The sequence below is a fragment of the Eulemur rufifrons genome, chromosome 17 (assembly GCF_041146395.1).
Source record: "Eulemur rufifrons isolate Redbay chromosome 17, OSU_ERuf_1, whole genome shotgun sequence".
Lineage (NCBI taxonomy): Eukaryota > Metazoa > Chordata > Mammalia > Primates > Lemuridae > Eulemur > Eulemur rufifrons.
Window position 1 is genome coordinate 69259224 of NC_090999.1, and position 72089 is coordinate 69331312.

The window sequence follows — 72089 nt, forward strand, 5'->3', positions numbered from 1 at the left end:
TTTTGCCATTCTAATAGGCAGGTAGTAGAAACTTGTTGTTTTAACCAGTTAGTCTTCAATTCACTGAACTGTGTTTTTCCTTCTATTACTCCACTAAAAGTGCTTAAAACTGACTTCTTGATTGTCAAATAGACTTTTAATTGTTCAACTACATTGATTTCTTTGCAACATCTATCTTCTCTCTCTTGGATTACCTGGCAATACTATTTTGATTTTCCTTATCATTTACTGTTATTTATCTGGCTGAAATACTAATATGTTAGTATTTCATCTGCTCTGTTGTTCACAGATGAACATCTTCTTCTTGTTATGATCTTTCTACACTCCCTATATCAACTATATAAAATTATTTCTCCAGTATCAAACTTTCTTCTGAATGCAAGATTCATTTTACTTCACCTACCATACTTTGATGATCCATGTAGTTCTCCAACAGAAGCCTCAAGCATATTATGCCCCCCAAATAGTAGTACTAATTATACTAATTATTATAATGGTAGAAATAATAATACAGTTTACAGTCATTATTTGTTTTATGGAGATAAAACCCCATGAGAGGGAATTAATCCATGTGTTTTACTATGGACAAAATTGAGCATCAAAATTAACAAAAGTTCACAATGTCAAAAATCCAGTACAGGAGTCTCTTGGTTGAATCATTTGGATTTTCTACATATAATATCATATCGTCAGCAAAAAGTGAGAGTTTGACCTCTTCTGCCCCCATTTGTACAGCCTTAATTCCCCTCTCTTGTCTGATTGCTCTGGCAAAGACTTCCAGCACGATGTTGAAGAGACGTGGAGACAGTGGGCAACCTTGTCTGGTTCCAGTTCTAAGTGGTCATTTGTATATATTTCAGATATAACCTATCTTATAGTTTTAATAACTAATTTGGCTGTTTATCTTTCACAGTTAAGCAAATAGAAAAGAAGGTTTCACTGAATAATATTTCAATAGGTAATTTAGTTAAGTTAGGAACCTCAGCCAGGCATGGTGGCTCACACCTATAATCCTAGTACTTTGGGAGGCTGAGGCAGGGGGATCACTTGAGGCCAGGGGTTCAAGACCAGCCTCAGCAAGAGCAAGAACCCGTCTCTACAAAACAGAAAAATCAGCCCATGTGGTGGTCCACACCTGTAGTCCCAGCTACTCGGGAGGCTGAGGCAGACGGATTGCTTAAGTCCAGGAGTTTGAGGTTGCTGTGAGCGAGGCTGATGCCACAGCACTCTAGCCAGGGTGACAGAGCAGGACCTTGCCTCAAAAAAAAAAAAAAAAGAAAGAAAGAAAGAAAAATTTCATGGCTCTCCAAATTAAACAAAGTGTTTATTTTAACAAATAAATAAAAAATAAAAATAAATAAAGTCTCATATATGTAACTCTGTCCCATTTTGGTAGAAATACCTCGTAAGAGTATTAGTTTTGTATAAAGTGATATAAGAATGTCCTGATTAGTCATCACAATATAGATGTGCCCTACATTATTAGGCATTCTTTTTTTCCCCAGCTTTATTAAGGTAAAATTCACACGTAAAAATTGTTATGATTTAAGGTTTGCAACGTTATATTTTGATATATGTTTATATTGTAAAATAATCACCACAGTCAAGGTAATTAACATTTCCATCACCTCAGATAGTTACATTGTCTATGTGTGGTCAGAATGCTAAAGATCTACTATCTTAGCAAATTTCAAGTATACAATTCATTTTTATTAACTATAATTACCATGTTGCACATTAGGTCTCCAGAATTTATTCAGTTTATAACTAAAGGTTTGTACCCTTTGACCAACATTATTGTTTTACCTGTTTGGGAGAATTGTTTAAGGAGAAACGATACTGGACATTTGGAATTTAAACTTGGCTAAATGAAATTAAAACTTGTATTCTTGAAGTAATTTATTCTTCTTCCTATTATTATGGAATTGGTGACTTTCTGCCTTTTCATATATAAGCTCATATAGTGTTATTTATAGGGTTTTTTTTTTTTTTTTAGGCAAGGCTGGCAGAGAATTTAAATATGCTAATTTTGAGTCTAAAAATCATCTAGTAATGCAGGTGAAATTAGTGCAGATTATATTATATGGCACAGTTTTATGTATAATTTACTCAAATGAATAATTTAAAAATACATTTTATTATTGAGGATAATTATTTAATTTAGTATTTGTAAAATTTAACCCATTGTCGTACAACAGCATAGCTCCCATCTACCAGCCATTATCACAGCACAGCATCCTCTGGCTAACTCTTTTCTAGAACTTCATTACAATTTTACTGAACATATGTTATTAGTTACTTTATCTGTGTGTATCTCAAATATTGGGACTTATATCTCAATTAAACTATCAGTGTCTAACACAGTAGCTCGTCAGAGCTAGTATTAATTGAAATTGTTTTAGAAGCAAATAAAGGACAGAAAATCAATGCCAAAGGGGGAAAAAAAAAACACCTGGAGGGAGAACATATTATAAGAGCCCAATTTCAGAACATACGATGATATGAAAGTAGCCAGAACTTGTAAATTTCAGAATTAGAAACTCAAATGCTGTTGAAAACAACAAAATGAACCAAAACACAAATAAACAAACCTACAGTCACTATCCACTTTTCATTTTTGTTTATTTCTCCCTTCTGTCACCTCAGGTTTTTTTGATATCCAAATCAGTTTTAGCTACATCCAAGCCCACATTGCAGAAAACGTGGCTGAGTTTTTACATTTTAACCATTCAGTAAACATTCCCACACATGAGTTGAATCTTATTGCAAATTCTAAATTTTTTAATGGATTTTGAATGACCCAGCTTGGGTCAGGCACCCACCCAGAGCTTTGCTAGTGTGCCAGGAAATGGGGTCAGACTGTCCTATAACTATGTGAGTACAGGTGTGAAGAGGCTACCCAAGAGGCATTAGTAAGTATGTCCATGTAGTAGTATTCAACATAGGTTTGATAAATTGAAAAGATTAATAAATGAGCTAATGAATAAATGGATGAATCACATGAAAATATATAATTCACTAACAATGTTTTCATCAATAAGCTTTGATTGATATATTTTTGGTAGGGAAGTAGTTTTTCCCTGGTGACAAATAAGATAATTATTAAAGAAGAATCTTGTGATTGACATTCTTGGATATTTGTTTTTCTTCCTTTTCTGCTTGCTATATTTGTTTTTACTTCAGATTAGTCGGGAAGCCTTTAAAGTACAGAATTTGCTTTTTATCTGTTTTTATTCTGCTGTGAGAGAATAGTAGTTTTCACGTAACAGGATGTTCAGTGTATGTTTTTAGGACTGCTGTATTTATTAGTGTCCTCTAGTGATTCATCTTGAAGAAAGATGTTCGTAATCAAAACATAGGAACAGTGCAGATATTATCACTGGAATTCCCAGTTTCTACTTCCCTTAACTTAATTCTTTTTCTCTAATTGAGTGATATTTTCTCACACATATCTAATAAGACACATGAAAATATTAGTTAATAGTTATATACATATTCTACAATTCTTCAAAGCTCTTTTTAAATTTTATTTTTAATTGACATATAATGATTGCACATATTTATGGAGTACAATGTGATGTTTTCATATATGCATACATTGTGTAATGATCAAACCAGGGTAATTAGCATATTCATCACCCCAAACATTTATCATTTTTATGAAATGGGAACATTCAAAATCCTCTTTTCTAGCTATGTGAAGATACACAAAATTACATTTAGAAAGAAAGAATAAGTTCTGGTGTTTTATTGAACAGTCGGGTGACTATAGCTAACAATATAGCATTGTATATCAAATCTCTCTTGAGGTTGCAGTACACTAGGCTAGGATGCAGGCTAAGAATAGAGTATGTATCTTCAATAGCAACTTAAGTAAAACAATCCAAGATGCATTTCAAGAGGCAATAGCAGAGTGAATAAACAGAAAGGTGATGCTGGGTAAATATCTGACCTGAATCATGAGCTTGTGGCTTGTGTATACTACTTTAATATGACCATGTGTGTGGATGGATCAGCTGGCTCTATTTAAAGTTTTAGACACAGGTTAATCCTCCCTGACCACCACCCCCTTCCTTCAGGACTTACCTAGCAGATTTATAACAATTCTCGGGCATTCCTGAGGTAACCGGCAAGTTGCCATCATAGTTTTCTTTTCTGTGCCCTTTCTACAACACCCAAATCAAGAGCTTGTGACAGAGTTCTTGGAGGGAGATACATCTTTGACAACATACCCAGATTCCCTTTCTTGGTATGTCAGTGCTGATTGTTGGGAATAATCTTGAGTGTAATAAGATGAGTAATAAGTATAACAAGAGTAATAAGATGATTAGTAAGCCTCAATCTTATCAGTATCGTAGGAAAACATTTATATAGCAATTGTACACACACACAGTTTTTAAAGGAAAACTGTTAAATTTTTTAGACAGCAATATTTACATATTTACCCTATAATCTTGGTCATCCTTTGTCATTCTTTGAGATGAACATTATGGACATACTACATAATTTGCAACTTTAAAAACTGGTTTATCTGATAAAACAGGAAGAATTATTCACTACTGTTAATTAACCACACCAAAACTATAAAACTATAGTTTCAAATTTCATTATGTTAAATGATTTCTAATGGTATCATATTCATAAAATCAAATTTTTTGTACATACTAAACTTCTAGTTATATTATCTTCATTTAGAATAAAATAACCCAATTAATTTAATCTTTAAACATTTTCTTACTAATAAGAGTTGCCTTTTTAAAAATCTGAATATTTATGGATGTCAGGGTATTAATTCTTATTATCCAATTGTTAGTTGAAGTATAGTATTAGTGTCAGATTTGAAAACATTGTGTAGTCTGAAAGGGCCCAGTTTAAAAAAATTAGGAGATATGAGTTGAGTCGTGCATTTAAGTAGCTTTAAGTACACCAGAAAACTCATACAATCTCTAGAGATCCCTTTTTTCTTCCATAAAATTTATGGTGTTACATTTCATCCATGGTCCATTATAATTTTAAATGTTTCTACAAATATACAAAAGTCTATTTAGTGTTATTTTTTGCTTTTAAATCATGGAATTTGATTAACCTGAAGAATTTGCATTATACCTTTCCATCTTTTTGATCCCTCAGAGAGTTGTGATACATAAGTAAAATGAACATATTATGAATATTTTTTAAAATTCAAAATTAGAAATCTTATTTCTTATTCATTCTGTAAATTAGCATAATATTAATGAACACCAGCCATGTGCACTTCTGTTGCATATCAATGGCAGTTACAAACTTCTGTCTTCCAGGAGTATATACAGAAGTTTTAAACTGCCCAACAATGAGTTCTACAGCTTACAGATATATTTGATTTGGCCTGCTGTGCTGACTGCATGGTTTTTCTTATTTATTTTATTTGTTAATTGAAAAGTGATTTTTACATAAAAATATGGATTTCTGCTTTATTTTGAAAAAAAATCGACATATGCTTTCTCTTGCATGACAAAAAATGACTGAAAGTAATAACCTTCTATTTTCAGGTAGGACCATCACTCTGCAGTTGATTTTATATGTATTTACCTGCTCCTCCTGGCTTCTTTTTAGTCCAATCCATGGTATACAAACCTAAAGTAGCTAGATAAATATCTCATTTAGGGAAGCCATATTGAACTAAATTTTCTGTGAGAGCTCCAATATCAATACAAAAATAGCCACTATATATACCTAAGTGATGATTTTGTTAAGAGATTAGCATAGGAAATAGGAAAAAAAGAAAGACATAATACACTTGTGAGAATCCAGGTCAAGGTAATTTGACAAAACATTCACACCATCTAAATTAATTTGAGGGTTAGGCTATTTATGTACAAGCAGAAGGAAATTCTATGCAGACACTTTTCAAACATTAACCATTTGGGGATAAATACTAGCCATTTCTTCATGTTTGAATTTTACCAAAGTGTTTACATAAGCCTTTAGGACACACTTAAACAGTAGATATGAAATAATAAAGAATTGTAAAGAAATGAGAAAATTCATCAGTATGAAAGAAGGAGAAAAGAAATAAAAGGGGATGATATATGAAGACAGAGAAATAGAAAAGCAAAATAAAAACTATATAATACTTTTGATGCCCAGTAGGACTTGGTGGCTATCTGATATAACACCAGCTAAACAAATAAAGGAAAATAAAACAAAATAATACTTTTAGTTCAGAGATGGCATTCTAAATGAGTATGTAAGTATTGTGTTTGGTTGCTTCTTTTTGTTTAACTTGTGATTTAAAAAGTTAACTCCATTTAGTATAAAAGAATTATCAAAAAGTTTAGAAACAACATAAATGTCCATCAGTAGGGGTGTTGATTAAAATAAATTATTATCCTTATAATATAAAACTTTGTAGTGTCAAAACCAGGGCTGATTTATCCATTAGTGACAATAGCCATAGAATCTAAGGTCCACAATACTTTTAGGGACTCACAAAAATGTGTTAATTTTAATTTCTTTTATAATCAGAAAAAGAAATGAATATAATAATCATAAATAATTCAATCTGGATTATATTAATCTTTACACCAATATAATCATAATATAATTTTAAAATTTTTAATGGAGATAGAGGCTAAAGAATGTCAAAGTGCCTGAGGCCTATAAAAGTCATAATTCAGCCCTGAATGAAAGGATAAAACAATTCTCATTATGCACTGAAATGGTATAATCTCCAAGGCATTTTTAAAAATAACAACAAAAGAAAAGCAAAGTACTGGACTGTACATAATGTACACTACCATTTCCTTTGTTTTAGAAAATAAAACTTTTATACATCTTGTGTATGTATGAATAACTTTGGAAGATAGACAAGAAACCTAAAACATAATTAGGCTTTGAGAAAGCAACTGCATATCTGGTGAAAAGGGATGAATTTTTCAGTAAATACCCTTTTGTACATTTTGAATTTTGAACCATGTAAATTTATTATCTGTTCAAAAAATTTTAATAAATTAAAATGGGTTTTCATAATATGGAATCAACTGATCATTACGATGCATTTCTCCTTGTATGGTATCAATGTATACTTTCAAATTAACAAGCCATTTTAAAATATAATGATTGCTATCCAGATATCACATGCTTTTTCTGTAATTAAAACACAAGTATAATGTCTCCAACACATTCCAAGTATAGCATCAGCTCAATTAAGGAATGCAAGATTTGGTAAAGATTTACATATTCAGTGCCTTGATGAAGTTTGTTTTTCTTTTCTGAGGTGCGTGTCTGGTTTCTAGGTTTTAAAAATACAAATTTCACTCCATTCCCTCCGTCCTGCCAATATCAACCACCAAATCCTAACATTTCATTGAAGAAGTGAGTTGCAGACATATCTATTTCAGATTATAAACCCCATGGTGCTTGTGTCCCATGGCTCTGCAGGGCCTCAGTAAACTCCAATTGCTATAACGCAGTATGCATTTCTCTTTTTTTACCTGGTGACACTGATGCTAAGGGAGATTGTTCAGTGTACATATACAGCCAGTCATAACACCCTTGTCTCACAAATAATCTCTTTCAACTTTCATTCAAACCTGACAGTGACTCACTTTTCGTTCATTGCCAATACACTATCCTTGATCTTGGAAACACTATATTACTACATCAGACTAAATGTTCATTAATATAATCCTCCTATATAAGCCCTAATATTCTGTGATGATGGTAGTGAGTGAGAGCCATCCTACTCCATACCTGACTCTGTTCTCAAACACCACCTTCCTTTGTTCTTGCCTATACTTCAACCACAGTCTCAAGTTTACTTTCTGCAGTTATTCTGTGGATTGGTTGCTCATGCACAGTCAATGAGAGCCATTTAATACTTAGTACTTGCCTCAGCTCTATGCACTTTTGCTTTTCAGCCAGCTGACATAACATTTAAAAAAAATCTTTAAGACAGAGAGATTGTGCATACATAATACCCTAAAATGAGGTCACTGGCACACATTCCCTTGAGAAATAATTCAATGGCAGAGATGCTGGAAAATATTTAAATGAAGTAATACCACAAGAGTATATTTAATAATAGTGTTGCAGCAAAACAGTAATGGACCAATGCAGTAAACAAATATGGTAAACCATTAAAATTCATGTTTACAAAGAAATTTTAGACAAATATTTCTGATATAAAATGTAAAAACAGAATAGAAATTATATGTACTGTACTGTTCTAACTATATAAGCAAATTATATACATGTATGTACATAGGCACACATAATATTGGAATATCAGAAATTCTTAGCATGGTGGAATTATTGCTTATTTACACTGTAAATTTCCAAACTTTGATAATGTCACTTTTACTATTGGAAAGATGCCATTTTCATGATTCACTGTAAGAAACGCCTGACAAAGACATATTTCTATTTGTAGTTATTTATAATATCTTCTCTTTGACATACCTCTCATTATTTTTTACTGATAGCTGCAAGTCTAAAAATATTCTTCCTTAGTTTAACAAAAAGTCTGCACCTCTTGTGTACTTTATGCTATTGCTGTATTTTATATCTCCATTTCCTATACCTTTCTTATCTTTTGCTTTTATTTTATTGCCATATTTTAATTTGTACATGCATTAAAATGCAGCCTTATAATATTATTTTGCAGAACATTATTTTCATGAGATTTGGAGAGAATTAAAAAAAACAGAGGTTCTTGTGTTTACACATTGATTTTCCATTTCTATTTGGTGTTCTCTCCTTCTTGTAAATTGAAGTTTCTTTCTTGTATTATTTCCATTCAACCTGAAAAAATTGTTCTTTAGTATTACTTGTAGTGCTGTCTGCTTGAAATAATTTCCTCAGATCTCATTTGTCTGAAAATATCTTTATTCACTATATTTTTGGAGGATAATTTCCCTGGATATAGAATTAAAGATTAACAGTTTTTTTTTTTTTTTTCTTTTAGCACCTTAAATACCTTACTTGTATTTAATGGCTTCTGGTGTCCATTGTTTCTGGTGAAAAGTATGTCTTCATTTGTATTATTGTTGTTCTGTATGTAATATGTCTTCCCCTCCATCTCAAGGCTGATTTGAAGATTTTCCTATTTTGGAATCTGATATATGTGACTCAGTGTGACTCTGATATGCCTAAATATGACTTTCTTTGTATTTCTCTTGGTTATTGATATCTGTCCTTCTTGAAACTGCAAGTCAAAGTTTTTCATCCATCAGTTTTTAAAACTGTGTTATTGCCTTATTATACTCTCTATCCCTTTTGGAAACTGTGAAATATTGTTCAATTTATGGGTCATCCTGTTCATTTTTCTGTGGTCACTTTATATCTCTGTTCTTGAAACCATATAATTTTTGTTAATCTGTTCTCTTAACTTTCCTAAATTGATGTGATTCAATCTCCAAACTGTTTCCTCTAAAGATCTTGTCAAGGCTTTATTAAAATGGGTCTGGAGTTGGCCTATGGTTGTATAGCCCAGTCCTCAGGCAAAGACTTGTGGGGAATTCCAACTGGACTTCTTGAACTCCACAGACCCCATTTTTTAATGCCCAGCCCCACAGATTCCAACACTTCCAAAAGTCCAAAACTCTCATCTCTCCTTCATTAGAGAGATTACCATATTATGATTAAACTCAGGATCACTACACTGTAGCTGAGATATTGTTCCCCCACAGAGATCCAGGGCAACTATGGGACTCACCTTGTTTGCTTCCTCTTAAGAACTATAGCCCATTGTTATGGTCATCTTCTTTTATAGATATTTAATCCTAAAATGTGTTTATATTCCTATTTGGATATGCTGTGCCTACTCCAACAACACTCTTTTCTTATTCTTGAAGTGCTGCCTTTAGTTGTCTCTGATATTCCAATTCTGCCTTCACGTTCTGGCTTTTAATACATTCTCTAGGCTTCTTGGTTTTGTGATCATATCGTATTCTCTTTTCTGGACTATTAAACTCTATTTCCTTTTGGACTTCAGTCACTTGACGTGGAAGTTTTCTTATTTGCTGTATGTCACTGAGATTTTTATGATTATTCATTATGCAGCATTATTCTAGCAATAGTTGACTGAGATAATAAGCTAGAATCAAATAATGGAAATGCTTAAGAAAATATAATAATGTAGCAGTTAATAGTCCACTTCTGCCACTAGACAACCAGAGTTCCAAATCCAGCTCTACTGTTTTTAATCACCTGGATTTTGGCCAAATTACTTACACTGTGTGTCACTTTCTTCACAGGCAAAATAAGAACAATTACAGGGTATTTTTAAGGATTAAACAAGCTAATGACTTAATGTTTGACAGCACAATATCTGGTAAATACTAGTTACTTAATTAATATTGACATTCATTATTCAATAACAGAATGAAGAGTTCAGATTATACTCATCTGGCCAGTGTTTTTTTAAGTATACGTCCATGAAATATGGTTGCTGTGTCAACTGAGTGCTGTATTTCTTTTTTTTAAATTTTTTATTTCAGCATATTACGAGGATACAAATGTTTAGGTTACACATATTGTCTTTGCCCACCCCAGTCAGAGCTTCAAGTGTGTCCATCTCTCAGAAGGTATGAATATACCCATCCCCTCCTCTCCCTCCCACCTGCCCAACACCCGGTAAATGTTACTACTATATGTGCACATAGTGTTGATCAATTAACACCAATTTCATGGTAAGTACATGTGGTGCTTGTTTTTCTGTTCTTGTTATACCTCACTTAGTAGAATGGGCTCCAGCTCTATCCAGGATAATACAAGAAGTGCTAGATCACCATTGTCTTTTGTGGCTGAGTATATGATATACAGATTCCATGGTATACAGATACCACATTTTATTAATCCACTCATGTATTGATGGACACTTATGTTGTTTCCACATCTTTGGAATTCTGACTTGTGCTGCTATGAACATTCTAGTGCAGATGTCTTTTTTTTCCCTCTGGATAGATGCCCAGTAAGGGAATTGCTAGATCAAATGGTATTTCTACTTGTATCTCTTTGAGGTATCTCCATATTGCTTTCCACAGAGGTTGTACTAGTTTGCAGTCCCACCAGCAGTATATGAGAGTTCCCATCTCTGCGGATCCACAGCAACATTTATTGTTTTGGGACTTTTTGACAAAAGCCATTCTCAGTGGAGTTAAGTGATATCTCATTGTGGTTTCGATTTGCATTTCTCTGATGATTAGAGATGTTGAGCATTTTTTCATATGTTTGTTGGCCATTAGTCTATCTTCTTTTGAAAAGTTTCTGTTAATGTCCTTTTTAATAAATTAAAGTAATATTGGTCTTTTCCTAGTATGAAGATACGTTTAAGTAATTTGATATAAATTTCACATCCTAAGAAATTTTCTCCCCTTGTTTTTAAATCTCTAGTGCTCAGTACAGCTTGTTTGCAAGCCAACTGGTAAGTAAATGAACTAGTATACTAAGATTAACAGAAAAATTCAGAAACAACCAATATATTTGAGAGCTAGTATTTTAACTAGATGTTTGTGCTCAAAATTGCCATTATAGTCATAAGCAAAACACAATATTTTGCCTTAGGAAAATTGTCTCTCATCCCTATGATACATTTGAATTTACTATTATTAATATGTCATGATGTTTTTACAAACAATATGGTAGTCTACAAAGAACACAATAACTTCCAGGTGCTTTCCCTGTTTAAAATTACTGTTGATGGGAACTAAGTATCTCTGAAAAATCTGTTTGTTTTTTGTTTGTTTGTATTTCAAGAGAGATCTCATCCTGAAAAGTTGACCCTGCCAGTAACATACAGGGTTTAATTGAAGGTAGACGGGGCCGGGAGCCAAAAAGGCTAGTATATAGCCCCATCAATATAAAAATGATTAGCTATTAACATTACAAGCAGAAAGCAGAAAGAAGTGGATTAATGGAAAGATGTTAGGGAAGTGGACAGGATATGAGAATATCTGGATGTAGGAAGCGAAGGAAAGGAAAGAGATACTTTAATTTTAGTGTCAATGAAAATCACCTTGAGAACTTATTTAAAAAATATATATAATCCATGTGCCCATTCTCCAAAATTCTATTTCTAAACCTCTGGATTACTGCCCTAGAATCTGCAATTTTAACAAATTCTCTTTCTGGTTCTGTTGAAGGCGATTGGAAGTCAAATTTTGAGAAACATTGGATCATGGCTTTCTCTAATCATTTGGAAACATTAGTTTGACTCTGAGATTTCAGATTCATTTAACTCTTTGCGTGCCCCAGTTTCTGGTAAGGATTGCTGCAGATGGGAAGTTGAAGGTAACAAATGACTCCAAGGTTTTATGCCTGAGTAGCTGACAGTAATAATGTCATCAAGCAAGGTAAAGATCACAATGGAAAAATCATCTTTTATAAGAAAGGAAATAATGCACAATTTTCTTTTCTTTCTTTCTTTCTTTCACAAATTGAATATTGGTCTTTCTTGGGAGGTGGGGGAGAGTGGCATTGAATACTAATTCTCTTCCATGAATGGTGTGGAATAAAGGTCTGAGTAAGGATGATGGGCAATCAAAAGAGCCACTTTATTCCTGATAAATGCCTGGTGGAAGCTGACAATAATATGTGTCAAGAATGGGCTTCATCACACTGGAGCTCAACATTAAGGGGCCTAATCCCTGCATTCTACCAGGCAGAAGCAACTGCATCACCTATTTATCCCTGAAAGTAGCTAAAAGACATTATCCTGTTCACCCTACTAAAAGTAGCAATTAACAAAATTTGCAGTGTAGATTTTGTACATTTCATTTATAACACACACTTCAGAATTCAAAATTAGTGTGATTATTGTTGTTGAACCTAAGTTCTATGAGGGCAGGAATCAAGTCTTATTTGTTCACTATCCAATACTCAAAATTCAGCAATACTAAGCAAATAGTAGAAACTCTAAATGGTCTGTTGAATGAATAAGTTTTGAATAAGATGACATATGCTAACTTTGGCTTCTGGTCAGATGTTTTCTTGTTTGTTAATATCTACTTAAACTGACGTTCCCTGTTACTGAAGTCCAAGTTAAACATCAAGGAAAACTTTATTCAAGAGTATCGCAATAGGGGAGAAGGGTATGAACGCTGTCTGTGCACAACACCTGTAAAAGTAGCAAAGGGCTGGAGAGTTTTTAAGAGCTGGGGTGGGGGGAGTCATAGGCCATGTGTTTGCTAATTGATTTTACTCAAAGGAAAAGTAAATTTTATCTTCATGACAAGTTTTTTTACAACTTGAAGAAGCCTACTGAGGTTAGGCTCCTCTCCTTCCACAGAAATGGGAGCTAGTCCTTGCTAATTGCATTTCAAAGGGAAGGTTCCCTAATCCTTGAGAAAGGCAGTTCTGAGCTATAAAACTGAAAAAAAAAAAAAAACCCAAAAAACTTTTTATAAGGTTTACATCTCAAAGGGGCAGAGAAATAATTTGCAATTACAGATTTTCTAAAGTACATGCTGTAAGAAAAGGGAGGTCAAGGGCTTGGAGTCAGGAAAAAAGCCTGTTTAAAATTTGTAATCAAGCTGAGGGATACTAAGCCTGCCTTGCTTACTGATTAGATGTGTTTTTGCAGTTTTGCAACAAGGAATTCAAATTACGAGCTTTCTACTATCTCTCATGGTTCCAGCATGCAATGAGTTGCTGCACACTTTACACAATTCTTTCTGGTCTAGGTGCTTTCTTACCTGTTACCCTTCATAGACCAGTACTCACTAGCCTCCACAGAGCTCACGTCCTTACGCCTTCCTCCAGCACGCGTGCGCATAAACCCTGAGCTGCTGACGCCACTGAGCGCGCCCCGCCCCTACATGTTGGCAACCGAAAGCGTCCGTAGCAGCAGTGGCTGCTGAGATGTACGAACTTCCGGTTCTCCCGGCAGCTGCCGCCGCTGTTGTTGTCTTTGCCACCTGCCACGGCTGGGCCTCAGCCTGGGTGTGGGGTGACTTCTTCGTTCTTCACCGCGCCCATGGTCCCTCCTGGAGCCAGGGCGGCGGGCCTGGCGGCTCCCGCGTGGTGAGAGATAGGTCCGGGGACGATGAAGGCCCCTCACTGCTGCTGCTGTCTCATCCACTTCCTGGCCCGGGTCTTCCTCCTGCTGCTGCTGCCAGGGCTGAGCGGACCTCTTGTGGTACTGCTACAGGCGGCCAATGCCGCGCCGGGCCCTGGGCCTCCAGACACTGGGTCGCGGACACTACTGCCCGTATCGCCGGGCCCCACCGCTGCCCAACAGCCGGGCCGTGCTTCGGCTGAAGCTGCGGGGCCACGGGGCTCAGAGGCCGGCAATGGCAGCAGCCCCGGGGCGGGACTTACGGCAGATGATCACGGAGGGAAGGCCATGGAAGGCTTACTGGGTGGCGGCCTCGCTGTGAGCCCCAACCTTGGCGACAAGCCCATGACCCAGCGGGCACTGACTGTGTTGATGGTAGTGAGCGGCGCGGTGCTGGTGTACTTCGTGGTCAGGACGGTCAGGTGAGGCGAAGCCTCGATGGGGCTCCCCTGTGGGCCTGAGATGGGCTGGCCAGTCAACTCCTCCAGCAAGGCTGATTTGTGTGACCCTGCGTCGCTCCTTCCCCTCCCCCAGCATCAAGGGCTCCTGCCTGAGAGTGAGAATGCAACTTTGTCTTCATGGCCTGTTACCTTTGGGGGAATCTCCAAGTAATTGCTTCCTTGATTTGTAAATTAGTACCCCACTTCCATGTTTCTTCATCGTGCCTGAGGCCTGCCTTAGCCTCAAAGGGCACCCTAGGTCAGAAGTGGTAGTAATCTTTTATTGCCCTGAATTTCCACTACACTATCTTGTAAAGTTCTCCCTTTCTATTTTGTATATTTTTGTGTACCTAACATGTCAAATTTTTGCCTATCAGTATGCAAACTTTTTAAGGGCAGGATACTTATTTTTAGTAGGTTTGTAAGTCATAGAGTTCTTTGCACAGTGCTTCCACTGAATAGAAAAATCAGTATTTATTTGAGTGGAGTAGTACCGAAGGGCCTTATTATGGATATTTTATTTTTACAAAATTTAGGAGAAGACATTCTTCCTTACCGTCAGTGTTTTTTAGTATAGGCCTTTAATCTGCCACCTAAGTAATTAGGTTGTACCTAATTAGTTGAGGACTATCTCTCTGAAGAGTTGACATACAGAGCCAAGACCTCACCATTAGAAGAAGAAAGCCAAGAGAAGATCTGAGAGAAAGCTATCTAGAGGGTAGGTTTGCAGGATTGTATTGGTTTATGGTTTTCCAAACTACTTCATGTTTTTTCCTATAATTATCCTCTCTATTGTAATTTATTTCTTTAAATTGATCATTTAAAGTAAAAGTTTCCTTATAAACAAGTGATTATTATTATGAATGGAAAACCAACATCACTTGACTTAAATGACTAATTAAAAAAGTAATGCATAAACCAGTGGTTCTTGACATGTGGTCCAGGGAACACTGGGGGTGAGAATTTCTCTTAGACCTCTTCAGTGGATCTACAGTATCAAAACTATTTTCAAAAACATACATTCTTTTACAAGTTTATGGGATACAAAAAGTTCATTGATACCATTTTGGATTCCACATTGCAACTAATCTTTAAAAAACTACCTCTTGTCAAGATTTGGTGTAGTATTAAAAACGAATAACTACTAGTATTTGAAAAGGCTATTAAAATGCACCTTCTTTTTTAGTGTTCATAGCTATATGAAGCTAGATTTTCTTCATACCTTTCAACCAAACAACACATTGCAAATGATTGCAGAAACAAATATGAAAATCTGTTTTCAATTTTTTGTCTCTTCCTATTTTCTATCTACTTCTGTCAGCTTAAGCGAGCTATTAAAGGGATTTGAAAGGAAACCTAAATCAATGTCATTCTTTTTATCATTTTTTTCTTTTTTGACGGTATATTTATTTTTCATAAAAATTTAAATTAACCTGTATTATTATTTTATATCAGTTGATAAGTATTTATAAGTGTTCTCAGGTTTCATTAATATGTTAAATATTGATATATATAAATATATATATGATCCACATAAATAAAAGTTACTTGGGGTTTTAAGAATGTAAAGGAACCCAAAACATTTGAGAACTACTGGTATAAACAATATTATTTGAATTAGATACTATGGGTTCACAAAGGCCAGCAAATCCAGGCCTACTTTCTGTTAATAGGGAAGTTAGAAAATGTTTGGGATGTGTTAAAGGTATAATAGTACCAAAGTGAGACTTTCTTCTTGATATACAGAAAGATTAAAAGACAATTAATAAATTATTTTTCTCACTATATAATTGTTATTCAATTCCATATGCATATAAGTCCTGTGAAGATCCAGAGTACCTTAAGTATTATTTCTCTCATAAATTATGGATATGATGACAGTTTGGGGGGATGTCCCTTACTCGTTTTTCCTTTTGCTTTCACCTTTTTTATAATCTTTATACATATGTTTATTGACATTGTTTTTCTATCTTCATTGCTATAAAACTTGGGAAGGATACAGTCTTTTCAATCAGATTCTATTGGATGATTCAATAACATGTTGTATGATAACAACTAAATTCTGAACTATGGCTAATATAAACTGCATTTTTCAACCAGCATATAATATATACATGCAGTCCAAGTCCTAAATTTAGTTGACTACCAAATGTCCAAAGCTTGATTGATGCTAACAATGTCTGGGCAATGTTGAGAACTCATATTTTTTGCTTCCAGATTTTGTTTTTCATCCTCATTTTGGTGAATGCTCAATTTGGCTTTCACTTCTAACATATGTGTGACAGCACACCAACATTAGTTATTTGTGCCAAGGGGGAAGAATGGGCCAAAATTACTATTTTCTTAACTGAGTTGAGGTGACACTGAGAATATTTTACTTGTAAATTTTTATTAGATTGAATTCCATGAGACTTCCAAATTGTTTTGTTTTAATCTAATTCAGTTGTAATGAATATGTGGCTAGAAATAACTTCCACTTTGAGTCTGGAAATATTCCAAAGAACAATCAGATTCTCTCTGTAGAAAGTGAAAAATATATGCAAGAAATACAGTGGGAACAGAGTAGGCTTCCTAACATGAACACATAATATCTATGAGAAGACACTTGTATGTCTTACTTTCTACTCAGTATCTCCAGTACTGAACATCATGTACCACATATGATGGGCACTAAATAAGTAATTGCTTAATGAATGAGCATTTTTAGTTAATTCTCTATATTGATGAATAGGTAGATAGTGAGGATTTGGAAATTTAAGAGTAATTGCTATTTACTGATAGAACAAAGAAATATGAAGATCTCAATTAATACTTAAGATTTTCTTCCTGTCTGTAGGACGTTCCCCGCGCAGTATAAGGCCAGAAAAAAGAAATTACTCTGGAGGATTGTTATTAATTTTAAGTATGTTGATTATATAAAAGTAATTTCTGGTATAACTATGAATAATGGTTCTTGCCTTAAATCGGGGAATTATTTCTATTTTCATGTCATCTCATTGGTGCTTTTTCATTTTTTATTCAATGTGTTATATTACAAGAAGGAGACCAAGGCTTAGATTCTAACTCTTCCACTGTTTTGTTTCTGTGCTCTTTAGCAAATCACTTAACCTTTCTAATTTCAGAACACCTCCTATGAAATGGGGATCAAAAGCTAATTGATATGGTGGAGATGAGCATGAAATTTAGCATAATAGCCTTCATTCAGGCTGTCGGTATTTATTCAGCTGCCCAATACTGGGTACTGGGGATACACTTGTGAGCAAAATAAACATTTCTGCCTCGGTGGCACTTATGGACTGGAGGAGTAGAGGGGCATTAATCAAATAATCACATAGATAATCAGCAATATACAGGATGCTATCAAAAGACATTACAATACACACAGTTCCTATTAATATTTAGTGTATAGGAAATACACAATATTTATTTATTTATTATTTATGTTTGAGACAGTCTCACTCTGTTGCTTGGACCAGAGTACCATGGAGTCAGCCTAGCTCACAGCAACCTCAAACTCCTGGGCTCAAGCAATACTCCTACCTCAGCCTCCTGAGTAGCTGGGATTACAGGTGCCTACCACAGTGCTTGGCTAATTTTTTCTATTTTTAGTAGAGACAGGAGTCTCTTTCTTGCTCAGGCCGGTCTCAAACTCATGAGCTCAAGTGATCCTTCTGCCTCAACCTCCCAGCGTGCTAGGATAATAGGTGTGAGGCACTATGCCCATCGGAAATACACGATATTTAATTTGAATGGTTACCCAAGCCTATAAGCTAAGACACAAAATTAGGATTCTTTCAAATACTCTTACTTTGTAACTGAAAGATTATTTTTGAGATTTTACTTACCATTCTAATAGCTAATAGTATTAATTGCTAATTTGTGTGTCAGATATAATGCCACATACTTTGTGTACATTTTCCAATTCTTGCAAAAACCTGCAAAGTAGGTGATATTATTCTTGTTGAGAAAATTGAGGCTGAGTAAAGTTAACTAATTTGTCCAAGGGCGCACACACAGGAACTGCCCAAACCAGCTGTGCTGAAACTTAACATGTTCAAGGACCATGCTGCTTCCTGTGATTACTGAATGTAATTAAAGTGATATTGCATTATAAAGATAGCTAGCTTATTTATGGTGAAAAATGAAGTAGACATTATATGCCCAGTGCCTTTCTGTTTAAAACATGAATTTGTTGAATGTTATACCTCCAAATTTCACTGTTTTAAAAAGTGAATCAACTTTAACATTTATTGATCATCATCATGTCAGTGCCACACTGAAATAATTTCGTACACTACCTCAATTCCCCTTCATTCCTCACCTCATCCAAAGATTTTTCTTGATTTACTAGACATAGGGAATGGTGATATTTTAAAGTGACCTCTGTTAATCTGGTCATATTTATAATATTTCTACCTTAACTCCTCCTGTGGCAAATCACTATTGAATTATGAATATGAGATTGATAACTGTCTCTCCTGTCTAGTTACTTAAAAATATGAGTTAAGGAATTTCTATTCTTTTTTTTTTTTTCAGAAAACATTTGGTTTCCACCCTACTTATAAGATCCTAAGACGTAGAAATCACTCAATTTAAGCAAAAACAGGGAATACTATTTGACCATTTATGTATTTGGTTACTAACATTAATTCAGTAAATATTGACTACTTATAATGTACCAGTGATAGGCCTTGGGTGAGGATTAGCAGTGTACAAGATGGAAAAGTTCCTACCTTTGTGGAACTTCCATACTAGTTGTTTATATAACCTTAGAAAGTAGAATTTTCCCAACAAGTGTAAATTGTCCTGATTTGCCATCATTGGATTAGCCAGACAGTATATATTGAATGTTTTCTATAGGGTCATACCCAGAAGCTTGGAAATGTATTTAATGAGGACAGGTTCTCAAGGAACTGATATTCTTTGCAGAGATGAAACTTACTTTCTCAAAATGTTTACTCATGCACTTAAAATATTATAAAATATTAAATTGGTTATGTGGTCAAGTGCCAAAATGTCAAGAGGATAGTGTACCAGCGGTATGACAATCAAATATGTCAGAGATCTGTGTGAAGTGATAATAGGATTTTTCTATTTAAGCAACATTTGCCATGTGTGCAGTTCTGGGAGGTAAAAGTAAAGATGTTCTTATTTGTTGGGGGTGTTGCTAGAGGTCAGGACAATGCTTCCCACACTTTTTCATGTCATGTCACACGTAGAAATTGATATCTATATGGGGTAAATGTATGAGACTATGTATCCTGATATTATCCACCTTATACCCTGCCTAGTGATCTTAAGAGCTGTGGAGATCTTTGTCTCAGCGTATTACTATTTGCACGTGTAACAAGCTGGTTGCAGAGTTTTGTAGGTGATGCTGAATGTGCACTATGTAAAGAAAAAGACAAGTTACCATATCAGCCCACCTGTAAATCCACACAAATCAGTTCATGATAAATTTGAGTGACTGTTAGGTCTCAAACTATACTGAATTTTGGGACTTTAAATGTAATAAAGAGGACATGTTTGTTCTCAAGGGGCTTATCCAGTGGAGCAGTACCATTGCTTTTTGTGCTTAATAAATTGAACTTTGAGGAATATGGTAGCAAGAGATTAAGCTAACTGATAGAGGGCTTGCTCCTAAATCTCACTCTCATAGCCAAGGCTGTTTAAAAAGTCACTTAATATGATAGCTAAAATGATTATATTTTTATAGAAAACCAAACTCTTTATCTCTACTTGATATGAATTATCTACAAATTTGCCATATAACTGAATCTACTTTGAGGTGGCCTTTACTCCATGGATATAATTTGTTCAGTCAGGGAGAAGTATTGCATGAGAGATACAGAAAAGTACCCATTTAAGAATGGAGTATCCAATTTTGTTTAAATGCCAGTGGTGGGGAAAAAGCTAGTAGAAAAGGAAATATTGGAGGTATAGGAAAGAAAGGTATTTGAGAAGACAGGAAGAGGGAATTTTAAATAAACCTCATGCAGTAGGCAGAAGTGAGATCCTCCATTGAAATGTCCCCATTTCCACACCTTTCATTGCAGTCTGGCTTCTAATTCTACCACTCTAAAATTGTCCTTGCAGAGGATAATTAATAACCACATTGTCTCAATTTTATGTATATTTTCCCCTCTTTTCTGTGGCAATCAATACACTGGTCTTTACTTTGGCTTCTGTGACATCTCTTCTGATTTTCTTCTTACGTCTTTGAATATTTAGTCCCCAGCTTCTTCATGATTTTCTTTCTCTATGAACTTTTCTTCTTACTGTTAGGACTCTTGTACAACTAATGTCTCAAGAGCGGGGCCTGTGTCTTATACATCCTTGGTCCCTACAGGCCCTGTCCAGTTCCTGGAATGTAGAGGCATTCATTGAATGTTTGTGGTAGAGAGTGACTTTGACTTCCTAAATAGCTGGGTCTTTTTCTTAACCCTTTCTGCTTTGTCCATGTTCTCTGGGTGACATATTCCAAATTTATTTTTATAACTGCTACCTCTAAGCTGTTAGATGCCTTTTGAGTTACAGACCTGTATACCCAGCCAGCTTCTTACTGGATAGATGATTCAGACTCATAAAGGTCAAGCTTGAAACCATTATTTTTGCCCCTGAGCAAATCTTGCTGCACTATTCTTTACAAGGTGGATGACATCATCATCTATACAGTTTCTCAGACTAGAAACCTGAGCTTTCCCAAATCTCTCTCTTTTGTTTACCATTCATATCCAGTCATCCAGTTTCAATTTCTAAATATTGTCTACATGACCACTTTGTGAGCTTCACTGACCTTACATTAGTTTAGGCTCGCTCATATCACTAGGTTATGGTGATATCTTTACTAACTTTTCTTTACTCCAGGTACGTCTCTCTTTCAATTTACCTTCCACGCTGAGCATATAGTTTTCCTTCTGAGATGTAAATCTGATCATGCTGTGTTTATGCTTATAATCTTTTATGGCTATACCATTCAATATGGTTGCCACTACCTACATGTGGCTATTTAAAAACTTAATCAGAATTAAAAAAAAAAAAGTTCCAGTCCATTAGGTAAAGTAGGCACATTTCAAGGACTTCAAAAATCACATGTCATTAGTAGCAACTGTATTGGACAGAATTATGCAAAGTATTTTCATCATTACATAAAGTTCTATTGGACAATACATTTCTATGGTATCTGTTGGGGTAAGGTTCATACTCCTTAGATTAGCATTTAAGGTCCTCCTCAATCTGACTCTTTTTCATCAGTTTTATTTTATCTTGTGCTGTAGCCTCAAGTGTGCTATATTTTTATGGAAGTACATTTTTCAAGCAGTGGACTCTTTCGTCCTCCTTTTGTCTAACTCCTAGTTGTCTTTGAAGATGAAAATGGACTATCAGCTCTACTGGGAAACCTCTGTGATTGCAGACCACCTTGTGGATACCTGTATCATGACATTATTTCCAGTGAAACCTAATAGTTGGTTCAGTTGTCTGTCTTCTTTTCTATACTATTTGCTCCTTATGCTTATTTGGAAAATAGTAGATGTTCCAAGTGTTTCCTGAGTAAATAACAAATGGCAATAAGAAAGAATGTATGGAAAACCAAAAGTAAAACATGGAAATGAAGATTAGAAATATGGGTATCTGTGAGAGAGAAGTGTTAACATCAACCTTGTAAAATCTAGTCATTTTAACTCCTTTCAAATACTTTCCATACTGGAAGCTTATGATCTGAGGTTATACAGAAAAGTCAATTGGGGCTATTTTATGTGGATATATTATTCATATCTATTTACCCAAGATAATATACAGATTATTTATTAGAGTATATCTAAGATAACTGCAGTCCTCAGGATAAATTGTAATAGAGTGTAGCCAGGAGACACATTTCCCTATAATTGGTACAGGTTGGATTTGCGACAAAAAGGGGAAACTGAACTGAGATGCTTCTGATTGGTTATTGTAAAGTTATTCTGAAAACAAAACAATCAGTAAAATTTGAGTTGTGAATTTTCAGTAATGATATTCACATGGCATGTACCAATACCCTTCACCTGTGTACCTAGACCCCTTGTTGCAGCCAGTGTCTATTCTCTAGATGATCCTTATGCCCTGCCAATTGTTAAATAGCTAAATATCTAAAGCAGGTATTCTGATTGGCTTATTTTATCTTTGTAGGCTAGGTCATAGTCTACCCTTGAGATTGACAATCATGATTTAGAAAAGGTGCTTGTCCCAGGATCATATTAGTTGTGGGTGAAAGTAGGTGATTTTGCATGGTAGACACATGAGTAACCATTGCTGCCATTCAAAGGAATTTATAGGTGGAGCAATTTTTCTTAAGGTGGACTAGGGGCAATGGACATGACAGATTCTATGACAGCATGTTTTATGCATTGTTGTAATGTAGATTTCCATCATTTTTAGCAGTGGGACTGCAACATGTAAACTAGGAGAAAGCAACACCACACTGATTGGCTGCACCTCTACGGAAACCTAGGACTCTGAGGATCCCAGTTTGAAAACAGTTTTGTTGTTTAATTTGGGCTGAGGGAAGAATCACTGGGGAAAGAATGTGATAGAAAGGATATAATGATCTAAATGGAACTGGGACAACTGTGCCAAACTGAAAAAAACAAGTGTAAAGTGATGGTATGAAAAGTTAGTGGGCTTTTTTTGTGGCAATGTGATTTTATTAATAGATTGAAAACTGCTGAGAAAAAGTTTAATCAGTTTATTCAGAGTGGAGGAATTGCTAATAGAACCTGACAAAAAGATTCTTAAAAAGAAGAGGGTTAGAAGGAAATATATGTCCAGGTGATGTAAAATGGCAGTATGATGCAGAGAAGTTGAGATGTTGGGTTTCCTTATGAGTTAGGAGGTTTTTAGCTATAAGCAATAGAATAACCAAATAAATACGACTTTAACATAAGGATATATTTTATTGTTGTTTACTTATCATAAATATGAGTAGACTCAAGTTTGGTCCAGTGGCTTTGGAAGATTATCAAGAATTCTGGATGTTTGCATTCTTCTCTCTCTACAGGGTGGCTACCTCAGCTTTAAACATTAAGTTCTCACACAGTGGTATCTCAAGCAGGAAGGAGGGGAAGGGATATGAAAGGAGGCCTTCTTTTCTGTTTGTTTTAATCAGGGAGAAAAATCTTTTCCCAGAAACCCCACTACCAGAGACATCCTCTTCTATTTCATTTGTCTGAACTGCTTCATCTGCTCACCCCTAGACAATGACTGGCAAAAGGAAAATTATGTTTTCATGATTGGTTTACACCAATTATTATGATCATTGTGTCCTCCTTAGGGCTGGGCACAATTGCTCTCTAAACAAAATTGTGTTTCTGTTAAGCCAGAAGAAGCAGGTTGTCTCTACACAAAAAGCAGATTCTGTTACAGTGATCAAAACTAAGAGATGAACTAATCAGAACAAAATAATTGTACTTGTTAATGCAAGTAGCTGCCAAGTTATTTTTTTTTTTAACTACAAAATGATGAACTAACAAATATAGTTCAACTAAAAAAATTATCTAGTCTGGTATAATGTAAGATCATTAAGTTGAAGATCACATGACTGTTTTGTCAACTAATTTTGTGACTTTGGTTGAAATTACTTTGATTCATTAGGAATTTGATTCATTAGGAATACACTTTGACTTAATTATTTAAAACTCAGGCTCAGTACTCAAATTATTTGTGTATGACTTAGCTCTACAATTTGCTGTTCCCAATTTAAGTTTTTCCAAACTCTGCTTTTTTGTGTATAAAATGAGGGTACTTATCCTATAAAATTGTTGTAAGGATTGTGTCAGGTAATGCTTATTAGCTGTTTAGATCAATGCCTGGCATATGTGCACACACAGTAAATATTAGCTATTCTTACTGGAATTTTTTTGCATCTAGAATTGTAATATGTTTAGGGAAGGTTTTACTATGATATGTTTTTTAATACCTCTGTCACATATCATAAAACATTGCTATTATTACTATTTTTATATTTATACTTTAATTTATATTTATAAAATAGAGGCTTTAAATATATTTACATATATTTTTATACATTTGAAAGATATAGTAAATAGTACCTAAATATATATATTTTAAACCTATATTTTATATATATATATACTTTTTTGTGTGTGTGTGTGTATATATATATAAATATATTTTATAGTGTATCTATGTATACACCTGTGTGGCATCTGGCTTCTGAAACTATAATCAGCAAGAAGGTAGATCTGACAAGGCTGGAGATGGAGTGGGAGTGAGGGAAATGAAAGGTGATTATAGGAGAAATCTGGAGGGGTTGGTCATAGAGCCAGTGAGAGGCCAGATGGGATGAATCTTTGGAGTACTTGTTTGTAGATAGGACTTTAAAGTTGATTAGGAAATAAATCCATGCTGAACTATTAGAAATGGAGGTCAGAGGAATTATCAAGACTCACATCCCAAGCTTTAGGGCCTAAGAGAAGACTAGGAAATCCACGTAAATACAAGGAGGAGAGATGACAAGGAAACTATGTGCTATACTCTTTCATATAGGATACTTCAAAGCCAAGGTATATGACATTTTTTTAGGATTTACATTACCTTGGGGTATCTACTGGCCTGCTTTCAAACAGGAAACACATCTAAGCATAAGAACTGATTATATGTGTTGAATTACAAGGAGTTTGGTGAGAAAAGGTGTCTATCAGAGAAAACAACATTGTAGTAGGCTAAGCATAGGTGAACATGCTCTTGATGGTTACTTTTTTGACCTTTGGTTGTTAGCAGTGAACATTTTACTGGAGATGAGCTGTGGCAGAGTACCTTGTTGGAGGAATCCTCTGTTTAATGATGCACTCGTTGTGTGATAGTGATAGCAATTGATAACTGTCAAGCCTAAGAAAAATTATGAGAAGAAGCTAAAGAATTCAAAGCCATAGTAGTCTGAGAACTTCAACGTGGGGTCACATACATTTCAATAGATCCTGAGAGCACCATTGCTTTACATCAAAGTGGACTAATTACAATGATCCTGAGAGATTAAAAAGAGATTTTTTTAAAATCTCATTTTTTCCTGTATAAGAAGGCAGGAATTTCTTTAGCATTGGATAAAGTTCCATGTAGAATACGGAGAATTTAAAAGAAGGAAAACAAAAAGCCGGTTTAGCTTTTTGAAAGGGTAAACTTCAATTATTCATAGTGTATATAAAGGATAACTATGTGTTACAATATGGTAAATTTACATAGCCAAGAGATAAAAATGAAACTCCTCCACACAGGATACAAGCTAAATATTAGTGGTTCTAATTTGAATAGAGTATGACAAACACCTGAGCTGTACCTAAACCATCCTAAATGAAATCTCAGAGGTCCTGAAGTGAGTACATGTTTAATATGTTTAAATATTCTAGTACTTTTTTTGTCCTGAACCAGAAACTTATTACTCACCTCCATAGATCCATATTAAATGATTGAAAAATTAGCTAGGTCCCCTTAGAATTTGCTGTGGTGTGTTTCTGGAAATCATATTCTTTCAGGCTTCTTTTGTCCTGGAGGTAATGATTTGCATATAAAATTTTAGATGTCTTTGTCATACAGAGAAAATGCAAGATATATTTTCTGAATATTTCAGTTAATTATTTGGCAGATATTTATTAGGCATCTCCTTTATGATAGAACTTGTCTGCTATGGGTATGGTGGTAAGCAAGAACAGCTATTAATATATACCTCCTGCTCTAATGAAACTAAAGGTCTAATAGGGAAGAAAAATAGTTAATTAAATAAGTATACAAGTGCACCTTTGATAAATACTTTAAAGGAGATGTACGTGAGTGCTGTGTAAGCCAATAATACACGTTTGTGACCTGGCTAGGTATATCAGAAGGCTTCCCTAAGGAAGGGATACTTAATCTGAGAGCTGAAAGATAAATAGGCATCCACACAACACTGAGGTGGGTGGGAGAAGGGTGTGAGGCCAGTGATAGAGAAAGCATGGCCATGGTAAGAGTTTGAGAGAAGACTGTATTCAGAAAGTGAAGTGGAATGTGGAGTGAAGAGCACATTGAACCTAAAGGCAAAAGTATGAGCCATCTGGTACTCATCTTTATAGACCAGATATTACAGACTCATTACTTAGTGCTGAGTAATAGGAAACCATTGAAGAATTTTAGATGCTGAAGGGGAGGTGACCACAGAAGATAGTGATAGTCAATTAGGAAGCTATTTTAATAGTCAGGGAAGAGAAGATAGGATAGCAGTGGTATGGTGGAGCAATATAAATGAATTTCAATGATTCTCAGGAAGTATAATATAATCAATAATACCTTGTGACTGTGGCAGCCATGGAGGTACGCTAATCAGACATTCTTTCAAGAGAACCTGCTGCAGGAAGCATAGTTGGCTGCCACAGCTTTGGATCCGTCACAGCATTCATGCCAGGGCCATAATTCCAAGTCCTGTTTTCAGCCAGTGACTGAGTGCAGCAGAGCCTGGCCATTCTGACTGACAGAAGACTCTTCTAATGGGCGGCTTTTGTTTGCAGGCATTCTATCAAGACCCTTTCAGAACTGCACTGCAAGCTACAACTCTTCCTACCCAGTCATCCTTCCTTTCTATTTTTTATAGGTATCAGACATGTATCACCCTGTGTAGGCTCTCTTCACCTTCCCTTTCCCTCCTGTCTTTATCCTTCATGGGCCCTTCCCTTGATAAATCTCTTGCATTCTGCATTAATCTGTGAGAGACTGAAAGAAAGTACTATAAGTGGGGTGGCTTAAACAAAAGAAATTTATTGTCTCACAGTTCTGGAGGCCAGTCCAAAATCAAGGCACTGGCAAGTTTGCTTCTTTCTGAAGGCTGTGAGGAAAGGATCTGTTCTAGGCCTCTCCTGGGCTTATAGGTGACCATCTTTGTGCTCACATGGCATTCTACCTGCACGCATGTCTATCTTCAAATTTCCGCTTTTTGTAAGGACACCAGTCATATTGGATGAGAGCACACCTTAATGTCCCCATTTTAATTTGATTGCCTTTATAAAGACCCTGACTCTAAATAACATTTTGCAGTACTGGGGGTTAGGACTTCAACTTATGAATTTTTGGAGGACACAGTTCAACCCATTACTCACACTCATTCCTTATTGGTATCTGGTTCTTGAAAAAGTTGAACTAACAAATGATGGATTGGATTATGAGAATGGGAAATAAAGATGAGAGAGATACCAAATTAGTCAGAAGAATTTTTACTATGTCATATATACAAGGATTGGATGAAAACTATAGATGCCTGTATTTTATTCACTTATATTGCAGTGGCAGAAAATTGGTTTCAAATTCATTCTTGGTCACTAATTCAATTTTTGCTAAAAATCGTTAAGACAAAATTTCTGTATCAGTAGTTGTACTTTAATATATTTACTCTGATTTATCATTATGTGTAACCACATGGAAAGTTGTGTGTTTATATATATGTGTGTATGTGTACATATATATAATATATACATAGTAAAGAATATATTCCTCAGTCTAGTTTTGAATGTGCTATAAAAGAAGTGAAGGAAGAATATTTATATTATTCCATATTTAATATATACCCTACAGATGTTCAGTTAAAAGAAAACAGAAGGGAAAAAAAAGATATGAATTAAATCAGGAAGATATAGCAAGATATAGCAATATAGCAAGTTACATTGATCACTGTTCTCCCTTTTGTAGAGCAGTAAAATGAAATGGAATTTTAGTCTGTTGTGTTTATTTTATGTGGCATCATACATTTTTACATAAAATTTTATCAAGCTTACTTTAGTACTTTAGTTTTATTTTGATAATCTAGCTTATACATGCTATTGGAACAGAAATAGTTCTGAGTATAATGGAACATTAAGGAATCTGCATCTCCAGCTATTTGGATATTAACTTGAATACTTAGAAAGCGTCTGACCAGGATCATTCATCTGTACACACCATGTGATCATGAGTGAATGTGATTTAGTATAGGTAATGATATAGCTTTTTTCTTTTGCCAGCTCAGGCTTACATACTTCCCTCTCTACATATTTGTAGAGAAAGTCCCTAGTTTTATGTTCATTAGCAGCCAGCAAAGTTTGTTTTAATATTTCAATATGCATTTACTATGTCTAGTAGAAAAGTATACATATACATAATTACATGTATATAATTATCAACCCACACACATACCCAACAGACAAGTTTGGGTGTCATGAACTCAGTGAAAACATTCATTTGTAAGAAAAAAACTTTGAGTGTTAAAATTGCATGGATTTTAAAGCCCCCTTTACTTTTGTGTTTAAAAGTAATATACACTGCATATTAAAAGATAAAAGTAGCCCTTTACTTAAGATTTCAGTATATTTTTGTGTGTGTAGTATTTTATACTTAATGTTTGTTAGTATTTTCAGTACACAGTTTGTTGATTCAGCCCAATTATTTTAAAGCTTTATAATTGTTTTTGACCTTCCTTGAGAAATATTATAGCACCACATATAGTAATACAGTATATGTGTTTTGTTTGTAGTTTGTATGGCCATGTAACTGTCGAGGCCAAGTAGTCATCACTGCCTATATCCTTGGACTGATGAAAGACATTTTTAAAAAGGTTGCATTTCAAGTTTAAATTCTATTTAATAATATCCGGTGTTATTTGACTCATTCTTATGTGAATTAGTACATATACTAAAATAATAAATTCATTTAAATTGAACTGCCTTGCTCATTTATTTGGTGCCTAACAATGTTCTGTCTCTGTATATGAAATAGGTTCTTGTTTTTAAAGACTTAGATTCGTGTTTACATACAAGATTGAATTAAAGGACAGTATAAGTTAGAATTAATAATAAAATGCCCAAAGCAATGCAGTCAAATATTTATACTATATGCATATTGGGAAAATAGTGTTATTAGACAGATTAATCTGGCTACTCACTGAAAGATTAGGAATTCATTCAAGGTAGAGTGAAGATTTTGAGAGTGGAGAAGAGCATCATATGGGAAAGATTTTTAAAGTCTGTAAACTCTGTGTTCATGTTATTCCTTGTTTTAAGACTTGTCAACATACTGTGGCTGACAATGAGCAGGTTATTAATGTATTGACTATTTGATATATATGACATGGAAGAATCTAATTTATTTCCAAAAATAATTTCACATGACATTAAATTATTCATTGACTGAAAATGCCAGAATGTTTGGGAAGTCATATGGTTTAGGAAATCAAGCAAAAGACTGGAAAAAGGGAACTGCAGAATTTCTAACTCTCAGTATCCATACCTTATGCTGCCAACTGGTTTCACTCTCTTGTATATACTTTTTTAAATCAAAGGAATACATACAAATATTATTAAATCATGTGCACTCAAAAGCGCCAGTAGTAAACTAGCCTCCCTATATTTTTCAGTATCTATTTTCTATAGACAATAGTTTTATTCATTTATGTTGTTAGTTTTTCTTCAATTATTTTCATAAATCTAAATCAGAGATTGGTAAACTATGGCCCATAGGCCAAATCCCATCTGCTGGCACGTCTTTATAAGGCACAAGAGCTAAAAATGTTTTTTTAAATATATATTTTTATATATATTTTAAGGGATTGTAAACAAAATGAAATAAAAAAGTAAGATAAATAGGTGACGAAGACCATATATGGCCCACAGAGCCTAAAGTGCTATTTAATTCTTTACAGAAAAAATTTAGACCTCTGGTCCATATGGTGTGTGTGGGTGTGTGTGTGCACACACACACACCCACACACCCACAACCAAACAGATATATACTTGTTAATTTAATAACTTTTTTTTTGATACAGAGTCTCACTGTTACCCCAGGTAGAGTGCAGTGGCATCATCATAGCCCACTGCAACCTCAAATTCATGGGCTCCAGTGATCCTCCTGCCTTAGCCTCCTGAGCAACTGGCACTATAGGCACATACCACCATGACAGGCTAATTTTTTTCTTTCTTGAGTAAAGATGGGGTCTCACTCCTGTTCAGGCTGGTCTTGAACTCCTAAGCTCAAGCAGTTTTCTCACCTTGGTAATAACTTAAACATATTTAATTTCTCACTATAAAAAAAGACTAGCTTATACTTCATACTGCCTCATTTTTGCTAGTTTTAATATTTATTAACTCTTTCATTGGTTACTTTTGGAACTTTATTTTTTTTTTTTTTTTTTTTTTGAGACAGAGTCTCACTCTGTTGCCCAGGCTAGAGTGAGTGCCGTGGCGTCAGCCTAGCTCACAGCAACCTCAAACTCCTGAGCTCAAGGGATCCTCCTGTCTCAGCCTCCCGAGTAGCTGGGACTACAGGCATGCGCCACCATGCCCGGCTAATTTTTTGTATATATATTTTTAGCTGTCCATATAATTTCTTTCTATTTTTAGTAGAGATGGGGTCTCGCTCTTGCTCAGGCTGGTCTCGAACTCCTGAGCTCAAACGATCCGCCCACCTCGGCCTCCCAGAGTGCTAGGATTACAGGCGTGAGCCACCGCGCCCGGCCCTACTTTTGGAACTTTAAATACCATGCTTAACTCACTGTTTCGTGTTCCATCACCTTTAGGTGGGTATATAGATAAAGCTATAGGCAATGATTGGTGGAAATTATTTTGAATTTTGTCCATGCTTAATAATATTTTGTGAACTTTGACACTGAAATCAGGTGCTTTACACCCAGAAGCTGGTATATTGCCTGATGCTTAGTAAGACTCAAATATTTGTTGAATGTATGTATTTGCGCATGTATATGTAGGACAGTTTGTTTTCAAGGGAGCCCCACTGTCTTGTTTGAAGAGGTTCATGTTATTCTTTACAGTTGGTGTTATAGCCCAATTATTTATCACATTCATTGTGTCAAGCAAAGTGAATCGGAATTAAAGTAAATAGAATTTTGTGATCAGTTCTGAAATATCTTCTATTTTATTTTTAAACGCCAATAGATAATTTTGTGACATGTATTTTTCTATGTGTGGAGTTGAAGTAGTTGAATTGGAGATGATTTAGACATTGATTACAGAGTCATGGTTTTGCATCACTGAGCTAGAAATCACTCAGACCCTAAGCAAGTACTTAAAGAACATCTTAATTGATAGGACAATGTGTTAGAAAGTGGTTATACAATGGTGAATGAGATTGTCATGGTTGCTGCCCTCATGGAACTTAGTGGAAGAGACAGGCGAATAAATAACCACATAAACTATATATAACCACATATAAATGAAAATTGAGGTAAATGATTTGAAAGAAAAGAGCTAGTTATTTGAAAGAGAAATGCAGAATGTAGCTCTAAATCATCAGATTCTTTCATATATACAGCTAAAATCTTTTCAATTCCTTTAGGGCAGTAGTTCTCACACTTTAGTATGCATCAAAGGCACAAGAAATATTTGTTAAAACATAGGTTTCTGGGCCTCACATTCAAAATTTGTTATTCACTAGGTCTGGGCTAGCCCTGAAGATTTTTATTTCTTTAAGTCCTTAGGTGATCGTGATTCTGTTGATAGAGAGAACCGCACTTCAAGAACCACTGATCAAGAGTAGTGATTTTCAGAACATTGGAATCGCATGTAGAACTTTAACAAAATATTGATGCTTCATTTCTATTCCTATACATTTTAACTTATGGCCTGAACCTGGGGGCTTTTAAAGTACCCCAGGTGATTATGATGTTTGCTAGGGTAGTGAGCCACCAGTCTAGAATTTGACTATTTATATCCATGCAGTTTCTTAGTGGGGCACAAAAGCATGGAAGACATGGGAAAAATATTGGAATAGAAGGCCAGAAAGAAGTGCCTGCACTAAGGCTTAAAAGGTTATCTGCCAACACCATCAGTTGACAAAGGGAGAAGAGAGTATGTCAGACAGAAGAAACTGATGGCATATAAACATGTAGGAGTAGGTTTTATTTCATGAAGTATAAGTAATCCTACATGGTAAATTGGCTGCAATCCTGAAATATAACCATTCTGATATTGAATACCTCCTATGTCTGAAACAGAATGATTATTTTTAATATACAAATAAATATAGGATCATCTATACCTTATTGAAATAATTTTTATTGATTAATTTATTCTGTTTAATAGGATGAGAAGAAGAAACCGAAAGACTAGGAGATATGGAGTTTTGGACACTAACATAGAAAACATGGAATTAACACCTTTAGAACAAGATGATGAGGACGATGATAACACATTATTTGATGCCAATCATCCTCGAAGGTAAGTATTCCAGGAGTTTAATTTCATGAATCAAGAAGCAAGTCCTTGCCAAGTAAATTGAAGTGAAGTAGACTTTTATTTAATAGTTTTTATTCTAACAGATTTTATTCAATTATGTTTAATGAATTTCTTTTTGCTACCTAGCTTATAGCTCACACTCATATTGCTTTCCTAGATACAAAAATACTATCTCAAAAAGAAATCTTAATTGTAATCTCTTCTTGGAGAGCTTTGTCTTTGAACTTCTTCATTCTTATAATATCTGTTAACTCTGCGTGTGTGTGTGTGTGTGTGTGAGAGAGAGAGAGAGATTTAGTAAACTTACTTTTCTTTTTGTATTCTGAAGATATTTTGTTTTTAGTTTGGGTTATTGTATTTGTAAACAGTGTTTCCTTGAAGAATTATGGGGCTGATTGTTTATGGTCTGATAGTATAGCTATGTCCTTAAGCAGATCTATTCTTACTGAGTGTTGAGACTTTCCCTAAGAGATTTGAATAAATAAAATCACATGAGGGTCGAATTAGTTTCAATGAAAATGGAATGGGCAAAAGAGGCAACAAAGATTCAATCTAATAAGTAAGTACATATTGACGTAGAGAGGGATTACTTGGGTGAAGGAAAATGAGAGTCTACAACCAGTACATATGCAAAGAGTACAGAAATCTTGAAATTTAAAAAAAAAGAAGACTCTACAAAAACTATGCTGTTAAGCCCCATATGCACACACACTTATATAAATACACACACAGACATGAATGAATTACCAACATTTCTAAAAATCTCCTTTGAAGCAGTCACCTCTTTCAGATATTAGGGATTGACTTCAGTGGGGAAAGACCTTCACCGATAAGTGAGGGTGAGGCCACTGGCTGGTGGCATGTCATAGCCCCTGCTCCTGACAGTGCAGTGGCATGGATACTAGGGAGTTCTATAAGTTACTAAAGGAGCTTTCAGTAATAGTGGTAATTTCTTCATTTAATAAAAATGTATTCATGAAATGCCAATTATACAGTTATAATAGTGTTAGATTCTGGGTAGGAAAACATGAATAAAACAACTGTATCTGCTCATTTGGAATTCAGTTTCTTTATGAAAACAAGCATGAATAAAATATATAAGATTAAATGTTTATAACATTCAATTTTATCCCAAAAAGCTCTCAATTTGCCTCTAAAGTGTGCAATTCACAGTAAGTCTAAGATTGCCAGTTGTTGACTGTTTTTCATGTATAAACCAGGTAAAATTTCTGGCTTGCTGTAAGAGTCATAGTATGTAATACATACTTATCTTTATAAATTAGAATCATAGGAAAAATAATGTGAAATACATTTGGGAACTGAAATACATAAGGGAATAGCAGATGATTTCTCTCATCTTTTGCTTACTCAGGAAGGTGCTTGTTGAGTAGGATAACTGGAGTATTACTTTTGATATTGTTATTATTATAAATTTTAGGCAAAGTTCTTATAGATGTTTTTAAAAAGCTAGATGGATGTAAGGCATCTCCTCTGTACATACACAGAAATGGAACACACACAAAAAATAAGTTGTGAATATAGGAACTTAGGATTATTAATTGAGCTGCCTGGTATCCATGCCACTGTGCCCTCTGGAGAAGAAGCTGCCCAAATGTACAGGTGAACATCTCTCCCCACAAAAGTCAGGTCGTACCATCTGAAAGAGATGACTGCTTCAAATACTCAGATATTAGTGCAAGTCTACAAGGAAGACAGAAAATTATGAAAACATGACAACACCAAAGGAACACAATACATTTCCATTAATCAACCCCAAAGAAATAGACATCTAAAAATTGCATCACAAAAAAAAAATTAAATAATTGTTTTAAGAAAACTCAGCAAGTTACAAGAGAAAACAGACAACTCAATAAAATCAGTAAACCAATAATGAACAAAATGAGAAGTTCAACCTAAAGACAAATGATAATAAAGAACCAAATTCTAGAGCTGAAGAATGTAATGAATGAGGTGAAAAATTCAAGAGAGAGCCTCAACAGCAGATTTGATCAAGCAAAAGAATCTGTAAACTCAAAGATAAGTCACTTGAAATTACCTAGTGAGAGAAAAAAATAAAAAGAATGGAAAAGAGTGAAGAAAACCTATGGAATTAGTGAGACACCATCAAAAAACCAATACATACATTAAGAGATTTACAGAAGGAGGTGAGAGAGCAAGTAGAAGAAAGGTTATTTAAAGAAGTAATAGTTGAAAACTTCCCAAACCATGGGAGAGAAATGGACATCAAGATTCATGTCTGCATCCAGTCTCAAAGGACTTCAAATACGTCCAAACCCAGGAACACTAAAACAAGACACATTATAATCAAATTGTCAAAAGTCAAGGACAAAGCGTTTTGAAGGCAGTAAGAAAAAAGAGACTTGAGTAAAAGGGAACCTCCATAAGACTATCAGTGGATTTCTCAGCAAAAGACATTTCGGACCAAGAAAGAGTAAGATGATATATTCATAATACTCAAGGAACAAAACTGCCTATCATGAATACTATACTCAGCAAAATCATCCTTTAAAAATGAAGGAAAGATAAAATCTTTCCCAGGCAAACAAAACCTGAGGGAGTTTGTCAGTATTAGACCTGCCTTAAAATAAATACTTAAGGAAGTTCTTCAAATTAAAAGGAAAACATGCCACACAGCAACGTGAAAGCAGATGAAAGCATAAATCTGACTGGTAAGGGTAAATATGTAGACAGTTATAGAATATTGTAACACTGTAATATCGGTGTATAAACTACTTTAATCCTAATTTAAAAGTTAAAGGATAAAAATAAGTTGATGGATGCACAATATAAAAAGAAGCAACTTTGAATACAAAAACAGAAGATGGGGGGAGTAAACGTAGAGTTTTGATATGTAATTGAAATTATACTGTTATTTTAAAATAGTCATAACTATAAGATATTTTATCCAAGTCTCAAGCTAACCACAAATAAAATCCTATACAAAAGATAAAGAGAAAATAATCAAAGCAAACCACTATCCAAAAAATTATCAAATAACAAAGGAAGACACCAAGAGGAGGAAAAGTGAAACTGCAAAACAGAAAACATTCAACAAAATGGCAACAGTAAGTCCTCAAGTACCAGTAATTACTTTAATGTAAATGGAGAGTGGCTGAATGGATTAAAACTTACAAAAAAAAAAAAAAGATTCAGCAGTTTGCTATCTATAAGGGACTCACTTCAGATTTAAAGACACACATAGGATAGAAATAAGGTATTCCATGCAATTAATAGCCAAAAGAATGCAGAGGTGGCCAGTTTTATATTAGACAAAATAGACTTTAAGTCAAAAACTATCTCTAGAGACAAAAAAAAAAAAAGAGATCATTATATAATAATGAAAGGGTCAGTTTAGTAGGAAGTTACGATAATTAGTATGGCTCAATATCAGAGCACCTAAATATATAATGCAAATATTGATAGATCTGAAGTAAGAAATTGATAGCAATAAAATAGGAGATTTTAATAACCTACTTACAATAATAATGAATAGGACATCCAGACAGAAAACATTAATGAAATAGCTGACTTGAACAACATTGTAGACCAAGTGGACCTAACAGACACACACAAAACTTTACACCCAACAGCAGAAAAATACACATTCTTCCCAAATGCCCACATAATACTCTAGGATAGATCACATATCAGGTCATAAAACAAGTCTTAACAAATTAAAGAAGTTTGAAATTATTCCAATTATCTTTTTCAACTTCAATAGTATGGAGCCAGAAATCAATAATAGCAAGAAAATAGGAAAATTTGCAAATATGTGGAAACTAAACACACTCTTGAACAAGTATTGGGTCAAAGAGGAAATCAAAAGGGAATTTTAAAAGTTATCTCAAGAGAGCCCAAAACAAAAATACTACATGATAAAACTTATGGAATGGAGTAAAAGCAGTACTAGGAGAGAATTACATAGCAATAAATGCCTATGTTGTAAAATAAGAAAGATTTCAAATAAACAACCTAACTTTACACCTCAAGGAAGTGGCCAAAGAATAAAAAGTTAGCAGAAGGAAGGCAATAATAAAGATTATAGTAGAAATAAATTAGAGAATACAAAAAGTGGAAAAATTCAACAAAATTAAGATTTTGTTTTTTTGAGAAGATAAACAAGACCAACAAATCCTTAGCTAAATTAAGTAAGAAAAAAGAGAAGACTCACATAAAATCAGAAATGAAGCAGAAGACATTACAGTGGGCGCCTCAGAAATAAAAAAGGCCATGAGACTTATGAACAAGTATATGCCAATAAATTTTATAACCTAGAAAAAATGAATAAATTCCTAGAAACAAGCTGTAATATACCAAACCTGGAATGAAGAAGAAATTGAAAGCTTCAACATATCAATTATAAATAAGGAGATTGTATCAGTAATCAAATACCTCCCAACAAGTAAATGTCCAGGACCATATGACTTTATGGGTGAATTATACCAAACATTTAAAGAAGAATTAATACCAACCCTTCTCAAATTCTCTGAAAAATGATAGAGGATACATTTTAAAACTCATTTTATAAAGCTAGCATTTCCCTGATACCAAAGCCAGGCAAAGACACCACAAGAAAATTAATGGCCGGATGTTGTGTCAGTGACCTGGCACAATGGCTCACACTTATTGGGAGGATGAAGTGGGAGTATCACTTGAGGCCAGGAGTTCAAGTCTAGCCTGGGCAACATAGCAAGACACTGTTTCTACAAAAAATAAAAAAATAACTGCATGGATGCATGCCTGTAGTTAGTTCCTAGCTACTCAGGAGGCTGAGGTAGGAGGATTGCTTAAGCCCAAGAGTTAGAGGTTGCAATGAGCTATGATTTTGCCACTGAATCCCAGATTAGACAGAGTGAGACCTTCTGTCAAATGAAAAAAAAGAAAAAGAAAGAAAACTGTAGGCTAATACCGCTAATGAACATAGATGCAAAAATCCTCAATAAAATGCTAGCAATCTGATTCAGTAGCATATTAAAATGGTGATGGACCATGACTAAGTGGGATTTATCCCTGGAATACAAGGATGTTTCAACATATATAGATCAATCTATGTAATACAGCACATTAGTAAAATGAAACAAAAAAACTGCATGATTATTTTAGTAAATGCAGCAAAAGCAGTTGGCAATGCTACATACATAGACGGAGTAGGGTTGCATCAAACTAAAAAGCTTTTGCACAGCCAAGGAAACAATTACCAGAGTAAAAAGAAGCCTATATAATGGGAGAAAATATTTGTAAATATATATGTCTGTGCACATATATATTGCTCATGCTATATATATATATGTATGTATATATATGCTTATATGGCTTGCAAATATATAGAGATACATAAACCCAAAATTTATAAGAAACTCATACAACTCAATGGGAAAAAATCCCAAATCTGATTTAAAAATGAGTAGAGGATGCCTTTGTATACTGTTGATGGAAATATAAATTGGTACAACTATTATGAAAAACAGTATGGAGATACCTCAGTAAATTAAAAATATACCTTAGGATTCAACAATTCTACCTCCGGTTATATATCCAAAGGAAATCAGTATGTCAAAGAGATATTTGCACTCTCATATTCATTGCAACATTATTCACAATAGCCAAGATATGAAAATAACCTAAATGCCCACAACAGATGAATGGATTACAATATGTTATATGTATATATAATCTATATTATATATAATGTTAGATAATTGAATATTATTCAGCCTTAAAAAGTAAGAAAATCTTTACATTTTCAAATACATGGATGAACCTGGAGGACTTTATGCTAATGGTAATAATCCAGACACAGAAAGACAACTACTGCATGCTCTGCCTTACATGTGTCAAGCTCATAGAAATAGAGAATGGATAGTGGTTGCCTGGAGCTGCAGAGAGGGGGAAATGGGGAGAAGGTAGTCCCAGGGTCCAAAGTTTCAGTTATTCAAGATAAATCAGTTCTGGAGACCTAATTATAGCAATATGAATACAGTTAGCAATACGATACTATATTGCATACTTGAAATTTGCTAAGAGGTTAGATCTTAAGTGTTCTCACCACACATAAAAAAATGATAGCCATGTGAGGTGTTGGATATGTTGAATAACTTGATTGTGACATTTCACATAGTATATGTATATCATAACATTAAGATGTACACCTTAAATGTGTAAATATTTATTTGTCCATTTTTATTTACTCAGTGAAGGTGGAAAAGCAAGAAGACAGATCATGAAGCAGTTGTAATCCTTGCTTATCATCAATTCCACAGGTCATAAAAGTTCATTTTGAAAATTTTAAGACAAGGGAAACAACCAAAGTTGTGTTTTAAAGATTACTCTGACTGCATGGGTTGGGGTAGACCAAAATAAGGAGTAAGATGACAAAGAAGGCCAGTTAGATGGTGCAAGTGCATGGAGTGACCTGGATTAGAGTGACAGCAGGAAAGGTAGAGAAGAATAAATCATTTAGTAGGCTTTGGAAGGTTTATCAACAAGATGCAGATGATCTGTTTCTATAGTGAAGGAATGAGAAATGGTAATAATAATGGTAAAAACAAGTTTCAAGGGTAAGAAAATGAAATCATCTTGAGTTTTTTAGCACTTTGATCCAATTTACTTAATAAATCATAATATGTATATAAAAGAATTCATCCCCCTCATTTTATATTTGCCCGATGTTCTAATGTGTCCTCATAATTAGATCCAGGTTCTTCATTCTTGGTTGAAATACTACTTAGATCATATTGTCTCCTAAGGGTTTCGTATATGGAGACACAAGATGTCCATCTGTCCTTCATCAGGAATGATAATTTTCTGCATCTGTCCAAGGTGTTTTGTTCAATTTCTCCATTATGTTACTGTTTTTCCTTTTCTTTGCAACTAATAAGAACAAATTTTAAGATCATGAAAATATCCTACTTCTCATCAAAATTTCTCCCTTTATTTAACATCTATCCATCATGATTCTTGGTTGATCTAATCTTCACTATGATAGTTGCAAAATGATGATTTTCCAACTTCAGGATTTTCTCCACATTTAGTCAGCATTGACATTCTCCTGTGAGCAAAAGCTGTCCCTTCTTCCTTGTCTATTTGTTATCAATATGGAATCATGATTTTCTCTTTTTCAAATGTTCATAATTCATTTCTGTACATGCTTATTTTGGTGCACAAGTGGTCCCAGATGTGGTCAGTGGGAGCTTCTTCAGAATGACTCCTGTGCCTTGTAACTTGCTCCCATTTTTTAAGTACCTCCTTATTTTTGTCCTAAAGAAAATGTTCTAGGCTCATTTTTCATGCAGCCATAAAATCAGCCATTTCTCCAAAGAGCCCTGGTTCCTTTGAGTGGGCAGTAGGTAAGCTCTTTGCAACCTGGGTGCCTTCGTTTCTGGGCCTTGTAGTTCATGTCTATGAAATGTATGTATATATGCACTTGTATTCATATCTTCACATATATATGTATATATGAATATTTACATATTGTTACTTCACACCTTATATTCCATTTCATCCCTACTGAGTTCTTTCTTGCCTTTTCCCTTTTCATAATTATATTCTCCTTCTATAAAGGGATTCCTGGTTTCCAAGGACATCAACACTTTTACTCATTTGCTCAATCTTATAATAAAACTAAAATAGTTTCTGAATTGCTTTGCCTATTAAACAGTTGTTTTGCTTAATAAACAAACCTACAAAGATTTTATAAATGTTTGCAGTTTTTTCCTCACCACTCTATCCTGTCCAAGACTGAGGGTATATAGTCATATACTGTGTTAATAAGTAATTTGGCTTAGTTCTTTCCTCCCCTATTCACTGAGCTGATGATAGTCATTTGAATTGAACTCATTTTAGTTTATTTTCTGTTTTAAATTTCCCCTCCCCTTCCCATTTTTATTGTTTTAATATGAAAAATACTAACATGTTTCTAAAAGTTAATCCTATACATAAAATTTAAACACACACACTCATGCACACATTCAGAGAAGTACCAGTCTCTCTTGTATACTCCATTCTCCTCCCTTTACCCTTTTTAGATAATCATTATTTTCTGGATTATCCTCCTTGCAGTTCTTTTGGTAAAAGTTGACAGAAATATGTATGTCTTATGTTTCACTTATTTCTTACACAAGAGGTAGCATGCCATCTAGGCTTTCTTATACTTTTTTGTTGAACTTAATATTTCCTTTAAGTTATGCCATGCAAGTTCATAGAGATTTTTTTATTTTTTATAGCTGCATAGTAGTTTATGGTGGCTATAGTATAATAACCCTATTCAATCACATGTAGTTTAGCATTTAGTGGTTTTCAGTTATTTTGTAATTATAAATAATACTGCAGTGAATAACCTTGTGCATATATATTTTTGTATTTTTGGAGAGGTATTTTAATGGTAAATTCCTGGGACTGCTATTATGGGTCGAATAGTGTGAAGTCTTATTAGGAATCGGAGGTGCCTATAAGATGATATCTGAGTAGACAAAGTGAATGGATTCATTTTTTTACTGAAAGCAAAGGTTAGCTCTCTGATGTTTGTGTATGTGTATACACACACACGTATATAATACATGTATGTATATAGTTTGCATTTTTATAGTGGCTTTGTCATGTTTTGATATTAGAGTTTTGCAATTCTCTGAAATTGTGCTGGAGGTAATTTCTTTTTTTTATATATTCTTTTTTTTTTTTTCCTTCTTATTTCAGCATATTGTGGGGGTACAAAAGTTTAGGTTACATATATTGCCCTTGCCCCCCCACCCCCCTGAGTCAGAGCTTCAAACCTGTCCATCCCCTAGACAGTGCACATCGCACTCATTATGTGTATATATATACCCATCCCCTCCCCTACCCACATCTGCCCAACACCTGATCAATGTTATTCCTAAATGTGCTCTTAGGTGATGATCAGTGAAACCAATTTGATGGTGAGTACATGTGGTGCTTATTTTTCCATTCTTGGGATACTTTACTTAGTAGAATGGGTTCCACCTCTTTCCAGGAAAATACAAGAGGTGCTATATCACCATTGTTTCTTATAGCTGAGTAGTACTCCATGGTATACATATACCACATTTTATTAATCCACTCATGTATCAAAGATGTGGAGGTAATTTCTTTACATGCATGTTTTTAAAAAATTACTATAAAACTGCTCTTATTTCTACCTTGAATATTTGATAGAATTCATGATTGAAACCAGCAGGGGAATAGACTTTTTTGTGATGGAAAGACTTGGTAGCAAATTCCATTACTTTAATAGATAAAGGGTTCTTCAGATTTTCTGGGTTTTGTGTCATTGATAAATTTTTTTTAAGAAATTTGTTCATAAATTACTGGGTTTTAGTAAAACCATTAAGTAAAGTAGTGAATTGTGTGAATAATTTTCACGTAACTGCTTTTCTTGTGATCATTTAAATACTTAAATTTAAGCTTGTGTGTGTATATATGTGGTATACATACAATTATATATATTTGATATATATTATTTATATACTAGAAAAATATTAGGGTTGCTCAAAAATGCTATTTAATAACAAAAGCTGTATATTTAGTTGTGTTTGACAAATGAAAAACATTCAGAAGCAGTGTTTCCTGTTGTTAGTTATTCTATTGCTTTCTTTTATCTATAACGTTTTCTCATTTTAGTCTTTCTCCCTATATTGCTTATTGCTTCTCCTTGGATTCCGTTGGCGCTTAAAACCATGCCTTCTAATAGCTACATTATTTTTTTTTTAAAGATACAGGATAAATAGAGGGTTGAGAAATGTGGTATTCTTTCAGTGTTGTTGTTATTGTTATAAATAACTCTACTTTCTATTGCCAAGATTGCTACAAATATCCTGCAATGGAGAGTGTAGGTTTTACAACCATTTTTATGGCAAAGCCTTTGCTGACTGTGGTTGCATGTGTTATATGTTGCTGTACTGATTATATTAGCCACATATTTTTGTCAAACAAAGCAAATTAAAGTCAGCCATCATAGAATATCAGGAAATATAAAACTGTCACACATTGGGCTTCATCATTGAACTGAAAGGACAGTTCCTTTGCTGACTCTCTGATGATCCTGATCAGTTTTTGTGTTTTTTTTTTAGAACTATTGAAAGTTTTATGGAAGTACTTTAAAATATTATTATCAATCCACTCAAACCCCAAAACTATTTAATGAATAAACCAGTTTAGTAGTAGACCTGATTAAGGAAAGCATATTTACCTGTCTAACTAAATGTAGTAAAGTTGATTTAAGTTTTTTTCTTAACATAATGTGCCTTTTCTGCATAAAATAGCATTTGAGTCAGTGCAGAACTTTATGAAAACATCCTAAGTACATGGTTCAGTCATCTATAAACCAATTATTTTTACTTTATTAATGAGCTGTATATATAAGCCTAATATACTGTTGATTTGAATTCTGAGGGATGAGGAAACCAAAATTTCACAAATCTCCAAACTTGAAATATTATTTTTTAAACTGATGATTTGATCCAGCTTTCACTCTTGAAGTAAATATTTTATTTGAAATTATATACATCACATCTCAGATACTTAAACTTTTTTAACAATAAGTGATTTGCTTTGCTTCTATCTCTATTCACTTCTCTCTTATAATTCTTCACCTAAATTTGACTCTTTTATTGTATACAAATTAACAAAGAACCTATATACTAGGATAGATAATATTCAAGTAACTAAAAGCCAGGGCAGAAAAGAGTATCTAAGTAACTGTTGCAGGCTTTCATAGAAGGGAGTAATTATTTCTAGCCTGGGCAGAATGGGGTAACAGAACTACAATAGAAGTGATTGTAATAGCTGCTTGTTAGTAAATACCTACAGTAGTGCAGTGTGTATCAGACACTATGCTAAGCTCTTTACGGGTACTATGAAATCATCAAAATCATCTTTCAGAATAGTTTTTTGCTCTCATTTGAAAGATAGGAAAACTAAGTCTCAGTTCTAGTAACTTAGGCTTCTCTTTCTGATGAATCTCATTCCATTTGCCTAACATTTATTTGATTTATACCTATACAGAGAATGATTCTAAATTCTGTTCATTCTGTCTTCTCTGTTACCACTTGCTGTTACTCTTAGTTTTTCAAGTGAAGACCCCCAAAAGACATATCAGTAGCATGATTTTCTGCCTTTTCAACTGCACTGCAGACTCTAATTAGTCTACAATATAACTTTTAATAATTCTTGTTAGATGATCCCTTAGTGATGCTGTCTTCATTGTTTAAGCTTTTCTAAAATTAGTTCTTCTTCATTTTCCAAATTCTATCCACAAAATAACAGGAAGCAAGTCATTTCCAGAGAGAGAAATGAATTTCCTTGCTTACAATTTTATAAAACTAGCTTTCTGTAATCAGCTAAAGAGAAGGGTGTTTTTAATGTGGCCTTAGATATATCAAAATATTAACAGTGATTGTTGTTGGTCATTGGGATGTGGGATAATATTTTCACTGTTTCCACATATTAGAATGAACCATCTAAAAATGCCAATAAATGGTTTAATATAAATTTCCTAAAGGAAATGTGTTATTTCGTATAATAGGGTATCACATATAGGGCAGCTCCAGGTACAGTATCCCAGGGCTTGTGCTCCTGTCTCCTGGGATTCTCTTGGTTCTGCTCATCTTTATGGGCTAGCTCCATTCTTAGGCTGATTAGAGGATCATGCTTGCAGTCCCTATAATTACAACCAGAGGGTAACTTTCAGTGGAAGTTAGGGACTAGCTCTCCTGTGTCTCTTTCTAAGAATGAGAAAAGTTTCCCCAGAAGCCCTCCAACAGAGTTGCCTTTATTTGTATTTTTTCACATCATTGACCAGGATTAGGTTATGTGATCATTCCTGAACTAAAACCTGGGGAGGAAAATGGAAATATAATGATTAGCTCAGAATGATTATTTGAGGTGGAATGGATATCAAATAGTTAACCACCGTTACCACTATATCTAGCATGTTAAACATGGAGGTTAATACAGTCAAATAGGGAAAATTTGTAGGCATGTGGAAAAGAATACCTTGAGTCACTTGCTTAATATAACTTCTCATGAATGTGTTATTCCTATTCTAATTTTGTAGAATTAGAATTTAATAGAACTAATAGAAATAAATAGAATTTAATTAGAATTTAATAGAATTTTTGGTTTACGGAATCATTTTGCACAAAGGAACTATAAAATTGAAAAATGAATCTCAATTTTTTAACTGTTGGGTAGAATTTTCACCTCTCTCAGGCAGAAAAACTGATGAAGAATCAGAGGCAGCATATGCCTGCTAAAAATTACCTTCATTCTTCTGAATGAAAAATGTTGGAGACAAATATTCAGACCTAGCCTCAAAACACCAGTTTAGAGCAGTGCTTTACAACTCAAAACAACAAATGGAAAAAATATCTTCTTGCTATTGTTTTTTATTAATTTTTTTTTAAATTAAATTATTTTACAATTTTTAAATTATTATTTTATAATTATGTAAACTAGGGGACATTTTGACAATCTCTTAGTGACAGTTTCTAAAAGATAGTCTTTCTGTAACTTCAAGGCTAGTCTAGTAATTTCTGCCAACTTTGTAATTTTAAAAGCCTTAAATTTGCTTTTGGGCTACATCTATTCTGCTTCATTAAATTTAATATTATAGTGTAAGTGTTCATTACATTTTGTGCTCAATGTGTTACTTGACCATAAAATATTTTCTTGTTATTAATGTCAGTATATCAGAATCAGATAGCAGCCAGAAACCCTCATTAAGAAGATCTTATTCAAGCAGTTATCAATTTGAAAATAGTATAGTTCTAATTTCTAAAATACTGCCTTAATTGTTGGGTATAGCATTTTATCAGAATAAACACTAAAGTTAGTCAAAATAAATAGAATAAGAGAATGTCCTAAAGTACTAGTGTTTACTTTAGAAAGAAATTTATGTTTTAGTTTGTCCAGTGGTGTGTTACTAATAGGATAGTTTGTATATTATTTATTCTTTTGAATGGAACTATGCTGCGTTTGTCATTACTTAAACAGGTAGCAAAAGAGAACTTTTACATAGGTTTTTTTCTGTATGTTTTACTTTCCTGTGGACATTGAGCCTTAGGAGAAAATTTGCCTTCCTCCATTAATAATTATACATCACAATGTGCTAATTTGATAGCCACCAGCCATATGTGGCTTTTGAGCCTTTGCAATGTTACAGTGATACTGAAGAATTGGATTTTTAATTTTATTTATTTTTAACTAATTGAAATTTTAATTTTAATTGCCAAATGTACATAGTAGCTATTGTGTTAGCACAGATCTAGAGTAAGTGTTTGATTGATCCAGTTTAAACTAATTCTATTAAATGAATGTCCTTGTAGAACAGATGAGTCACAAGTTTCTACTTATATAGCAGTTGATTCATTTAATAAAATGCTGCTTTGGTTCCAGATTTATATTCTGCTGTGATTGGATTATAGAATCTTTTTTTTTTCTATTTTAAAAAATATATTATTTATATTATTTTTGATTGAAAAATCATAATTATATACATTTATGGGACACAAGTGATGTTTTGATATATGTATAAAAAGTGGAATGATTAAATCAACTAATTAACATATTCATTGCCTCACTTATCTTTTTTAATCATGAGACATTTGAGATTTACTGTTTTGGTTATTTTGAAATACGCATTATTGACCATAGTCACCCTGCTGTTCAGTAGACCTCAAAACCTCTTCCTCCTCTCTATCTGAAACTTTGTACCCTTTCATCAGCAACTCTTCATCCCTTCGTTCTCCAACCCCCAGCCTCTGGTGACCATCAGTTTACTCTCTACCTCTTATTAGATTCTACATGTAAGATCATGCTGTATTAGTCTTTCTTCAGTCTATCTTTCTTTTTTTGATTGTAGAATCTTTAAGGTATGTAATGGGATGGATGGACATGGACATGGGAGGAGGAACATAACCAACCATATGGTCAGTTTATATAGACTGGGTTGCAGGACAATATGGGGACAAGGACCTCAAGTGTATGGATAGGAAAAGTCCTAAACACATTTATTAAGGCATTAACCTTTCCAAGCACTCTCAGATATATTGTTTGTTATCTAAAATCCAAAGACATTATATCTTATTTCAAAGGATCTGGGAGAGAAAAAAAAAAAAAAACTCCAGGAGTCTAATATTTGCAAACTTACTTAAGTGAACAACACCAACAATATTCTTGACTGCACTAGAATAGTTTTTCTATTCAAACTTGATTTGGATCTGTAGCCATTTTGATATTTTAAGTTTTTCTGGATTAGCTTTTAAGCTATCCTTAAAATAATGTATTTTTTTAAAAATTGTATCACTGTATGATGTATCTAGAATTCTTGAATCTTGGAAAATAGTCAAGGTGAATTTTCCATGAAATTTATTAATAACTATATGCTTGCTTTGCCACATAGCAAAACATGGTGATTTGGGAGAATAGGGTAGGAAAATGGTCTTTTACTACCAGTAATAGTAAACCCAGCATTACAGAGACTTGAAAGGCTTTCTCATGGCATGAGAACTCTGCAGTGGTTGGCTCCTGGTATTAATTCAATGGCCTTTTGATTACAGATTCTACATCTGTACAGTTTTCTCAAAACTTTCCTTATGTTTGTCTTACTCTTGTTATATGGCTGCTGTAGTTTCCACCATCACATCTGTGTGTTAGGCAACAAGAGGGTGGAAGGCAAGAATCTATGCCACATCTGCCTCTGTGTCAGGAAATCAAACTTTCTCAGAACTGTCCCCTCAAACAGACCTTGCCACCCTTTTGCTCATTGGGAAAAAAAAATCAACATTTTTATTAGCAAACAAAAGGGAGAGAGGAAGAGATGTTTACTAGATAACTTATAGCATGTCACTATTTGACTATTCCAAATATTTTTTGAAGGCCAAATTTGGCCACTGATGAGAATGAAATATTTGAGCCTGGGGAAGATCACTGAATGAAGGCATAGATTCTCAGGAATTACTATTCATGATTAGCAGTTTTGTAGAGAAATAAGAGATATCCAGGTCAATAGGAGCAGAGGATAGAGCATAGAGCATACTAGTAGTGTGTCTGGGTTGTTGTTTATTTGTTTTTAGAAAGAATAAGAATCCATTGCCATAACCATAGTAGCTTTTTTTTAGTATAGTGGGAATTCTGTCATTTACAAATGACAGAAAATTGAGCATTTGACATCTGTTCTATTCTTTAGATTTCAATGACTGAGAAGTATCATGGTAAAATAAGGAGAACCAGAATACAATTATATGGACTCAAGAACTTCTTGAGCTTCTGTCATTGCCTAACTGAATGACTTTAAACGAGTCTCTTGAGTCTTGATTCTTCCTCCTTAACAAGTTGCCTGCCAAATAGTATAGTTGGTCTGTATCTCCTAAACTCTTTCTCAGCTTTTAGACTCTATAATCATTGTGTTTTCATCTTGAAGACTGCCATAAAAAGACTATATTTAATCTTCTCTTGGGACCTATTTGCTTCATCCCTGTTTTAACAAAAAAACCCTTAGAATGTCAAGCACGTAACTGATGAAGATGGTACTAGAATTCAGGCTACCTGTCTTGGTCCAGGTTTTTTGTCCTCTGAATGATTTCCAAGCTTTCTTTGTGATTTTACAATAAGAAAGGAGGGGGTTATGTTTTTCTTTATCTTTTCTTTTCCTTTCTTTTCCCCTTCTTTCCTTCCTTCCTTCCTTTTCTTTTCTTTCTTTCCTCCTCTCCTCTCCTCTCCTTTCCTCTCCTCTCTTCTCTTTTCCTCTCCTCTGCTTTCCTTTCCTTTCTTTTTTTTTATTTGAAAAGATGTTCACAATATATTTTTTCTTGAATATAGTAAACTTTTTTTTTTAATTTCAGAATATTACAGGAATACAAATGTTTAGGTTACATATATTGCCTTTGCATTAAAAAGACATGTGTTGTGTAAAATTAAGTGTATGTGTTATATTGTTATCATTTTTTAATAACTTTCAATACCTGTTTTAAAAGCTTAAATTTACTCTCAAAGTAAAAATATATTAGAACCTCATTAGCTTACACTAATCAGTTATAGACCTTTTATAGATTGCTGACTAAAGATTCTGATAAAACAAGATGAGAAAGAGCATTACTCATTTTCAGACATATTTCTAATAAAGCTCTAAATGTTACTGATGATTATAAAGGAAGATTTATTAAGTTTGCAAAATCTCCATACCTTTGGCTATTCTTTTGGTTTGACTAAATGCTTTTGATTGTGATGGTTGTTATTAGAAGTTTCTTGGAAACCAAAATTTGGATTAAGTAATAAAAAAGCAAGTTGTATAATTAGAATTAAGATCTATAAAATGTATGTGATAAAAATGTAACTTTATATTATCATAAACTAGTAAGAGAAAAACCAGGAAGAGAAAAAATTGGCAAATTTACCCCATTGTATGTGTGTATTGAAAACTTTGCCTTCTGTATGGATAATTTTTGTTGCTATATCATAAATATCCAAAGCTTTTACTGTTCTCTAAAGTATACTTCCAGGCCCATAGCTTTAAGGAATCTTCATTTCTGAAGGCTTAGAAACAGGATCAGTTAAAGAGTTTTATTTATAAAAACTATAGAAATGAATAACTATGCAGTTGACCGTTGAACAACATGGGGGTTAGATGTACTGGCCCCCCCATGCAGTAAAAAATCCACATGTAACTTTTGGACTTCCCCAGAACTTAACTACTAATAGCCTACTGTTAACTGGAATCCTTACCAATAACAACAGTCAATTTCAAAATATTTTGTTGAGTAGGCTGAGGAGGAAAAAGAGGAGGGGTTGGTCTTGTTGTCTAAGGGGCAGACAGACTCTTACATGAAGGCAAAAGAGGTAGAGGAGATGGAAGGGGAGGCAGGAGAGGCAGGCACAGTTGGTGTCACTTCACAGAAATACATCTGACTTTTTGCTTTTTCATTTCTCTAAAAATATTTATATATTATGCAATACCAGTGCTCCTTCCATTTGCCTTAGTTTCAGTGCCTGTATCATAGAAGAGTCCATGTCATAAAGAAGTCAGAGGCAGTCTTGAATAACCAGAATCCTTCTGCCAGATTGTTTAATGTCAGTTTGTTTTCCGGCACTGCAGTTTCTACATCTTCTTCATCATCTGGCACTGGTTCAGAAGCACTCATTTCCATCAAATCATCTTCTGGTAATTCCTTTGGTCTGGTGTCTATTACCTCTTATATTTCTCAAAGATGCATATCTTGAAACTCTACAGTCCCTACCTTTTTTGCTATCTCCACAGTCTCTTTCATGATTTCCTTGATTGGCTCTGTTGTACATCCTGGGAAGTCATGCACAACACCAAGACACAGATTTCTCCAGCAGAAATTTATTGCTTTAGCCTTGATGGCTTTCACAGTTTTTTCTATAATGATGATGGCATCCTCAGTGGTGTATTCCTTCTAGACTTCCATGATGTTCTATCAGAATTCTATTTCATAGCATTAACAATCCTTTCTATACAGGGCTCTGGGTAATGAGCCTAAAAGGCCCTTATGACCCCTGATCTAGAGGCTAAATTAGAGACATTGTGTTTGAGTAACCCCTCTGTTGCCTTTGGTGGTCTGGGTGGCCAGGGGCATTGTCCAATATCAAAAGAAGTTCCTAGCAAGGTACTTCCTGACTTCAGGGACAAAGTGTCAATGGAACCAATCCAGAAAAAGAGTTCTTATTGTTCAGGCCTTCTTGTTTTACAACCAGAAGACTAGAAGCTGGTGTTTACCTTTGTTCTTCAAAGCTCAGGGTCTAGCAGCTTTAAAAATAAAGGTAGTACTGTTTATAAGCATTTGCTTTTACAAAACAGTAGAGTTGGCCCATCCCTTCCTGCTTTACATCCTGGTGCTTGCTTCTCTTCCTTAATAGTAAATATCCTTTGTGGCATTTTTTTTTTTCCCCAGAGCCAGGGTACTTTTACCTGCATTAAAAACCTGTTCAGGCAGCTATCCTTTCTCTTCAGTGATTTTCTTTGTGGGGACTCTGCTCCCTCTTGGTCAGCAGAAACTCTTTCTCCTCTTATCTTGACATTTTTTAAGCCAAACCTCTTTCTAAAATTATCAAACCATCCCTAGCTGGCATTAAATTCTCCAGCTTTAGATTCTTCACCTTCCTTTTGCTTTACGTGGTCATATCATGACTTTTCTTTTTCTTGAATCATATTAGAGTCCATAGGTATGCCTTTCTTACAGCAATCCTGCAACCACATAAAAGCTGCATTTTCAATATGAGATAAAAAGTTATTTTGTAAAAAGTGCAAGGTTTTTGTACCTGCTGCCATAGTGGGAGTGTCAGTTTCACAAATTTCCTTTTCTTTTCTTAAGTAGTCCTTATGCTGAATTCATTTGTCTTGAAATGGCAGGCAACTGCCACTATAGGCCTCGGTCTACAGTACATACCAAGCAATTCAACTTTTTTTTTTTTTTTTGATGTCATGACTTTCTCTACTCCTTGGGAGCACTTCCAGCATCACTAGTGGCACCTCGTATGAGTCGCATGGTGTTATTCAGGGTTTATGGTATTGCACTGAACACAATGAAAAATATGTACGAACCATAAACAAGAGGTTACTGTTACTGTGAAACACAATTTCCTGGAGAGACAAACTGTTCACATGGAAATGATTAGTGTCACATGCATTTTAACCAAATACACTTGAGCTTACCCGAATAGCAACAGGAGGTAACTACAAAATTACTCCAGTAGTATAGTATATACTAAAGTTAATTTTATGCAGTTATGATTTAATGCTACATCTTTACATTTGCTTACATTTCTCTCCAACCGTAAATGGTGCCATGTATGGTCTATAAGTGTATGTGAATGTTTTGATGAATCTTAACTCTTTGTAGTAGATTTGTATATATTTTATGGCAGCAAATGGTAAAATAGGTTAGTATCTGTATATATTTTATGCATTCATGACATACTTAACTTTTTCTTAATTTTTTTTTTATATTTCTAAGCTATGAGGTTTATCTGGAAGTTTTTTTAAATTATTGTGAATCTCCAAAAAAATTTACAATATATTTATTTTAAAAAATCTGGGTATAAGTAGACACTATGCAGTTCAAACTCATGTCACTCAAAGGTCAACTGTATTATATAATTGAGTCAACTAAAGTCATTTGTGATTATTAAATGAGGGTATAACTTTATCATGAATAAGTCATAGTCTTTACTCACAGTAGTTATATATAAATCCCTTTGAAAAGTTTTAATTATAATTCAAACAACATTATCTGAAATAATTGATCTAGACAAAATCATTTTTTATTGGTGTCCTTATTATAATTCCTTTAGATTAAATACTTTGATTATATTCTTCCTTCTTCTCCAAATCTTTCTGAATGTTTTTAAATGTGTTTAAATTGTTCCAGAAGGAGTACTTACATGGTATTTTTCTTTCTTGCAGATAAGAATGTGCCTTTTGATGAGAGGACTTCATCTTTCTATAGTGAAGAGCAGAGTTTCTATGTTTAAAAAAAAAGAAGTCACTGTCAATGGGGGAGGGTATTTAAGTTAAAAACATTATGACAAACTTTAATTTGTTGTTAAAATAAATATTCTATCATTTTGTTATATCTTTATATGTATAGAAGTGTTATATTAATGGGCTCAGAGTTTTTGGAGATAAGCTGTACTATAATAGTTTACCTGTTTGAAAATTACTTTAAAGTGGTGTTTTCTGATCAGTTTTTGTTTTTTGCTTACCACATGATTGTAAACTGTTTTCTTTTATGTACTTATCAGTTGATGTTAATTATTTTTTGCTGTTGTCATAGTTTCAAGAACTGTAAATCCCAACAACTAACTGGTGTGTAAAAATAATTAAAATTTTCCTTTATTGAGATGTATTTCCCATTTTTGTGGGGAAAAGAAGGCAAATTTACTACTTTGTGTTGGGGTTTTTTGAATATTAATAAATGTCTGAGTTATGTGAAAATTAAAATTCTTTTAAAGTAGTACAGATATGTTTATAAAATAAACCTAAAGACTATAGAATTATATATCAATATGTATTTTTATATGATTTCTAGAAAAATCTGTCATAAAAGGGTTATTATATTTTAGCAACTTCCATGTACAAATAAGATATCCACTTTGATTAACTATTTCAGAAATCTGTGAATTTTAAAGCCATTTTATTTGTTTATAATACAGTGAAATAGAAATGACAATAATGGCGTGGTTCAAAGCCTCGATCATGTTAGAGTATAGGAGAGTGAGGAATTAAAATCCATGCATAGTCTTTGGAGTCAGACAGATGTGTATGCAGAAACTGACTTCATTATTTCTAAACAAATTATTTAACCTCATTGAGTTCAATTTTTCACATTTTAAAAGTTCGAGAACTTACAGGAAAATCATAAATTCAGTAGCTTATTGGGTCCGGGAGGTAATTTAAACGTGTATGTCAGTCAGGATACAATAGGTCATAGAGAGTTAACAGATGATTCCCAAAGTGGGTTGCAACAAGAATTTATTTCTCATTCATGCTACATGTTTGTTATGGATTGTGATTCTGCTCTTCATTTTCTCCAGGAACAAAGCTAATGGAGAAACCTCTACCTCTAGTATTGTCTCATAATTAAACGTGCAGGCATGATGAACTGCATGCTAGCTCATAAGCTTCTGCCTCAAGGTGACATATTTCAATTTCACCTACATTTTATTGGCCAAAACAAACCCTAAGGTTGCTCCACAGTTTAACAAGGGAAGGATAGATAATCCTCTAGCAAGGAAACAAATTGGAGTATTTGGCCATCCAAAATGCCAACTTTATTTTTACTTGCATGCCAACTGGCTTTCCACAATAAGTCAAGTCACCATGATGTTTGTGTGTGTGTGTGTGTGTATACATATATATATAAAATGTGTAAGCAGGGACTAAAGTGGAAGACATTTCTTCTTAAGGAATCATCCTCTTTTCAGTTCCAACTAATAGTTTACTACAGGAAAATACTTGTCCACTATTATTAAACCTTAGTTTTTGATTTCTAAGAGAAGCCAAGACTCCAGATTTCTTAAAAGAAATTTCCCTCTTTTAAAATATTATTAACATAAAACACGTTTGGATGAAATTTAACCCAAAAGCTCACATTTTGTAATATGAGAAAATCATAAAGTATCTTTGAAACAGTAATAATTCATTTAATAGCTGCTATCATTTATAAGGTGGCTTTTGCTTTAAAACTAAAGTAAGAATCAAATCTACCAAAGAATAAGAATTCTAATAATTAAGGCAACCTAAAGTAATGATCATTTTTATAAATGGTCTTCAAGTTGCTTTTAAAGGGGGTATTACTAAAATGTTTTGACAATGACAGCAACTTTATTAGAAATATATAATTTCTCTAGATGACTATATTATAAAGAATAACAAGCATGCTTATTATATATCTGAAATATATATATATATCTCAGATAAAATGGTTAGGATTTTCACCTTAAAAGCTATGTGTACATTTTAAAATAGTGTTATCTTAGATGTTTTGAAAACATGTTACTATTCTCCTTTTCCATTTTATACCTCCTTATTACTATTTTATTAGTAATAGCATAACCTAGGAATTAGAAATCAATAGAGCTATTATAATTGAATTTATATCTCAGGAAGAGAATAAATGGGGAGAAAGGATAGGTTTTAAAGTGATTTGTAGATGTTCTACTCTTCAGTTGGAAATTTCTGACCAACCACTACGTGGGACTAGAAAATCAGGTAGCTTCTTTCTGCCCAATTTCTCTTAATTATTAGGTAAGTAACCACTGCTATGAAAACAAACCCCTGAGCTAGGTGTTCAACCTGCACCTTGTCGGCTTCTAGGTAGTTCTTGGGTTTAGTTGCTTTACCAAGGATGTAATACATTACTCTTTATCACCTATCCTCTCACCTGTCCCCAACCTCCGTTTTTTGTTTTTTTTTTTTAATGTTTTCCCTTTGGTACTTGAGTTTGAATTGCATTCCTTTTAATTTGTTCAGTGTAGTTTCATCATTTTTACCTTATTTTCTATTGTTTGTTTGTTCTTTTGTTCTCTGACTAATGCTATTAAGCGAAGCAATAAAGGAAAGAAAGGTTGTTTCTCTTATGTTGAGAAGTAAAAAAGAACTTATAAGAAACATAAATGAAGGGACAAATGCAGTTAAATAATCCATTCCGTAAACATGGGCAATTGGAGTATTTATTTCCCTAAATACCCCTCTGGCTATCCCATCACTTTCAAGGATGTCTTTTATAAATAGCTTTATATTCTGTGGCTGACAAGAATCAAGTAAAATTTATTCTCAGTACAGATTTATGCTTGATTTACTAAGATAGATGTTATTTCCTTTCTTTCACACTATTAATTCCTTGCATCAGACATTAAACATTTTATATCCATAGTCTCCAACATATTTTTCTTGTCCATGCCAATAGCATGTTGCAAGGCAGGAGGTAAAAGTGAAGAGAAGAAATTTTAGGAGGGACCCTCCCCAAAACTTTCATGTCTGGCTGGTTACGAATCTATGGATGCCGCATCTCGCATTGAACGATCTTATTATAGATCCACAACCGAGTATCTATAGCCGGGTACCTGACTCTATTTTTATATCAGATTCTAGGACATATTTTTGTGTTTGCTCCTCTCTCTATTCTTGCTATACAGGTGCCTTCAGTACCCATGCCATGTCACCAGGAATAAGTTGAAATTACTCAGGTAGTTTTTCCTCAAATAGGCTTTTTGAAGCAAAGTAAGCTACATCTCTGACAGTTATTTCTCTTAATCTGCCAGGGTCCTTTTGGGGGCAACCCGGGCCCACCTCTATTATTATTACCTAAAAAAGGAGTGCAAGTTCCTGTCATCCTCCTACTCTGCTCACTCCTTTGCCTGAAGAAAGTTCTTGACTTAGAGTGCAGGTTCGGCTGATTTTTTTCCTAATCCTTTATCTACAAAGCAGGAAAGATGTCAATCTTTAAACTCTAGACTTTTACTCTTTTGTTCTACATATTTTTCTCATTGAATCTTGAATGGATAAATATTGGTATTCATCCATTCAGGCTCCAACCTCCCTCCTTAAAATAGAACATACTCTATTATTTGTTTGTTTGTTTTTGCAACAGGATAGATTATTCTTCTCACCCAGCCTCATAAAGAAATGTATCTTTCAACCTTTCAATGGAATGCTCAGACTTATTTTCTAACTATTTTTTCACAGTACTAAGAAGCTTCTCAAGGACCAATAGTTTCTCATGGATGAGTCAGCTAAAGTATAGGTGCTCTAGTATCAGTGTTTTCAGGGAGGTCCAGAATGTCTGCACATTTACCTGTTTCCCAGCAACAGACATGTGACCTTTGATTAGTTGTCCTTGGCTTGTCATATCTGCAATACACCATACTCAGAGCTAAGGATTTAACAAATCCTAAGATCTAAAGTAAAATCAATAGGTATGATCTTTCAGAAAAGACAAATTCTGGAACATTTCTGCTGATAATTATTCCTTTCTTGGAATGTGGCTCCCTAAGCTCCAAAAGTAAGCATCCCAGTGATTTGGCTTGTCTTTTCCAATGGATTTTAATATTTCATTTTCAAAGTATGTGAATCATTTAAAAATACCTCATACTTTTTTTTTTTTAACTCTGTAAGATAAAATAGACTTTGATGAGTAAGGGTAAATTAATCAAGTTTATTTCTCACATCCACAGGAGTCTGTTGCTTATTGCTTCTAATTTAGTTGCCTATCAAGGCGCTGACCATTATTTCTAACAAAGGCACCTAGTTTGGATATCTGTTCACAGTTTTATTTATCTTTAACTCCTTTATGATATAAGTGGTATCTGATGACCTGAAAGCCAAAAAAAAACCTGTTAGCAGAAGCAAAGGGATTCTTCATAGAAGTGTTTTGGAGCAAGATGACTTCTACAGGAAATGCGATGGTGTCTAGCCTATGGAAATGTTCTAAAAATATGCATGTGCTGGTCTCACGGTCAAGGATTCATATTATGTTATCATAAGGAGTGGCCTAAGCATCTATAACTGTTGAAAAGCTCCACGAGTCATTGTCCCAAGATGGAGAACCTCTGCCAGTCTGAAGATAAATCATACTGTGATTTAGAGCAGAGCTTCAGAGACTACCAGATCTTGTACTGAATTTTTTTCCATCTTGGTTATCTTCAGTATTTCTTTCTCCACAGTCTATTGTTTTCCACATATAATGAACAGTTTAGAGTAATTGTGTTAAATGCTTTAGATTTGTTAATTCATTCAATCCTCACAATAACTCTTTGTGAAGAAAGGGGGACTATTATCCCCATTTTGCAAAGGAGGATGCCAAGGCTCAGAAAAATTGAAGAATTTTCCCCAAATCAAACAACTAGAAAGTAGGAAAATGGCATTTTAAATATGAGTTCAGAAAATTTATTTTTGTGAATGAGTATTTCAGTTTGTTTCCAAAGAAAGGATAAGGTTGTTTGTAAATATATAATATTTATATACAAATTGAGGCACAAGTAAACAAAAAGTAGGATAATGAGGTCATACCATCATTTCATTGTCTCAAAGCTATGATATGAAATTTCATACACTTATAAATATGCCATAAATTTCACTTGAGAGAAGCAAAAGCTGTTCGCTTATTGCTGGTAGGGAGACCAGAATAACAATTGTTTTCCAGGGTTCTTAAGGAGTAAATATTAATATAAGGAGATCCCCTGGCATAAAGTAGTGAACATTTTCCCCAACATCTTCAGAATAATCTCAGGAAACTATATCATGCACATCTTTCTTATAATGTCTTTTAATGTAGACTAGTGGCATTACACTACAATATAATTCAGTAAAATTAGTTACACAGGGGAAAAAATCATTCTGTTTGTATGCAACCATCTAATGGCTTATATTAACTAAAGGTTAAATTTGAGTGCCATCTAAGATGACCTTTCCCAAAATATAGTCTATAAAACAACCTATAAGAACAATCACTATCTTTCCTTGGCTTCTCTTCTACTCTCCTTTTTTTATTTGCTTGTTTTTCCTTCTCTCTTCCTCCTTTTGTTAGGAGTTCTTTTTACTTTTAGATTTCTCCTCTTCACACTCTGACCTCTCCCTAGGCATAACTACCCATTACTTCAGTTGCCATATATATGCAGTTTCAAATGAAAAATTGCAACAAAGTTAAACAGGCAAAGACAACTTTATTCAAGGCTGTTGTGATAGTGGTGAGAGACCAGAACTAAATTTAGACTCAACTCCACTGAAACGAAGGGCACAGAGGGAAGGAGTCAATGGTGGCCCTTTTTGGAAACTATCTACTACTATCTGCTCTTTGGCTACCAATATTTATGTTCCTCCCACATGCAATTGACTAATCCCACTCCAATATCCCCCAAATTATCAATATCCCATTGTGACATTGGTTTGAAATCTAGGACTCATTTAAATAAGGTTCAAGGGCAGATGAGGGTCCAGCTTCTCAGGTGCAGTTCCTTAAGCAAGTGTTTGTTTTTTAACGGAAGAATTTCAAACTAAAGAGACAAGTAATTTGCTCAATAACTCAATAAGTTACCAGCTCAACAATAGTGTTGAGTGACCCAAGGGTATGAAATTTACAAAACAAATTCCAATTTACAAAGGAGTGACTTCTGATAGGAGGTACATAGCAGTCATTTATTCACAGTAGTTCTGAAGTCTAGGTGAGCACACATCTCCAGTTTCTTGACTGGGGCCCAGTCTTGCTCTAAGAGAATGTGTCTGCATCACGTCTATGCTCTTGAAGTTGTGCCCCAGACTGACCTTCTTTCCATTAGAAATGCCTATGTTTGCTGCTGAATAGCTTTCAGAGCCTGCTTTCTGCTAGTGGAAGTTTGAGTCCTAATAGCTCTTTTTTCTTTTTGAACTGCCTCTGTGCCTTTTCATCCAGTCTTATTAGGGTTTACTCTGTTAGACAAATGCCACTCCCACATTTTTTTCCTCAGATAGATCCCCCTCTGTTTTGGGCTTAGAGTTTGATGCTGTGGAATCACAGCCTTAAGATTCTTAGGAGCCTTATTGTCTAGTTGAGATTGTCCATAAAATATTCCTTGATATTCCTAGACGACTTTTTTCTGGCTGTATGTAAACCTGCCATAAATGTTTTTGAGGTGTCAGTAAAGGATCCTCCAACCCAAGGATGCCACTGAACTGAACTTTACCCTGATGTTATGTGTTACTGGAAACACTCTGTGATTGAGTTTTGCCCTAAGGCCATCTTTTGTTTTGAGAAAATTTTTCTGCCAGGAAAAACTGGGTAAGATAAATGATTCTATTTTTGAGTCCATTAAATCCTAACTCTTTTCTCGCTCTTCTAAATTACTCTATAAACAAACAAATGTTGTCTTTTTTTTAAATCTCCTTTCTATACATTATCCTATGCATCTAACAGAAACTAAATGGCACTTTCAACATTCTGTCTGGAAATCTCCTTAGCCTGATGTATAATTTATTAGGACCATTTTCTATTGTCTACATGACTGTAGCATGTTATCTATAAACATTTTGCCACTGAAAGGTTTTATATGACTTCATCTTGGAAGTTCCTAAATGGAACTTCTGCTATATTCTATCTGTAAAATCAGTCACTATCACCTTCCCAGATTCGTGAAGAGAGATTACCTCTTCATATGTGAAGTAACATGTATGTAAATAAAGGGAAGAAATTTATGGTGGGCGTATGTACAGATTATCTACATCAACAGGAAAGCAAAATTTCCCAGAAATGCTTGGCACACTTTCTCATTGACCGGGATTTTTATTCATAGATCGGAAAAAGAGCAGCATAGTTCTGTAAAATGTTGTTATTTTGTTATGTTCATTACCAGCCCCCACACAAAATAATACAGGAGGTCCCTTAATGAGGAAGAAGGAAATGGATATTTTGTAGGAATCTAACAAAATTTGATATAATCCATACTTTGGCTACTTAACATTCTTTACACATTCTTCTTTCAAATAATGTAATGTAATTACCTCTTTTTCCAGGAGAGACATCTCAAATTCTTTTCTAGTTATTGCATCTGACTCAAAGTTCAAGGTGTATAATCTTGGTGATGTGTAATCGCAATAATAAGACCACTTGTAGTTCATGGTTTCTGGTTTTCTGGCATTTTATTACCTAAAGAATAAGGTATCTGTCCCCAAAATATGTACAATATTGAGGAAGAAATAGATTAGCTGTTATGAGAACTTCCATCCAGGAAAAGAGAGGATTATGCAAATACAGAGGAGTCACTGATCTCTAGCAATTCTGAAATACTACTGATCAGGAACGACAAGGACTCCCAGAACTAGTGGCAGAGTAAGGTCTTGGTCAGCCAGTGTTTCAGTCCCTCATTCAGTTTCCATGTTCCCTAGCTCTGCCCTCTGAGGGGCTGTGCAGATCTGATACTTCAGGCTATTGTACAGCTTTCAAAAACTACAGACTGTGTTTTTTTCCTTGAGGGCATATTGGGAAATTTTTCTGTAACTTTTTTAGTGAAGCAATGGCAGAAGAGTTTACAGTCCAGATTCGGTGTTTGGTCACCATACAGTTCTGTCAGAATGTTAGTAGGTTACTTCTACCTAGATAGTATCCTGTAGGAGTAATTCTAGCTAAAGATCTTATCTAGTCAGAGTTTTTAACCTTGAATGTTCTCTTTATTAATTGGCCTTTACACTCTGCCCACTCACTCTCTCTTACCTTAATGTCCACTGTCTTAGGGTAATTGAAAATAATATACTTGGGAGGAAGCCAAACCCTTGCTCTCAACCTTGCCTTCGTATTGGCTGCTTTTGCCTGGCTGCCTACCAGTTCATCTCTTGCTGTTTGGCTACCCTTAAGATGGCTTCTATTTAGGGTGTTAAAAATTCTTTTTTTTATAATCTATGATGCTTCATTTATAGGATTCTCTGGTAATATGGATGTTCAGCTGTGGGGAAAGGATAGTCTCTTCAATAAATGGTGAACAGATAACTGTATATCCATATGCAGAAGAATGAAACTAGAACCTTATCTCTCACCATATATAAAAATCAAATCAAAATAGATTAAAGATTTAAATCTAAGACTGAAACTATTAAACCACTAAAAGAAAACATTGAAGAAATGCTTCAGAACATTGATCTGGACAAAGAGTTTATTGAGTAATACACCCAAAGCACAGGCAACCAAAGCAAAATTGGATAAATGGGATCAAATCAAGCTAAAAAGCTTCTGCACAGCAAAGGAAACAATCAACAAAGGAAGAGACAACCTACAGAATGGGAGAAAATATTTGCAAATTACCCTTATGACAAGGGATTAATAACTAGAATATATAAGGAGCTCCAACAATTCTATAGGAAAAAAATCAAATACTCCAATCAAAAAATGGGCAAAAGGTCTGAGTAGACAATTCTCAAAAGACATACAAATGGCCAACAGGTATGCAAAAAAGATGCTCAACATCATAGTAATCAGAGAAATGCAAATCAAAACTAATGAGATATCATTTCACCCCAGTTAAAAAAGCTTTATGAAAAAGGCAGTAACAAATGCAATTGAGGATATTCCCACCTTTTATAGAAATGTAAATTAGTGCAACCATTACAGAGAACAGTATGGAGGTTCCTCAAAAACCTAAAAATTGAACTACCATATGACCCAGAAATCTCACTGCTTGGTCAATAGCCATAGCAGGGGAAATCAGTATATGGAAGAGATATATGCACTCCCGTGTTTATTGCAGCACTATTCACAATAGCCAAGATTTGGAATCAACCTAAGTGCCCATCAATGGATGAATGAATAAAGAAATTGTAATACATATACACAATGGAATATTAATAACCACAAAAGAATGAAATCCTGCCATTTGCAGCAACATGGGTGGAACTGGAGAACATCATGTTAAATGAAATAAGCCAAGCACAGAAAGACAAATCTTGTAAGTTGTCACTGATATGTGAGAGTTAAATAAAACAATTGATCTCATGGAGACAGAGAGTAGAATGTTGGTTACCAGAGGATGTGAAGGATAGTGGACAGGGGGGAATAAAATGGGGATTATTAATGGGTGCAAAAATACAGTTAGATAGAATGATCAATATTTGATAGTACAACAAATGACTATGTCAACAGTAAGTTAGGGTATACTTTAACTAAAAGTGTGGAATTGAAATGTTCCTAACACAAAGTAATGATAAATTCCTGAGATAATAGATACCCCAATTACCCTAATTTGTTTAATACATATTATATGCCTGTATTGAAGCATCACATGTATTCTATAAATACATATAAATGTTATTTATCCATAATTAAAACTTTAAAAAATTTAAAAAAATCATGGGGGGATGATATTTGATGTGACAGATATTGTGATGGGACCCTTTAATGGTGATCTGCATTTGCTGTCTGTTTTTTGTTGTTGTTGTTGTTGTTGTTGTTGTTCATGTCTTTATTTTGTCTTTGTACTCTAGCAGCATGGCTTTGGTCCTTAGCAGGCTCCCCTGCAGAGTGAACACTTATGTATATTAGCTGAAGCTATGTGAAAAGCTGCCAAGGCTGTTGTTAGAATCAGACTTTACATTACAGCTGGGTCTCACCATCAAAGTTGGCTGATCACCGTGATTTAAGTTTATATTTCCATGGTTTTCAGGCCTTGTTTTATGCAAAAATATCTATTGGCCACGTATCAGGGTTCACAAACATAGCTGCCCCCTACTTGGATGTTTGCTTTTCTTTTCTGTTTTCTCTTCATCTAAAAAGCTTAAAGCTATTATTGCTGTCAAAGCTTATAGATAAGTCAGCCTTATTGGGTAGGCCAGTTTGGAAGTACATAATTTAAACTCTATGCCAAGGTGCATTAAGTATTTATGTACTTTGAGTTTTTTAAATTCTTCGGTTTGGAAAAAATCCACTTCTACTCCCACTGTTCTTACACTAAAAAAGGGAAACAGTAAGTAGATGGCACAAGAGAAATTAAAGATAAATTTTCTAAAATCCAAGAATTTTTAAAAAGTAGTTTCTATAACAGGAATATTAAATAGAGAACAAAATATTTATGTCAAATAAAAAAGAGTTTTTATAAATTCAAGCTTGTCATTTTTCACATTTATATAGTTGCTTTTACCACATTTTACTTCTGGAAACTCCAACCAATTCTATTTAGTTCAGCAATGATTTCATGATCACTTACTACATGGAAAACACTGAGGCTGATTCACTGGGAAATGAAAATGATAATTTTTTTACCCAGCCCTCACGGAATTTAGATCATATATAGCACTCTAAAACAAATCTTATCCAGTATTCTCTTTAGTTGTGTGAGCTCTCTAGATTTTGTTTCAAATATATCATTTTAAAACATAGATTCCAACAGAAATTTCTACACCAATTTTTTTCTATACATACATATGAGCAAAAAGGCATCTTCCAGTTATTACAAACGCATTCTTTCTTGATGCTTTTCTCCATTATTGTCATTTAACTCATTATTTAATTTAGAGTTCCATAAAGAATGTGTGTTTATATTGGAAAGCTTTCTTTCTACTGATTCTTTGATCAATTGATTCCTTTCCTTTGTATTCACTGAATTTTTATTTTTTATACCAACACCAATTTAGTATACTTTACACATTTCATTGGTTTGCTGATCTATCAGGTCATCAATGGGACCATGAAGAAGTTAGCAAATAATTTACTGCTTTGCTTGAAAGAGCCCAGGTTTTCTGGCCCTTGGGGAATAATGGAAGATCCATCTGTTTGTCAAACATATGCCAGATGAAACAGCAGGAGTAATATCCCAGATATGAATCCTAGAGTGTCATAAATAAGCATAGGTACTGTTTGTGTGCCAGAAACAGTTGAATGAACAGATCACAAGCTAAATGATACCTTAATCATATGTTTTAAGTGTATTGTCAGTAATCACCTAACATATTCACTGTGAAACTCCATATTCACTGTGAAAATCTGGAATTACCTTTAGAAATTCAAATTTTTATCCTGTTTTCTGAAATAAAACATTTCATCCCAAAATTTCAGAAATTGCAAATTAAAAGCACACAAATTTAAAATAATATGTTATCTTGTGGATACACACTGAAGCATGCAAACACATAAATATACATACATGAACTGAACTATAAACAGCTATTTTTAATTTTGAAAAATTAACATTTGTTTCATTTTGTCAATAGTCGGTAATGTACTTTTTTTACTGACTACACGGTATTATTTTCTGTGAAATAGTGTAATTTATGTAATCAAACACACTATCAATGATTTATTTAATTGTATAAAGGGTGCTAAAATAAATATCCTTGTGTATATATCTCTGCATAGATTTCACCGTTAAGGATAAATTTTAAGAAGTCATAATGTCTGGTTAAGCACACAAGGACAACTGTTTTCACTTCTACAAATTCATAGAAATAGTTTATGATACAAAAAAAATCACAGTGTTAAAAAAAAATACACAAACAAGAAATTATGGGGAAGCCACAATAGGAAATGGTGCATTATGGCCAAGGGATGCTGGGTTCAGAAGCAGAAGTTGAGTCTAGAATTTCAAACCTTGCATATGAACAGAAACTTAGCATAGTTCCTGCTTGGATCACATAGTTAGATTAGCTACACGAATATAGTCAGCAAAGCTTGGTCCACTTGTAGGAAAAACAAAATGCTTATATGTGGTAGAGAGAGTAAAAAGAGATAGCAGTACAAATTGGATCCTAGCCAACGCATATGCTGGTTTGAAGACAGGGGTGCTCTTGATAAGGAAATCCCCCATCTATTACTTGGCACAGCAGCCACCTGAGACCCCCACCCCTCATGGAATACCCGCATCAGCATAATACTAACCTATTACCTGGCCCATCTACTAATCTATTACTTGGTGCATCAGCATAACACTAAACCTATTAACCCGGTGCAGCAACTAACCTATTACCTGGTGCATCAACATAATACTAACCTATTACCTGACACATCAACTAACCTATTACCTGATGAGCATTAGCCACCTGAGACCTCACCCCGCCGACCACCCCAACTTAACAAAAGTGGGAAAAATCGGATAGACAGGGCTCAGAATTTGGTGGAGAGACCCCTCTGAGCCCAACGGAGAATAAACGTTGATTCTCCGACTCTCCGTGTGCCACTTGGTTGGTCCTCGGGACCACCAGCTGTAACACTTGCTGTAACACCCTCAGCCAGTGTTCTGAACACTTTCGGGTGACCTATTCCTGAGCTGTGGATCCCTGTAAACTGGACTGAGATAACCTCACAAGACACTGCACAGGGAGAGGGGATCTTGTGGGAAAGAGAAATATTCCAATGCAAGATGGGTTTTCAACCTAAGATTTGATAACATAAAAGACAAAAAGGTTATTTCTTTCTCACGTAAGAGTAAAGGGTAGAAATTTTAGTTTGGCACTGGCTTTGACACATACAATTGTTTAACAACCTAACCATATGGATGATTCTTCCTTCTTTAGTGCATGGGTTCAAAAGTTGCTCTTATCGCCATCTTGAAGGCCAGAGGAAAGTGGGGAGAGCATGGGAAAGCATGGATGGGAAACATGGGCCATTTGTGAAAGTGGCACATGTTGCTTTTACACAAAATCTGTGAATGGACACCTACGCGTCTCAGATTAAAACAAATTATGGAATGAAAACATGTAGTTATTAGTCAAAAACAGGCTAATTTAAAAATTAACCAGTTAAAATATTGCATTGAAAATACAATAGTTGATAAAGTAAATTTTAATAGAAAAACTCTGTAGTAAGCTGTACACACACAAACATATGATTAGTCTACTGAAATATAGAACTGAGAAAATTACTCAGAATTTTAGAACGGAGAGATAGAAGAAAATTCAACAAGTGTGTAACTGAATTTCTAGGGGCAGCACAAAGATTGGGACAGATACAATGCAAAGTTATAATGACTATATTTTTGAGAATCAAAGAAAGCCAACGTACTAAATTAACAAATAATAAATCAAAGCAAACAGAATAAAAAATAAATTTCACATTTAATATTTTCTAATAAAGTTACTGAATATCAGGGACAAATAAACTCAAAACTATTAGAGAAAAAAGAATGATTACTAACAAAATAAGAATACTTAATTATAGCAGACCTCATCTATAATTTAAAAATGTCATAAAACAATAGCATTATATTTTAAAACTGCTAAGAGGGAATTGATTGCAACTTAGAATTTTCTTTCTAGCTGGTCTTTTATTCAAAAGTGAAAATAGAATAAGTACACATATAGGCAAAACATGAGTAAGAGTTTAATAGGTGTGAGAAGTCTAGGAGAAAAACTATTTAAAGATACACTTCAACAAGAAAAAAAAATGAATCCAGAAGAAATGAGTGGAAAGCCAGAAATGATAAAAAAATTAATTTGTAAACCAAATTTTTAAATATAAATAAGTACAGAAGAAGGAGAAGATGGAGGAAGAAATGGTAGAGGGAGGAGGTGAAATATATTACTGTGCTGGCTTTGAAATTTATCAGAAAACATAGAATGTTAAGTTTTTTTACATTTATGGCTAATCAATGAGTTTAGAAATAGACTATATAACTTAATAAGCAGTAACAAGGGAAAGGAAGAACTTGTTAATTCAACAAAAGGTAATGGAGCAAAGGCAGCATGGTATAGACATGAGATTGTAAAAGTGAAACAAAATATGTATTGACATTACTATCCACAATAGAGATAAAATAAATTTATCTTTTATAAGAAACTCTGAGATTGGAATTGTAAAAATATAACTATCTGCTCGTTAAAAGAGGCACACCAGTTGTAAAACAATACAAAGATGACTGAAATTAAAAGAATGGAAAAAGAGATTCTTTTGAGGCAAAGTCTCAAAGGAAGTGTAGCATTGTATAAGAAATAGAATTCAAGGCAAAACAATTAAATAGAATATAAGGAGTTTACTTAATGTTAAAAGGAAGATAATATCAATCATTAACTTGTATGTACTTAAAAGTATAACCTAGGACAAATAAGGCAAAACCTGAGAGAATTATAGGAGGAAAAGACAAGTTAACAACTATAGTAGGTTTTTAACACCCCTTTCTAAAAATTAAATAAAAGCTAAGACATACTATTTTTCCCTTTGGCCAGTATTATAGTAGATTGATAATATAAAAGACCCTCTAACTTCAAAACCATTAGATCATAAACATGGCACACTCTTTGAGGCAGTATTAGTCTCATCTGAGGTAGCGAGCAGTGGTGTCCGAGGCTAACTTCTCCCTAAATAAGTAAGCAAACAAAACATGAAGTAGTGCAAGAGATGCAAGCAGCACGTAGAGGTGTAGTGGATATTAGTAGCATAAAAGCTATCTGTCTACTGAATTTTGAGCCAGAATCAAGGTGAAGGAACTGAGACTAAGATTTCTGAGTGAAACCATTCATCTGAAAAAAATTAAAGAGAACTGCTGTATACCTGGTGGTTCCCAGCTACCAAGAAGTAGGTTTGTTTCTGTAGGAAAATTGTTCCAATTCAGGCCAGCAGGACTCCCATACATTAAAATAAAGCACATAGTTTACAATCAAAGATAACAAAACACAGATGTTGCCAAGGTAACATGACTAACAGTCAGTAGAAATAAAATATCATATTTAGACAACTAAGGGATAAACAAAGAGTAACTTAGAGGATTTAAGAAGCTGTTTATAAAATTAAATAGAAGCAAAAGACAATCACAAAGATGAGAAAGAAAGAAATGATTAATTGAAGTGTATAGGCATATTTGAAAGAAAAATAGAACTGATCAAAATGAAAAACATATAATTTTAAAACTATAAAATCAACAATATAGTAAAATCACAAAATATACATAGCTAAAACTGAAAAATATATCTGAAGAAATTACTTGCTTATGAAATAACATTTTCAACATATTTTGAAAGTATAGCTAACAGGATTTGTTCGTGAATTGGAGACAGTTTACAAAAGAAAGGGAAGTCAATAATAACTCCAAACTGGTGAAGAAAAGAGAAGTTTCAAAGTTGAAGTCATGAAACACTTCAACATTAAAAAGTGATGAGAATGGGGAGAAAGAGAAATCTGAAACTTTTGTATAGGATGTTATTATATAGAGAGAAACACTTTGTGCGAAGAAAAGTAATCTTTTAGTGAGAAAACCTGAGTTTGAGTTGAGGCTTTATTCTAATGGGATGGTTGGCCTTGGGCACGTTACCTAGTCATTTTAAGGAAATTCATCATTGGTTCTTCACACAGCTATTCATATTCAGTTATCATTTAGATCTAACTTAAATGGCATGTTTTCCAAGAGATCTCCTCTGTGCGTTCTTATCAATCATCCAGCCCATTTACTTCCTACTACCACATCTTGTTTATTTAATTTGCTGTGCTTAATCTCAGTCTAAAATTTCCTTATGTATTTATTTTTTTAATTTTCTTTGCTTGTCTCCTTCCCTTTTACCACCAGGCCAGAAATGTATATTTCATGTAGGTAAGGATTTTTCCTTGTTCCTTATTTTTTCCTCCTAGTGTGATGTCTGGAACATAAAACACAATCAATATACAACTGAGAAATAAATGAATGAATTTCTCAAGAATGAGAAACACTGAACTGAAAACTTGCTTGTATCCTAAAGGACATTCCACTGGCTAAGCAAATTAAGTTATATTCTTAGGAAGAATTAAATATTTAGAATGAGGCTTAAAAATGCTCCTCAATTTTCTAAAAGAAAATAATTTACATTTTTAGAAGCATATGTTTCTAATTATCTGTGTATTCTTTATTCTGTCTAACCATATATTGCACCCAGTCCTGACATTTTAAAACATTGGTCAAAAACGTGCATATCATCTACAGAAAAGAAACAACAGTTCCACAGAGGTTATTGGAGAAATTCTTCCTCCCACAATACACAGAATGCCTGCACACACAACACACACACACACACACACACACATATTATGGTCTCCCTTTTGCATTCTGAAACGTCATAGACTGATAGGTTTGGATTATTTTTCTACTCATGAGGTCTTTCTACATGACTCTAGAATTGAAATGTTATTACATGAAATTCCATATCCAAATTCCTAAGAGAAGTGCTTTGAATTATCCCCTTCCCTTGTCCCCTTTGCCACATATATTCAGAATTGCCGAGAATTTGCTTTAATTTGGCAGATAACTATGACAAGGAATCTCTTTTGTCATCTCTTCTGTTTTTGCTAATCAGACTCTGTAAATACCTAGGGAAAGAACAGTAAGAATTTTGAATAATGGGATTTCATAAAATTACGGATATAAATACGTACATTTTATTTTTATAAGAACTTGTAGAAGCAGGAAATGTATCAAACTATCATAATCAGAAAGCACTTTTTTATAAAAAGAGAGAAAGAGAAAGAGAGAGAATTCTCACAGGAAATCAAAGCATTATTATGGAGAAAATATGCAGTTTCTTAGCAAAGGTAGTAAATGGCATGTTTGCAGCTTCCCAAGCAGCCACCCAGCCACATAAATTATTTAAAGACCACCATCTTGACGTTTATAGCTAAATAAACGCTGTGGACACTCATGCTCCCTTTCATGTCAGGGCCCTGGATTTATGATCTCTTCATCCCAGAATAAAAGAGCTTTTTAATTTGCCCATGAATCGAAGGACCTCTGGTTGTATTATTTATTAAAAATAAACGAATTCAACAAGATTGAAAAATCTTTGAGAATTTCCTTCTAAAATCTCTTTTGAACAGTTTTATGGAACATTCATTTTTCAAAAATGTATCTCTAGTGTGATACAAATATTGATTTTTTTATTCTTTTCATATTAAATTATTTATAGAAAAGGTTATAATTATTATATAAGTGACTTTATTAAGATATTGTAGTTTTATGAAAGAATTTGTCATTTCCATTGAAAATATTACACCACGGCATATACATTTAATTCCTCTTCATTATAGTAATGAGTTTTTAGGAATCAGTATCAGTAGGAAATACATAAGTACATTTGAGTTTGTCCTATAATCGTGTTAAACATTGTATAAGTTAGATATCAAATTTTATAACCTTTCATTTTTAGCAAAGTAAAAATTATGACAAGTAAATATGCCCCTCATATTTATTGGAAAGCTGATAAATATATTTTAGAAAGCACTTATTTCCTTAATATAGGCAGTACAATGATTCACATTTATTCAACATTTATATAGTAGTATAACTGTTTTGTGATCTATTCTGTCATATAATTGTAATTTTTTTGTCATTCCTTTCTTTTTTTTTATTTCAGCATATTATGGGGGTACAAAAGTTTGCGTTAGGTATATTGCCCTTGCCCCCCCAATCAAAGTTTCAAGCGTGTCCATCCCCTAGACGGTGCGCATTGCACTCATTATGTATATATCCACCCATCCCCTCCCCCGCCACATCTGCTGTCACCATGGGGTCATAGGCTTCAAAATTGGCCAATAGGAGCCCTTTCAAACTGACTTTTGTGTCTTTTTGAACAACCTTCTCCATTAGGCTTCCTGGTTTTCTTGCACAACAACATTCTCAGGCTCACATGTTTTCTCCACTCTAATCTTGGAATATATCTAAGAACACTGGTTTATTTTAGAAGGGTATATGAAAAAAAAAATCTAGGTTTTTGAGTTGTAGGCATACTCATTATTACTGTGATGTCTGAACCTTTCAAGGCCTTAAAATCATAGTTCATATTGATGTGTCTAACTCAAATTTAACATGACAGAATGTTTTTCTTAAATTTTGATTTTATAACTTCACCTGCTTTCTCTTAATATAAAAAATCTTAATGACTATTAACAATAATACAGTTACTTATTCACTTTGTACTGTAATTTGAATATAACTGTTATAAAATTGCCATATTATATCTATATAACTAACCAATACTTTTGCTAACAATAAAGCTACTGAGAGAAGTTTAATATTCTTTGACATTTTATTTTTATTTGTAAAGAATATTTCACTAATGATATATGGTCAGAGTTGTGCTCAAAAGCCATGTTAATTTTTTTTTTCCTGTGTGGTTTTGGTACTAATTTGATATAAAGTTAGGTTAACTCAAATCATTCCCACTCTACTCTCCCTTCTTCCTGCATTTTTCTTAGTGTCCACCCCGAGTCTCACCTTGACAATATCCAGCTTGGATAATCGATTATGTTTTCTTTCCTTCTCCCATGACTCTGCTGAGTCTTACTGAGGGAATCATGTAACATCCTGGTTACATTCAGTATATATTGATGATTTTTACTTCACCTGACCCCTTACTTGTGTTTTATAATTACTTTTATTATCTATGATTGACTTCCTATCACAATTACCAAGATTCCCTCCTAAATTTTCCTCTTTTTCACTCCAACAAAGTTCTTATTTACAGCAATTCCCTTGTCTTGTTTTATCAAGATAAACCCAACTATGTGATTAATATGTAGAATCTCAACATTGGGAAATTTGAAGTTATTTTCTCTGAATTAATCCTCTCTTTCTTGAATGTTTAGAGATTTCAGTGGGATCTGCCAGTGTAAAGTCAAAGCTACAGGGCTGGTTGGAATATCCTGGATCACCCAAAGAAGCTTTTCTTAATGACAAGAGGTCCACAAAGCAATAACTCGCTTTATACTTTAGAGGGCATGTTCTGGTATTCCCCTGACCACTGGGTAGTTAAAATATCCACCAATGGCAGGTTTCTGAATATTTAGATTTTATCTCTCACTTCCTGGCATACATGTGTCTTTCCAAGACATTAAGAATGCTTTTCCCTTTCTGCTTCTCATTTCTAATTGATATGATATCATTAATATAGAGGATCACAGTTAGATCCCATGTAGATAATCAAGATCCTTTGGGGCTATATTATATATTAGCAAGAGAGTTATTAATAGTATAACCCTAGATGATGAACATATACCATTACATGTTCTAAGTTAATTAAACTTCTGAATTTTCCTCTTTATAGATTTGAAATGAATGCACTTGGCTAATTAATAGTTGCATATTAAGTGTCAGAGGCTGTGCTGATCTGTTCTAGTAAAGATATGACATTCCTACCAGTATCTGAGATTGGGCCCCCTCTCAGTTAATTTCACAGTAGTTCACCACGATCTGCCAAATTCATCTTTTTTTTTCACTTTCTTAGTGTTTATTCTTTGTATTTGCCAATACATAACAGTATGCTTTCCCTCAGCAGGAAAAATATGCATCAAATGACTATCTCTATTTAAAGACTACGTGAAGATGTGAGGGTGAAAAGCTAATTCTATAATCAGTTGATTGTATTTTTTTTCATTTATCTCTTTTTTATTTTTTTGGTACTAATCTATCAACTCTTATGTCCACATATGG

General features: G+C 34.0%; 1 protein-coding gene across 2 annotated transcripts; it reads left to right on the forward strand.

The window, feature by feature from the left end:
* Positions 1–13878: 13878 nt before the first annotated feature.
* Positions 13879–52540, forward strand: FAM174A (family with sequence similarity 174 member A). Of its 2 annotated transcripts, XM_069492449.1 has the most exons (3): positions 13879–14457; positions 32556–32690; positions 52162–52540. In XM_069492449.1, the coding sequence occupies exons 1-3, from the start codon at positions 14024–14026 to the stop codon at positions 52163–52165; spliced, it is 573 nt and encodes a 190-aa protein (XP_069348550.1). In that variant the 5' UTR covers positions 13879–14023; the 3' UTR covers positions 52166–52540. The 2 variants fall into 2 exon arrangements, with proteins under 2 accessions (XP_069348550.1, XP_069348551.1); XM_069492450.1 differs by lacking the exon at positions 52162–52540 and having other exon boundaries at positions 32556–32694.
* Positions 52541–72089: the final 19549 nt, after the last annotated feature.

What these genes read in the sequence shown, in the direction of transcription:
- FAM174A (XM_069492449.1), top strand. Translation starts at nt 14,024, where the DNA reads ATGAAGGCCCCTCACTGCTGCTGCTGTCTCATCCACTTCCTGGCCCGG. An exon ending in TTCGTGGTCAGGACGGTCAG is followed by an intron (nt 14,458 to 32,555) that starts GTGAGGCGAAGC and finishes TCTGTTTAATAG; the next exon opens with GATGAGAAGAAGAAACCGAA.